This window comes from Idiotropiscis lumnitzeri, unplaced genomic scaffold (assembly GCF_059441095.1).
Source record: "Idiotropiscis lumnitzeri isolate Australia: NSW breed Sydney's pygmy pipehorse unplaced genomic scaffold, RoL_Ilum_1.0 HiC_scaffold_23, whole genome shotgun sequence".
NCBI classification, from domain to species: Eukaryota; Metazoa; Chordata; class Actinopteri; order Syngnathiformes; family Syngnathidae; genus Idiotropiscis; species Idiotropiscis lumnitzeri.
In genome coordinates, this window is record NW_028283561.1 from 490,119 (window position 1) to 562,207 (window position 72,089).

Sequence of the window (72,089 nt, forward strand, 5' to 3'; positions counted from 1 at the left end):
TAGTCAAAGTAGCTCCTTTTTCTAGCCATAGATTTTCTCTTGCATAAGACTTTGTTGTTGCATGTCTGCAAGGATGTTGCCTCGCAGAACGTTATCTATCAGCGCACACACAGCCACACCTATGAATGGTTTGGTAATTGCTTCTTTTGCTGTCTTATCTTTCCTAAAGTAATGTCATCAGTATCCAGAGTATGTGTGGAACATTTAAATGTTGCAATTTGGTTTTGTTATTTTTATCTAGTTTCTGTCTTTGTGCCATTGCCATCCAAAATTCTGTATCTTCATATCCGTCTTTATTCACCTCTTTTTTTTTTCTTTTTCTTTTTCCCTCTCTTTGTTTTATTTTGTAAGTCGACTATTTTTTGTGTATTAAGCTGACCAGCGAATTCATATTTTGTTATCCATGAGCTTAAATGTTTTACTTTTTCCGGACATTGGCTTTCTATAAATTTCCAGTCCTTACACGTCAATTGTTGTTTCAGATCCTTTTTGCTAGCTTTTTTTACTGTTTGATTTCCCCATGTTGGAAGACAGCGGTTCACCTAGGGTGACTAAACTGTCCTCCAGTCCCTGAACAGGCTGACAATTGCTCTGTCTTAGGTAATTCCCAAGCTTCTACCACAAGTGGCGGGAAATCCTTGCCTCCGCTTCCCAGACAGTTGTCAGTTAATTTTCCTGTTCCAAAATGAGGTTGCAAGCCTCCATGCACACTTTTCCCATTCACACAGTTTTTTCTTTTTTTCTCTTTTCAAACGCGCGTGGAGGATACACCCTGTTATCCTCTATCAGTTTTATAGACTATCTCTGTCTCTTCACGTAACATTGACTAGTATCCTTACGGTTTTACACAGTTTTAAAGACTTACTCTGTCTAGTCGTAGTGGAGTCCGCCCTCCAATATCCACGGAATTTAACTACTAATTTGCAGAGGAGTCCGCCCTCCTGTTTATGCGGAATTTAACTACGTACCTTCACATGCACACATTCATCCCATTCGGAAATGACACACTCACCAAAGATGAGCCGAGTGTCTCCCTCCGCAGCTCCCTTCAACCTTCAGTATCCAGCAGAAGAGTTGAGGACCAGGTAAAAAAGAATAGTAATCCTCGTCGTGGCCACGATTGTCCCCGGTCGTCGGCTCCGCCCCTGGACACCTCCAGTATGTTGGGTTCACGGCTCTGAAGGACCAATTTTATGTCAGGTTCGCCAATTTGACATATAGGGTTCATAGCTGAAAAGAGAGAGGCACCCGGATCAAGTGGATACAGAGAGGTCAATAAAGTTTATTTGGCAACTTCATCTCCCTTCTGTTCCTCGATGTTTTTCATACATTCCCTTTTATAACATCGAGGAATCAGATTACACTTCGAGAAATCAGATTACACTCAAGGGTGGTACAGTTCGTCTTCTCAAAAGCTGGTTTAGTCCGGTTTATCATGAGCGTGCCGTCGTGGGTCGCAGCTGACTTTGACGTCAACATCTTTTATCAGGACCCAGCACGATGTTGCTTGCTTCAGACTTCGATGCCAACTTATCAGGGCTCCTCACGATGTTGTTTACTTCATCCTCACTTCTGAAGAAGTGCCACCGCCCTGCCAATTGCAGGCACCTCTCTGCAGTAAAGATGTCCTCCTGTACCTCCACTCTGACTGTAAACACTCAAGCATATTCCACTCCACTAATTTGCAACATGTCATGCGCACCATGTAATGAAATAATGCTGCGTCATGGCAAATGTATCATAACCTCTAAATATTATTCTAACAACTACCCACAGATATTAGAGGTGCCACCTCAGTAGAAATGTTCAAAACACGACTAAAGACTAATTTTTACACTTGTGCATTTAGTTGAATTATTTGTTGGCCCGTTTACGGACGGTTATATTCTTTTTTCTGTCCCCTCTTCCCAGGCTGGCGAATTAGGTGATGGTGACACACTATGATGCTTAAGGCATTAACCAAATGGCCAGGTACCTGCTCCATCGAAGTCATCATGCTGCAGTGCGTCATCTGATCAACTTATTTATATACTTTATGTAATCAGGTGAACTGGAACCATCTGAGTTGATCATAATTAGAACCAGCTGGTTCTGTGTCTTTAAAAGCCCAATACCACCATTGCTTATTTCTACAGCTCCATCGCGAACGGGTTGACGCTCTCCTCACGGTAGCTTTACCTTGAATTGAAAATCAGTTACAAGCACTTGAACTATCGGGAAAATTGACTCAAATTGAACTCTACTTCTGTTGTAGACGGAAAACTTCTACTAACCGGTGAGTCTCTAAAAGCTCATTGTTGCACTCAAATTTACTGTTGATAGATCATTCATTCATTCATCATTCATTCATGTACAGTCGCAGATCTGTTCTTGATTAACCCCGGACACTCATGTAATGCCCATCAACTTATCTGTGAGTCAAAGCCGACCAATTATGTCGTGGGATTTTTTTTTTCCCCACCATGTTATTCTTTGCTTTGGACACACTGCTAATGCTATATTGATCTACTTAAAGCAGCCTCTCAAATTCGGTCAGCACAGACAACTGCATTCATTGTAGGTTAAAGTAATGGCGAAACCAAATGCTTCAACTGATATATACACGAAACTGGATTTTTGACCTTTTTTTTTAAAATGGAATATTTGATTGTACAAGATGGCCTCACAGTGCAGAGGTTGTGGGCTCGATTCCGGCTCTGGCCTTCCTGGTGGAGTTTGCATGTTTTCTCCGTGCCTGCGTGGGTTTTCTCCGGGTACTCCAGTTTTCTCCCACATTCCAAAAATATGCATTCCAGGTTGATTGGACACTCTAAATTACCCCTAGGTATGAGTGTGAGCGCGGGTGGTTGTTTGTCTATGTGTGCCCTGCAAATGGCTGGCAACCAGTTCAGGGTGTACCCCGCCTACGCCCAAAGATAGCTGGAATAGGCTCCAGCAATCCCCCGGGAACCTTGTGAGGACAAGCGATAGTGATGTGTAAATGAAGCTTCAAATCAGCCTCATGAACCAGTTGTAAAATTTTAGGACTCCGGTAGATGACTCTCTGTTCAACATTGGGCTGAAAGCACACTGACTTGCCATTTTTCGAACCCTTTATTTAAACCATCACTGCCATCTACAGGACTAAAAAATAACACAATTGGTTCATGAAGCAAATTTGAAGTTTCATTTTCCCATCCCTAACAAGCGGTAAAGATAATGGATATTTGATTGTATGTAATGACCTAGTTGTGTAACTTAGAACAGTGACTTAAATTGAACATTGAACACAGCTTTGAACATATTGGTTCCGGCGCCGCGCGAGTGGCTGCCTGTTTACAGCAGCGTGGCTCACTATCGAGCCTTTTTTGTGTTTTTTCCCTTTACCCTGTTTTGTTTTATCTTTACTTCATCTCAGCAATGGACATACAACTTGCGGTGGTTTTACTGCTGTTGGGGGCTGTTTTTTGCGCGATCGTATCCGGAGACGAAACTCGGAGCTACGGATCGATCGTATACTCAAGGGATCAGCTGTTAGCCCTCCGTGCTAACCCCGCGTCGGCTCCCGGAGTGAGACCCGATATCCCCCGAGAGCTGAGGAGGAAGAGACGGGGATGTCGTGCGGGGGCTAAACGCCAGGCAAGGAGGAGACGATACCACTCCGTCCTCCCGTCCGTTATTATGGGGAATGTTAGATCCCTCCCCAATAAAATGGACGAGCTAACAGCGCTAGCCCGGCACGAGAGGATGTCCGGGAGGCTAGCTTGCTGGTGTTCACGGAGTCGTGGCTAACAGAGCTAACGCCGGACGCCGTCGTGAAATTGGACGGCTTCCAAATACTACGCGCGGACAGGACACTGGAGAGCGGTAAGAGGAAAGGGGGAGGTCTGGCTGTGTTTGTTAATGATAGATGGTGTAACCCTGGGCACATAACTGTAAAGGATCAACTTTGCAGTCGGGACATTGAGCTGATAGCTGTTAGCCTGCGTCCGTTCTATTTACCGCAAGAGTTCAGTCATGTGATCGCGGTGGCGGCGTACGTGCCACCCTCTGCTAACAGTGAGACAGCCTGTGACGTACTGACTGCAGCTGTGAGCAGGCTACAAACACAGCACCCAAATGCCCTGCTCCTTATCTCTGGTGACTTCAATCATGCTTCTCCTTCATCCTCTCTGCCTTCATTCACACAATATGTAACCTGCCACACCAGAGACAATAAAATATTGGATCTTTTCTATGCCAACACCAAGTAGGCGTACACATCACTGCCCCTCCCCCCGCTGGGCAAAGCTGACCACAACTTGGTTGCTCTCCTGCCTGTGTACAAACCTCTGGTCCGCAGGCAGCCAGCTGTGACACGCACAGTTCAGCGATGGTCCGGAGAAGCCGAGGAGGCCTTAAAGGACTGTTTCAACACAACTCTGTGGGAGGTATTCAGCGAAGCTCACGGTGAGGACATTAATGGTCTAACAGACACAATTACAGACTATATTAACTTCTGCATGGAGAACACCATTCCCACCAGGACTGTATGATGTTTCTCCAACAACAAACCCTGGATCACAACGGACATTAAAGCTCTCCTGAAGGAGAAAAAGTGGGCTTTTGTGTCAGGCGACAAGGACGAGCTGAAGAGAGTGCAGCGTCAGCTGAGAAGGAGGATCCGAGAGGGGAAAAAGTCCTACAGGATGCGGATGGAGGAACAACTGCAGCAGAACAATGCCAGGGATGTCTGGAGGGGCCTGAAGACCATCTCAGGCCACGGACAACCAGGTAAGACCCAGAAGGGGGGGGGGGCTTCAGTGGGCAAATGAGTTGAACCTATTTTTCAATAGGTTTGACCAAATGCCTGACCCCGCTCAGGCTCCCCTGCTGCAGCCCCCTCCAACCCCTCCTGCCACTGCGAACGAGACCCTCTCTCCCCCTCTCTCTCTCCACAGGCTCCAGTTCCCAGCCTCATCAGACAACCACCACTTCCTCCTGCTCAGCCTTGTTCCTCACAACATCTCAGGTGAAGAACCAGCTGAGGAAGATGAAGGCGAGGAAGGCAGCAGGCCCAGATGGGATTAGCTCCCAGCTCCTCAAATCCTGCGCAGACCAGCTTTGTGGAATCGTCCAGCACATGTTCAACCTGAGCCTGAAGCTGGGCAGAGTCCCCCAGCTGTGGAAAACATCCTGCCTGGTTCCGGTTCCAAAGACACCCCATCCGAAGGAGCTCAACAACTTCAGACCAGTGGCGCTGACGTCTCATCTGATGAAGACCCTGGAGAGACTGGTCCTCGTCCATCTGCGCCCCCTGATCAGCTCCTCAATGGACCCACTCCAGTTCGCATACCAGCCTGGCATCAGTGTGGATGATGCCATCATCTACCTGCTCCACACTTCACTCTCCCACCTGGAGAAGGCGGGGGGCACGGTGAGGATCATGTTCTTTGATTTCTCAAGTGCTTTCAACACCATCCAGCCCGCCTTATTGGGAGACAATCTGGAGCAGGCGGGAGTGGCCCACCACCTCATCACATGGATCCACGACTACCTCACAAACCGGCCACAGTACGTGAGGACACAGGACTGTGTGTCTGACGTGCTCCTCTGCAGCACGGGAGCGCCGCAGGGAACTGTTCTGGCTCCCTTCCTGTTCACCCTCTACACCTCGGACTACAAATACAATTCCACAACCTGTCACCTGCAGAAGTTCTCTGATGACTCTGCGATTGTCGGCCTCATCACGGACGGTGACGATCGGGAGTACAGAGGGGTTACGCAGGGGTTCGTGGATTGGTGTCAGCAGAACCGCCTCCAAATCAACGCTGGGAAATCCAAAGAGCTGGTGGTGGATTTTCGCAAGCGTCGGCACTCTCCACCTGCACCAGTGAATATCCAGGGAACAGACGTTGTGAGGGTCTCAACTTACAAGTACCTGGGTGTTCATCTGAACAATAAACTGGACTGGAGCGACAACACAGACGCTATCTATAGGAAGGGTCAGAGCAGACTCTTCCTACTCAGGAGGCTGAGGTCCTTTGGCGTTCGGGGAACACTCCTCAGGAACTTCTATGACTCGGTGGTTTCCTCAGTCATCTTCTATGGAGTGGTCTCCTGGGCAGGAGGCATCTCGGGCCGGGACAAAAAGAGACTGGACAAACTAGTGAGGAGGGCCAGCTCTGTCCTGGGCTGCTCCCTGGACTCTGTGGACTCAGTGGGGGGCAGGAGGATGACGGCAAAACTGTCATCAATGCTGGACAACCCAGCCCACCCACTCAATGACACTCTGAGAACACTCCACAGCTCCTTCAGTGATAGACTGTTACACCCTCGCTGTACCAAAGAGAGATTTCGCTGCTCCTTCCTGCCGACTGCTGTCAGACTTTTTAACAAGAACATTGGGTCAGGCCTACAAACGGGAGGGCATTAGTGCAATTGTGCAGTCCTAGGATGCAATATACACTACTACTGTACTTTCAGCCAATGGTGTACTTAAATATTGACCAATGATGTATTTGTTTACCATTACAGTATTCTTATTACAGTACTTCTATCACTGCAGTATTTCTACCATTGCAGGACGTTCACTATTACAATAATTTTATCATTGCAGTATTTCCTATAATTGCGGTACTTTTACTATTACAGTACTTTTATCATTAATTAATTAATTAAAAATTAATTAATTATTAAAGTGCACTTCTCTCGAGAAATGTATTTAAGAACATTAGACTTTCCCGAAATGTGAATTTATATTTGCAACTTTTGTTTTGTATTTTATGATTTGTTAATCCTTTCTATGGCTTATCTAATTATTGCTACAATTGTGTTTATGTGGTTTATTGTTGGCCTCAGAATGTGGAGGTCTTGGATTAGATTCTGGCTCCCACCTTCCTGTGTGGAGTTTGTATGTTCTCCCCGAGCCTGCGTGGGTTTCCTCCGGGCACTCTGGTGTCCTCCCACATTCCAAAAACATGCATGGCAGTTTGATTTGACACTCTAAATTGCCCTTAGGTATGAGTGTGAGTGCGGATGGTTGTTTGTTTTTGTGTGCCTATGTTAGCAACCAGTTCGGGGTGTCCCCAGTCGGCTGCCCGTAGAAAGCTGGGATAGGCTCCAGCACCCCCTGCGACCCTTGTGAGGAGAAGCGGGCCAGATAATGGATGGATGGATGGATTATTGTTTTCATAACAATAAGTAAATCTTATATCTTATATATATAAATCTTATCGTATAATTTTGCTAATTGTCATTCTGTCCTTGTTTTAGTTCATTTTTCTTTCTTTGACTATGGACCATAACCAATTGATGGCGAGCTACCCAAGTACCTCTGTAATGATACCTCTCACTATACCCAAACAATTGCTGTTAATATATGACAAGAAGATCAAATGTTATCTGTGGGATTGGGAAAAACCTTGACTTAGTTTAGACAAGTTGTATCTGTCTCAGAAAAGCGGCGTATTGCTGTTACCAAATATATATAATTTCAGTATCTCTTTTGAAATGTCTAAACTTGCAGAACATTAGGATGAAACAAATGTTGCATTGGATTGGGTACTTTTTGAGCGAGAGTCTACCTTACCTTTCAGACCAATGAAAATGCTTGCACAAACGGTTATAAACAAGGGAAGGTAGGCGACCAATCTCATATTGGAACATTCATGTAAAATGTCTGAGTGCACTCAAAACTATGACCCCATACGGCAAAATTCCAATATGAGGATTGGAATACTATATAGTGGACTCAGTCGTTTAAAAAAAGGTATTAGACTGCTGCATGATTTATTTGAGGATGGTATTTCTTACTTATGAAAGACTTAAAGAAAAAAATCATTTGGAGAGTCGCTGTAATTTCTGGAGCTATTTTCCAACTAGATACTGTGTTGCCATGGCCACTAGGCATGACAGGAATACTGTTGAATGTTATCTGCATTTACCTAAAATGCATCGTAAGACATCGAAGTGGTGCGATGTGTGTCATTGGACAAGTACGAATGTATGCGGTATTCTTAAACTGGTTTAGGAAAAGGATTTTGTATTTTTGATGAGAAAGCTTGGGAGAGGATTCTTCCTTCCTCATAAGTTGAAGGCCCGGTAAAAAGTATCAACCGTTCCCAGACTTTGACAATAGTCTGTTGGACAGTGGGACCAAGGGGCCCAGGAAGTCACGGCGCCAGCGCCGCTTTGAGAAAAAGTTAATGTCAGCAGAGCCTCAACTAGAAGACTCTTTTGAAAATCCAATGTGGTCAATTCCACAAAACATGTCGGTACTTCAGAGGGAGGATGAGTCATTAAATCCCCTGTTTGATAAAGTGACTGAGGGGACAATGGGAGGTTGTGTCGGGAAGGAGCAATTTTGGATCGAGAATGGGGTCTTGTATGCTACTGATAAAGATGACAAACGCCTTGTTGTCCCTACTAGCTGTAGGGCACTTATCATGCACCTAGCACACACACTTCCATGGTCAGGACACCTCGGTCGCAAGAAAACATATTTGCGTATCAGTTCACGTTTTTATTGGCCATCCATGTACACAGACATACAACATTATTGCGCCACATGCCCCACATGCCAAAAGACCTGCTCTATCCGCAGGTGTGATTGAGCATTTTTGCAGCCGCTCCCGATAATCTCAACTCCATTCCGCAGGATTGCTATGGACATTGTGGGTCCTTTGACAAAAAGCAGTGGTGGACATGAATACATCCTTGTAGTGTGTGACTACACCACACGTTTCCCAGGGGCATTTCCATTGCGCACAATCACTGCTCCGGCAGTACTTCGTGCCTTGGTGCAACTCTTTTCCAGAGTTGGCATATCAGATGAGATTCTAACAGACCAGGGAACCAATTTCACTTCAAGGCTAATGCAACTGTTCAACAAACAACTGGGCATCTCCGCCATCAAAACCACTCCATACCACCCACAGACTGATGGACTAGTGCAGCAGTCGGCAACCCGCGGCTCCGGAGCCTCATGCGGCTCTTTCATCCTTATAATGCGGCTCTAATTGGCTTGGGAAAATAAATTACTACTAAAAAATTTTTTTTTGTATTTAATTGAAGTGTGTTTTATTTGTGTTAGTTTTTATATTCTTTTAGTTCTAAATTTGAAGAATATTGTGATCTTGAAATATTAAAATATTAATTAAATTATTTGATATTATTTTTTCGTCGCTCAAAATAGACGTCACACTGCGGAAGCTGGTATACCCGCTGAAACGCCGTCTATTTTGAGCGACTTTCAACCCCGGCAAAGCCAATGGAGAAATGCAAGAAAAGAAAAATATCTCAAGAAAATAGAACATTCAATGATGCTTGGGCAGATTCATTTGCATTTACCTCGGGCGAGAGTGGCCTACAAGTATGCCTAATTTGTGGAGAAAAACTGGCTAACAATAAACGGTCAAATGTCGCAAGACATTTTAACAATACACACAGAGCCTTTGCTGAAAAATATCCAGAGGGAGAAGAGAGGAAAAAAGCTGTTTCGGAACTGATGCAAAAGGCTGACCGGACGAAAAATCAATTCAAGAAGTGGGTGAAGTCTGCAAATTCAACTACATATGCAAGCTTTGTGGCTGCTCAGGAAATAGGCAGGCATGGGAAACCGTTCACAGATGGAGAATATATGAAAGAATCATTCCTTAAGATTTCAGAACACTTATTTGCGGACTTTAAAAACAAAGACGAAATTGTGCAGAAAATCAGAGAGATGCCTCTCTCTGCGAAGACTGTCAAAGACAGAACCATAAAAATGGCAGAAAATATCACAAAACAGCAAATCAAAGACATCAATTCAGCAGCAGCGTACTCACTCGCCTGTGATGAGTCCAAAGACAAAACGGACATTGAACAAATAGCGCTGTTCTTCCGATATGTGAATTCTGCTGGACCACAGGAAGAAATGGTTGAGCTGATACCACTAAAATGCCAGACACGGGGGGAGGACATCTGTGAGGCTGTGCTTGATTGTTTACGAGCCAAAGAAATAAAAACAACCCACCTCGTGTCGGTGGCTACCGATGGGGCACCGAGTATGACTGGAGCGCACAGGGGCTTTGTGGCTTTGCTGCAGAAATCACTGGATAGAAAGCTGCTGACTTTTCATTGCATCCTGCACCAAGAGGCATTGTGCGCGCAAAGTTTTCCTCCAGAATGCACAGAGGTCATGAATGTTGTTATTCAGATTGTCAATAAAATAATGGCAAAAGGTTTAAATCACCGCCAGTTCCGTTCATTACTGGATGAGGTGGAGAGCGCATACTCTGATCTCCTGCTGCATAACAGAGTCCGGTGGCTGTCCAGAGGAGAGGTGCTGAAACGTTTTGCTGCATGTCTGGGAGAGGTGAAAACTTTCATGAGCAGCAAAGGGCTCACCTTTCCTGAGCTGGAACAGCCAGAGTGGCTGGAAAAACGCCACTTCATGTTGGACATGACAGCGAAACTAAACACGCTGAACACACCGCTTCAGGGGAGAGGAGGCACAGCGCTGCACATGCTGGAGGAGGTGTTGGCGTTTGAGCGCAAACTGACAGTTTTAGCCAGAGATTTACAGAGAGGCACACTGTCTCACTTCCCCTCTTTAAGGGAGTTCAAACAAGCTCACGGAGTGATCAATTCAGAGTATTTGCAGTCTGCAATCACCACAATGCAAGCGTCGCTTGGTAAACGATTCCGTGAGTTCAGAGAGGAAAAAACCACATTGTCCTTCCCCGTCACTCCCCTGACCATTGATCCATCCCTGCTCAACGTGACTTCATTTGCAGGTGTAAGTCAACCTGCTCTGGAGCTGGAGCTGGCTGACATAGCTGACAAAGACATTTGGGTGTCCAAATTCAAACGCTTGACAGAGGACCTTGAAGATGTTGCCCGTCAGAAGGCCACTCTTGCTCAGAATCACAAATGGAGTGATATTGAGAACCTCCCGAGACCGGACAAACTCATATTTGGAACATGGAATGCCATCCCCGACACCTACACGAACATGAAGAAATATGCCTTTGGAGTCCTGTCGATCTTCGGATCCACATATGTATGTGAGCAGCTATTCTCCACCATGAACTGCATTGAAAACAAACACCGCTTACGGCTCACAGATGACAGCTTACAGTCCTGCGTAAAGATGAAAGTGACTTCGTACAGCCCCGATTTGCAGAAGCTGTGCGCAGAGGTTCAGGAGCAGAAGTCCCATTAACCAGGTAAAATAAATATTTATGCAGATATTTTGCAAATATTTAATTTTCATTGTTTAGTGACACAGTGCTTTTTCCTCCAATTTATTTTATATATTCAGGTCAAGGCTCCGCTGCATACTTTGAAAGCCCAAGGCGATATAAGGATGACGGCTCACGGATTTTTCCCTTTTGTTTGCTGCATGCACAATTTAAATTCAGCTTTTTAATTTATTTGAAAGAGACATTCATTGTTATTATTTTTCAAGAATTCAAAATGTTCAAAATGTGTTCATTAAATGAATAAAATGTAATTTTCTCTGTAGCACGTGGATTTCATAAGAAACATGCTGCGGTAAAGTAGTAGAAGTTTTTTTTTTTCATTTTAGATGTGTGGCTCCCAGTGTTTTCTTTTCCGTGGAAATCGGGTTCAAATGGCTCTTTCGGTGTCAAAGGTTGCCGACCGCTGGACTAGTGGAAAGGTTCAATCAGACCTTAAAGAAGATGCTCCAGAAATTTGTGGATGATACTGGAAAAGACTGGGACCGGTGGCTACCATTTTTGCTGTTTGCCTATTGCGAAGTTCCTCAGGCGTCAACAGGTTTCTCTCCCTTTGAACTATTGTATGGTTGGGAGGTTCAGGGGCCATTGGACTTGCTCCGAAAGGCCTGGGAGGCACTTTCCACCACATCAAGTGATCGGGGGTGGTGAAATGTGTGCTGGAAATAAGGGAGAGACTGGCCAGGTACCAGGAGGAGGCAGAGGTCAACCTGCGGGAGGCCCAGAAAAGCCAGAAGACCTGGTATGATCAGCAAGCTTAAACCCGGCCAAAAAGTATTGCTGCTTCTCCCCACATGCAACAACAAGCTTTTAGTAAAGTGGCAGGGGCCATATGAGGTCACCCGGAAGATGGGTCCAGTGACCTATGAGATTTTCCATCCGGAGAAGAAAAAAAATAAACAGACTTATCATGTGAACCTCCTCAAAGAGTGGAAGGAGCGTTCAAACCAGGCTCCAAAGGAGGTCCTACTCGCGCGGAAGGTGGAGGAGGACGACGATGATGATGACGAGGCAGAGCTGGAGTCCTCAACGACGACAGATGCGCCTGCACTGGCACATCTGAAACCCAAGCAAGTCACAGAGATGTGCTTAATTTTCAAGACGGTGCCTTCTCTTTTCCGCCAGCCCAGGGAAGACGACGGTGGTAGAACACGTCATTCGTATCAAAGAAGGATTACCAATTCGTCAGCGCCCCTACCGAGTTCCGCAACACTTGGTGGAGAGACTGGCTAAGGAGCTTGAGGAAATGCTGAAGCTTGGAGTCATTGAGCCTTCCAAGTCGGAGTGGTGGCGTCCGGTGGTTATCATCTCCAAGAAAGATGATTCCCTACGCATCTGCATTGACTTCCGGAAGCTCAATGCGATCTCCCAGTTTGACGCTTATCCAATGCCCAGAATTGAGGACTTGCTCGAGAAGATTGGAGCAGCTAAATTTATTACCACACTCGACCTGTGCAAAGGATACTGGCAAGTTCCTCTGGAGGAGTCAAGTCGTCCTTACACAGCGTTTCAAACGCCAGCTGGACTGTTCCAGTTCACTGTCATGCAATTCGGCCTGCATAGAGCACCCGCGACCTTCCAAAGACTGATGGACAACGTGCTCCGAGGATGTGACAAGTTCAGTGCGGCGTACCTTGATGATGTGGTGATTTACAGCAAAACCTGGGAAGAACATCTCCAACACTTTTCTTCTGTGGTGCTTGGGAAACTCCAAGAGGCGGGATTAACACTGAATCCCTCAAAGTGTGAATGGGCCCGGCAGGAGACAAAATACTTGGGGTACCAGTTGGGACGAGGAGAGGTGCGTCCTCAAATGGATAAAGTGGATGCTATCCAGAACTGTCCCCGACCTCGAACCAAGAAGGAAGTTCGGTCCTTCCTTGGACTTGTTGGCTGGTACAGGAGATTCATACCACAGTTTGCAACAATTGCCGCTCCCCTCACCGACCTAACATGTAAGGACAAAGAGAATCCTGTCGAATGGTCTGAGGACTGGGAAACAGCCTTCAACAAGCTGAAAAAGCACCTGTGTTCAACTCCCGTTCTCAAGAGTCCTGATTTTGAGAGAAGATTCTTAGGGCAGGTGGATGCATCTGCTATCGGCCTTGGTGCTGTTTTGGCACAAGGGGAACCAGGACAAGAGAATCCAATCCTCTACCTGAGCCACAAACTTCAGCCACGGGAAACCAGGTATTCCACAGTGGAGAAAGAGGGTTTGGCCATAAAGTGGGCCTTAAAGAGCTTGCGCTACTATCGGATTGGACGTGAGTTTGACCTGGAAACTGACCACAGAGCCCTCACATGGATCAACAGCATGAGAGACAACAACAGTCACCTTACCAGGTGGTATCTTTCACTGCAACCCTTCAAGTTTACCATCCGGCATCAGGCGGGCAAAGCGAATGTGGTGGCAGACTACCTGTCAAGATTGCCGCACATCGTCAATCTCCGGGAGGAGGGGGATGATGTGACGGAGCAGCTCCGTCAATAAGGATGGTACAGCATGGTCCTGGGGACGCAATTACGCACACACATGCACCGCACATTCCCATACTGATGCATTCAATTCCATCCCGTTTAATAAATACGCACCCACCTGGCACCACATCAATACCACGTCAGTCACAGTTTTAATAGAGCGACCGAGGGTGCACACTTGGTAGTTTTATTATGAATGGAAGCATACATGGACACAAACATGCGCGCACGTTCAATTTAACACTCACCAGTCACGAGACGCGGCAGACAACAGACAAGACGTAACACGACATAGAGGAAGACCAAACAGCGGGGGAGCTTCCACGTTTCTTAAATATGTTTGTTTCACGCGACAATTATGTCAGCTGATGCCCAAGGGGAGGGGCAAATCATATATAGAGTGAGTTGTTTGGAAAGAGGGAGATGAGAGGTGCTGCAGTGAAGGTAGTACTGGAGAGCGAGACAGTGACGCATTTTGCAACATAGCTGACATGGTAGTTGTGGTTGAACTCCATTCAGTGGTTTTGTAAATATATAGACAGACACCCTTATTTTAGTAAATTACTATATTGTCACTTTGTCTGGGTTTTTTGACTTTTTGGGGACTTTTCACTGTGTTGCACTTTGGAAGGGCTGCACAATAAACATCACTGTTGCACATATTCAGGCTACGCCATTTGTTTTGGAGGAGGTCAAAAAGGAACCCGCGACAAGGAGGTCTTCAAAGTATTATCCCCACCGACTCACAACCTCCCAGTCGAGGTCAGCAGCACCCCATCTCCACTATAAACAGTGTTAATGGTGTGCTGCTTCCCTCTCCTGGGACACCGGATGGTGAACCATAATTTTATCTAAGCTATCAGGAAGTCGTTTTCCATGGCCTCACCGAACTCCTCCCACGCCCGAGTTTTTGCTTCAGCAACCACGAAACCATATTCCGCCGGGCCAGTCGTTACCTGTCACCTGCTCCGAAGAGAAGGAATTAATGTGACATTCGAAATGAGAGACCGTGCTGGTGCAAACTCGTCAGTGAAAAACTGCAATAATCTATTGCACATTTCAGGGGCTTGCATGCAACATCGATACTTTTAAATAGAACGTTGATTGTGACAATTTGCCTGGAATAAGTCGTTCCCTTTACTTTGGTGACATCACCAGCAGTCAGGGTATCGACAGTATATTCAATATATATATGAATTCGCTCAAAGGTAGAGATTTGGACTCTACTGTTCAATCGCAGTAATCCATGTTGATTATGTATTTGTATTACCCCCTGTGCACATCGCAAGGCAGAGATGCCCAAATTTTATGCCTTTATCACTTAGCTATTTTCCGCTCTTTGCAACGTATCCTTTATTTATGAGCTGCGGCTGGATAGTTAATGTGGCTAAACATGATACGAAGCCCAACGTTTTTTCGTCTTTTTCATCTGATGAGGAAGTCCAAGTGAAGACGACAAGAAAGACTGTAAAACACCGTATTTTCCAGACTACAAATCACTCTGGAGGATGTCAAACCAGCCCAAGAATGTACAATGAGGTGGAGAAAAAACGTACATAATTTGTATCAGTCACATTTTTTGCAGGTAATTTATTTGACAAAATACTAGAATCAAAAACAGACTTCATCTTGAAGGCAAGTTATAACATTGATGAAAGAAGAAAGAACAGGCTGAATAGGTATAAGAAATAGTGAGACAATGAAGGATATTTAGCTACACGACAAATTATCATGAGCAGAAGGTGGTGTCAAGCGTTCATGTTAATGTTTTGGGACACTGCTGTCCATGTGCTTGGCAACTGAGCGTGAAGACTTACCGTAAGCCTCGCCCAGCACATTGTTCCAGCAGCCACTCGCAAAGTCGTTGTTCTAGCTCTATAGTGATTTATTTTTCTTTTCTTTTTTTTTCTTCATCGCAGTCGCAGTAGTAAGCTTTTTGCCTGACCCTAACAAGTTTCTCATTCACTCCAAACTTTCTCTCTGCAGCTTCAGCTGCAAATTTTGAGCTAGTTGAGTGCAGAATAGGATTTTTTTGAGTGTCATTTGTGTCCAGTCTCTTCGGTGCATAAGTCTAGAGTGCCCTCTCATGGCTGTCTGTGACATTATTATTATTATTATTATTATTATTATTTTATGTATGAGTTGCTCCAGAGTACAAGTCATAGGAGCAGCCAACAAAGAAAAAAAAGGGTGACTTACAATCTGGAAAATACGGTAAATGCCAAGCTATCAAAATGTAGTTGCAAAATACCAATAAGTGCTTGTGTGCACTTGTTACATCCTGCAGGTCTGGCTGGAACTGTGTTACAGTGGATAGTAACTAACTTTAAACAGCAAACTATCAAGCAATTTTAGTAACTGGGGAGAAAATAATACAGAATAACATATGCCGCCACTGAAGACTGAATGATGGAAGACGTCACTGCATACACCAGCTGAGAAGAGAGAGGAAAAAGATTTAAAATGTAAAAAACACATTCACTCTGGAGAAATTTGTATTTTTCAGCACCAATAGTAAAAAAATAAAATGTACATGAAGTACATTGCTCAAAAGAGAAACATGAAATACTCTCTATTATCTATTCAATTCTATCAGCTAAATCATTATTTTGACTGCTGATTGTTAATTTTCATGTTTGCAATTTGATTAATCTCAGTGAACAGATTTTCTTTCTGTACTGCAGTTAAAAAACAAATTAGTAACCGCTAATTAAGCCATGGACATAGGAATTGGAATCAAATCTAGAAAACTAAAGTAAATAATTCCCTAGTGTAAAACTGCCTAAGTAACACAACATAACATATGATTGACTTGAGATTGGCTCAATAAATATTATCGTAATTTATATTAGTTGTATAACTGTTTAATAAATTTAGCTTCTCTAATGAAGTACATAATTGACCCATTCAGAAATTATTGATTTATTAAATTATCAATTAAAAATTTCTTCCCATTAATTTTACATCATGATATATACCATTACTTTGAAGGGGTGTGTGATAGCGTGATATTCAAGCTATATCGCCAAGCCCTAGAAGAGTGTCAATAAAATATTAAATTTATGTTTTTGCTTACTGTATGCGAGAGCAATGTGGCTTGGAAAATGGGACTTGTCTCTTGGCTTTTTCACAGCTCCTCATTCATTTTCAATTCATTTTTTCAGGGGTAATTGCAACACCATTGTATCACTGAATTCTGAAACTACCAAACTGAATTGGGCCAATATGCATCTTTCGATACTTCATTTCTCCGGATATGTTAAATGGTGCATGTTGAATTCTGGCAACAACAAAAAAAAACGGCATGACAAAATATAATGGAAATATAATGGATCCTTAACAAAAAACAATAGTATCATTTTTTATAGACCTTTGGTGAATGTCTGGAGAATGGATTGCGAATATTTTTTACCTTGAATGAACCCTGACTTGAATACGCATTTTGCTCCATTCGCCAACCGTCTCAAATGTTCACTGATCAGTGGATTAGTGGTTTAAGGTTAAATTCAATCTTCCAAAAAGGCCCATTATCATAACTTGCTTTGTTCTTAAGTCACACTGGTCATAGAGTGGTATATGCTTCTGTTTTTGTGCACCTGCAGCTTTGATTCCTGGTTAATGCCCCAAAACTAAGCCCTAACCTGGATAAATGAGTGGGGTGCGACTGACTCTGTCATGATGAAATTGATATATATTTTTCTCATCCTGTCCATATCCACCGGGAAATTTAACTCTGTCCATAGATAGACGCACAGATGCATTGTGAACTTCATTTGAATCATAACAGACAAATAATATGTTAACTAGAGGTGTTTTTCAAGGCATCCAATAATATTGGATTTTTTATCTGTATCAAGCGTTAACATCAACTCCAGTTAAAAAGTTGCACTGTCACAGATAGCCTCAGCCAAGGAGTCAAAGTCTTAACCAAACCTTCTGTGATAGCATCACAGTGCTGGAAAGAAGTGGTCCCATTAGATGTGCAGGTAGATAAATCGTCGATAATAGGTTGGTGGGGCGCATTTGCTCATTTGGCCTGATGCTCCCATCAGATGTTAGCTCAGGTCGTCATCATGAATCAGGCAGTAGTGTGACATCATTGGTCATCCTGACAGCTGAACAAAGCTCAGCAACTGGAAAGGGACTGATACAGCTAATGGACCAAGATTAGAATGGGTGTGCTTTGTAACTGATGCTTGCACTACTAGAGCTATTCAGTTCGATGAGTGGGGTCAATGAAGACTTGAGATGCTTGGGCTAAGTGGGGCAAAAGACTAACATTACCAGTTTTATATCTCTAGTGCCGTATGTTTTCATTATTTGTAAATAATGGTATATGTGGGTTGTGTACACGTGTGTTTAAATCTCTACATGCACGCATGTGTGATAATGTGTGTGTCCATCCATGTGCGTATGTGTGCTACTGCTTGCTTGCGTGCACTGAGCCTGGCGATGCAGTAGTGGTGGCCTGATAAGACTCAGATAGAGCTTTAATGTCTAATGGTTTTCACTAATGAGAAAACTGTCTGTGATTATGACAAATGTGGAGAGCAGTAGGCTAAGAAGCAATACACAGTTTACGTCATTAGGCAGGTAAAACACAGAATTTCATCCAGCTTCACAGTCAAAACCTTGAAAACAATATCACTGTTTCTTTTGCATAAGTTCACACTTTAAATGTTCATTTGGTTAATAGTCTCCCGAGACAAAAATGTTTAATTCTTGAGAATCTTTGCAATAACTCTGTTGGGGAATAAAAAGCCCTCCCGCCCTGGCAACATTGGTCATTGTCACATCATGGCACGCACACAAACAAATAAAATATTGATGGATTTGCAAGTCCTTTGTGTGCAAAGTTCATGTATATTTTGTCCCTGAAAAGTATTGTTGTTTTCTTTTCTTCTTTGGGTAGCGTCGCCAAGGCTGCACGTGGTCATGGCAACTGGGATCAGGGATCATGGGGATGCATGAGTGGGCCATTCTGCGCTTGTGTTAAATGGGTCAAATATTTTGACTATTAATTACAAAAATTAATTACCGACCTTTAACACAATAGGTTTGACAGCAGTAGTTAAAATATAATTTACGTCAAGGTGAATAAAAATAACTTTGCAGCACCAAAATGATCACGCCCTCGACAAAAATTCACAATATTTGCAAGAAAGTCTTGATGCTCTTCTGTTAAATTTTCAGTTGAATTCATTCAAAGGGCTCCGTGCAGTACATTAATACGTTAAAAAAGACAATATATACAAAAGAATATAAACATTTCGTCAGGTTACAAATCTTTAGATACATGTGAGGTTTGCGATTTTTCTGGAGCATGTACAGGGGAGTTATTGAGCATTTCCTCCTTTGCAGTGACGGAAATATTGAACACAAATTTGATGCCCCGCCTCCATCAAATAGAGTTTCTTAGCGCAAGAGTTCAATCATGATTTCCGGTTCCGGCGCCGCGCGAGTGGCTGCCTGTTTACAGCAGCGTGGCTCACTATTGAGCCTTTTTCGTGTGTTTTTTCCCTTTACCCTTTTTTATTTTATTTTTACCTCACCTCAGCAATGGACATCCAACTTGCGGTGGTTTTACTACTGTTGGGGGCTGTTTTTTGTGCGATCGTGTCCGGAGACGAAACTCGGAGCTACGGATCGATCGTGTACACAAGAGATCAGCTGTTAGCACTCCGTGCTAACCCCGCGTGGGCTCCCGGAGCGAGACCCGATATTCCCCGCGAGCTGAGGAGGAAGAGACGGGGATGTCGTGCGGGGGCTAAACGCCAGGCAAGGAGGAGACGATATCACCCCGTCCTCCCGTCCGTTATTATGGGGAATGTTCGATCCCTCTCCAACAAAATGGACGAGCTAACAGCGCTAACCCGGCACGAGAGGATTGTCCGGGAGGCTAGCTTGCTGGTGTTCACGGAGTCGTGGCTAACAGAGCTAACGCCGGACGCCGTCGTGGAATTGGACGGCTTCCAAATACTACGCGCGGACAGGACACTGGAGAGCGGTAAGAGAAAAGGGGGAGGGCTGGCTGTGTTTGTTAATGATAGATGGTGTAACCCTGGGCATATAACTGTTAAGGATCAACTTTGCAGTCGGGACATTGAGATGATAGCTGTTAGCATGCGTCCGGTCTATCTACCGCGAGAGTTCAGTCATGTGATCGCGGTGGCGGCGTACGTGCCTCCCTCTGCTAACGGTGAGACAGCCTGTGATGTACTGAATGCAGCTGTGAGCAGGCTACAAACACAGCACCCAAATGCCTTGTTCCTTATCTCTGGTGACTTCAATCATGCTTCTCCTTCCTCCTCTCTGCCTTCATTCACACAATATGTAACATGCCAAACCAGAGACAATAAAATATTGGACCTCTTCTATGCCAACACCAAGGAGGCGTACACGTCACTGCCCCTCCCCCCGCTGGGCAAAGCTGACCACAACTTGGTTGCTCTCCTGCCTGTGTACAAACCTCTCGTCCGCAGGCAGCCAGCTGTGACACGCACAGTTCAGCGATGGTCCGGAGAAGCCGAGGAGGCCTTGAAGGACTGTTTCAACACAACTGTGTGGGAGGTATTCAGCGAAGCTCACGGTGAGGACATTAATGGTCTAACAGACACAGTTACAGACTATATTAACTTCTGCATGGAGAACACCATTCCCACCAGGACTGTAAGATGTTTCTCCAACAACAAACCCTGGATCACACCGGATATTAAAGCTCTCCTGAAGGAGAAAAAGAGGGCTTTTGTTTCAGGCGACAAGGACGAGCTGAAGAGAGTACAGCGTCAGCTGAGAAGGAGGATCCGAGAGGGGAAAAAGTCCTACAGGATGCGGATGGAAGAACAACTGCAGCGGAACAATGCCAGGGATGTCTGGAGGGGCCTGAAGACCATCTCAGGCCACGGACAAGCAGGTAAGACCCAGAAGGGGGGGGGGGCTTCAGTGGGCAAATGAGTTGAACCTATTTTTCAATAGGTTTGATCAAATGTCTGACCCCGCTCAGGCTTCCCTGATGCAGCCCCCACCCACCCCTCCTGCCACTGCGAACAAGACCCTCTCTCCCCCTCTCTCGCCCCTCTCTCTCTCCACAGGCTCCAGTTCCCAGCCTCATCAGACAACCACCACTTCCTCCTGCTCAGCCTTGTTCCTCACAACATCTCAGGTGAAGAATCAGCTGAGGAAGATGAAGGCGAGGAAGGCGGCAGGCCCAGATGGGATCAGCTCCCAGCTCCTCAAATCCTGCGCAGACCAGCTGTGTGGAATCGTCCAGCACATGTTCAACCTGAGCTTGAAGCTGGGCAGAGTCCCCCAGCTGTGGAAAACATCCTGCCTGGTTCCGGTTCCAAAGACACCCCATCCGAAGGAGCTCAACAACTTCAGACCAGTGGCGCTGACGTCTCATCTGATGAAGACCCTGGAGAGACTGGTCCTCGTCCATCTGCGCCCCCTGGTCAGCTCCTCAATGGACCCACTCCAGTTTGCATACCAGCCTGGCATCAGTGTGGATGATGCCATCATCTACCTGCTCCACACTTCACTCTTCCACCTGGAGAAGGCGGGGGGCACGGTGAGGATCATGTTCTTTGATTTCTCAAGTGCTTTCAACACCATCCAGCCCGCCTTATTGGGAGACAAGCTGGAGCAGGCGGGAGTGGCCCACCACCTCATCACATGGATTCACAACTACCTCACAAACCGGCCACAGTACGTGAGAACACAGGACTGTGTGTCTGACGTGCTCCTCTGCAGCACGGGAGCGCCGCAGGGAACTGTGCTGGCTCCCTTCCTGTTCACCCTCTACACCTCGGACTACAAATACAATTCCACAACCTGTCACCTGCAGAAGTTCTCTGATGACTCTGCGATTGTCGGCCTCATCACTGACGATGACGATCGGGAGTACAGAGGGGTTACGCAGGGGTTCGTGGACTGGTGTCAGCAGAACCGCCTCCAAATCAACGCTGGGAAATCCAAAGAGCTGGTGGTGGATTTCCGCAAGCGTCGGCACTCTCCACCTGCACCAGTGAATATCCAGGGAACAGACGTTGAGAGGGTCTCAACTTACAAGTACCTGGGTGTTCATCTGAACAATAAACTGGACTGGAGCGACAACACAGACGCTCTCTATAGGAAGGGTCAGAGCAGACTCTTCCTACTCAGGCGGCTGAGGTCCTTTGGCGTTCGGGGAACACTCCTCAGGAACTTCTATGACTCGGTGGTTTCATCAGTCATCTTCTATGGAGTGGTCTCCTGGGCAGGAGGCATCTCGGGCCGAGACAAAAAGAGACTGGACAAACTGGTGAGGAGGGCCAGCTCTGTCCTGGGCTGCTCCCTGGACTCTGTGGACTCAGTGGGGGGCAGAAGGATGACGGCAAAACTGTCATCAATGCTGGACAAACCAGCCCACCCATTCAATGACACTCTGAGAACACTTTACAGCTCCTTCAGTGACAGACTTTTACACCCTCGCTGTACCAAAGAGAGATTTCGCCGCTCCTTCCTGCCAACTGCTGTCAGACTTTTTAACAAGAACATTGGGTCAGGCCTACAAACGGGAGGGCATTAGTGCAATTGTGCAGTCCTAGGATGCAATATTAACTACTACTGTACTTTCAGCCAAGGGTGTACTTAAATATTGACCAATGATGTATTTTGTTTACCATTACAGTATTCTTATTACAATACTTCTATCACTGTAGTATTTCTACCACTGCAGGATGTTCACTATTACAGTACTTTTATCATTGCAGTACTTCTATCATTGCAGTATTTTTCTATCATTGCGGTACTTTTACTATTACAGTACTTTTACCATTGCAGTACTTGTACCATTGCAGTACTTTCATCATTGCAGTATTTTTCTATCGTTGCAGTACTTTTACTATTACAGTACTTTTACCATTGCAGTATTTTCTATCATGCAGTACTTTTCTATCATTTCAGTACTCTTACCATTACAGTACTTTTATCATTGCAATATTTTTATGATTGCAGTATTTTCAATCATTCAGTAGTTTTTATCAGTACAGCGTTTCCCCCTCCGTATAATGGACAAACATTAGGAGTGTTTCCTTACACTTAGATACGTTTATACTGTGTATATTTGCATGCTTTTTCTGAATGTCTGCTGCTAATGTTATACATTAACGGCTACATTACGCCGCCGACTCTGTGTGATCTATATCTTTGCTGCTGTAACACCTCAAATTTCCCCATTGTGGGACTAATAAAGGACATCTTATCTTATCTTATCTTATGTGATAGCGGTGGCGGTGTACATAACCCCCTCTGCTAACAGTGAGACAGCCTGTGACGTAATGACTGCAGCTCTGAGCAGGCTACAAACACAGCACCTAAATGTCTTTCTCCTTATCTCTGGTGACTTCAATCATGCTTCTCCTTCCTCCTCTCTGGAGAACACCATACCCACCAGGACAGTATCCAACAACAAACCCTGGATCACAACGGACATTAAAGCTCTCCTGAAGGAGAAAAAGAGGGCTTTTGTGTCAGGCGGCAAGGTGGAGCTGAAGAGAGTGCAACGTCAGCTGAGAAGGAAGAAGTCCTCCAGGATGCGGATGGAGGAACAGCTGCAGAATAATAATAACAGGGATGTCTGGAGGGGCCTGAAGACCATCGCAGGCCACGGACAACCAAAGACCCAGAAGGGGGGTGACCTTCAGTGGGCAAATGAGTTTTCAATAGGTTTGATCTGATGCCTGCCCCCCCACCCCCTCAGTTTCCCCTTGCTGCAGCCCCGACCAACCCCTCCTGCCGCTGCGAACGAGACCCTCTCTCCCCCTCTCTCTCCTCTCTTCTCTCCCCTCTCTCTCTCCTCTCTTCTCTCCCCTCTCCCCCCCACAGGTTTCAGTTCCCAGTCACATCCTGCTCCGCCCTTTTCCTCACAAAATCTCCAGTGAAGAACCAGCTGTGGAAGATGAAGGTGAGGAAGGCAGCATATGTTCAACCTCAGCCTGAAGTTGGCCAGATTCCCCCAGCTGTGGAAAACATCCTGCCTGGTTCTGGTTCCAAAGAACCCCAGCCGAAGGAGCTCAACAACTTCAGACCAGTGGCGCTGATGTCTCATCTGATGAAGACCCTGGAGAGACTGGTCCCCGTCCATCTGTGCCCCCTGGTGAGCTCCTCAATGGACCCACTCCAGTTCGCATACCAGCCTGCCATCAGTGTGGATGATGCCATCATCTACCTGCTCCACACCTCACTCTACCACCCGGAGAAGGCGGGAGGGGGGGGGGCACGGTAAGGATCATGTTCTTTGATTTCTCAAGTGCTTTCAACACCATCCAGCCCGCCTTATTGGGAGACAAGCTGGAGCAGCGTGAGTGGCACCTCATCAGATGGATCCACGACTACCTCACAAACTGGCCACAGTAGGTGAGAACACAGGACTGTGTGTCTGACGTGCTCCTCTGCAGCACGGGAGCGCCGCAGGGAACTGTTCTGGCTCCCTTCCTGTTCACCCTCAACACCTCGGACTACAAATACAATTCCTCCACCTGTCACCTGCAGAGGTTCTCTGATGACTCTGCGATTCTCGGCCTCATCACTGACGGAGATGATCAGGAGTACAGAGAACTTACTCAGGGTTTTGTGGACTGGTGTCAACAGAACCGCCTCCAAATCAACACTGGGAAATCCAAAGAGCTGGTGGTTGATATCTGCAAGCGTCGGCACTCTCCACCTGCACCAGTGAATATCCATGGTACAAACGTTGAGAGGGTCTCAATTTACAAGTACCAGAGTGTTCATCTGAACAATACACTGGACTGGAGCGACAACACAGACACTCTCTATAGGAAGGGTCAGAGCAGAGACTCTTCCTACTCAGGAGGTTGAGGTCCTTTGGCGTTCAGGGGACACTCCTCAGGAACTTCTATGACTCGGTGGTTTCATCTGTCATTTTCTATTGAGTGGTCTCATGGGCAGGAGGAATCTCGGGCCTGGACAAAAAGAGACTGGACAAACTAGTGAGGAGGAACAGCTCTGTCCTGGGCTGCTCCCTGGACTCTGTGGACTCGGTGGGGGGCAGGAAGATGACAGTTTTGCTGTCATCAATGCTGGACAACCCAGCCCACCCACTCAATGACACTCTTAGAACACTCCACAGCTCCTTCAGTAAGTAAGTTTCGTATGGCTACACCTCTATTCATAGAGGTGTGGGTCCGGGAGCGAAACAGAGTTTCGGTTCGGATGCCGGGTTTTTGGATCATTCTTGGTTTCCCCGTATGGGTACTCTGCCACCGCACGACGACAACGTGATGATCCGGCGCGGCGGCCCTGAACTGTTGCCAGCCAGTCATAGGGTAGACATAGACGCCGTCACTGAGTGGGAACCGAACCCACGCTGCCCGCACACAACTCGGGCGAGTGTACCACTACACCATCAGTGACTATAGCTCCTTCAGTGATAGACTGTTACACCCTCGCTGTGTGAAGGAGAGATTTCGCCGCTCCTTCCTGCCGACTGCTGTCAGACTTTTTAACAAGAACATTAGGTCAGGCCTACAAACGGGCGGGCATTAGTGCAATTGTGCAGTCCTAGGATGCAATACACACTACTATTGGGCTTTATCCAATGGTGTACTTAAATAGAATTAGAATTAGAAATCCCTTTATTGTCATTGTACTCAAGTGTGCAACGAGATTAGAGGGCTCCCCTCTCCAGTGCAAAACAACAATAATACAGAAAAATATATAAATTAGATAAATAAATAAGAGAGTGCAAAGGAATTCAGTACTGAATAGGGTATATAAAAACACATCACAATGCTGTTCTGCAAGATAAGGGTGTTCTCGTGTGTGTGTGAGAGTTCAGAATGGAGATGGCTCTCGGAAAGAAACTGTTTCTCATTAGTGACCAATGCTGTATTTTCTTGATCATTGCAGTATCATTAGTGTTTGTATCACTGCAGTATTTTCATTGCAATACTTTTACCATGACAGTTCTTTTATCATTGCAGTATTTTCCATCATTGCAGTATTTTTTTATTATTGCAGTACTTTTACCAATACAGTACTTTTACCATTGCAGTTTTCTTATTGCTGCAGTTTTTTTCTATCATTGCAGTAATTGTTTTATCATTGCAGTACTTTTAAAATTACAGTACTTTTACTATTGCAGTATTTTTTTATCATTGCAGTATTTTATATCATTCAGCATTTTTTTTTCATAGCAGCGTTTTTATTTATTTCCCTTCTGTACCATGGACAGACATTCGGAGTGTTTCCTTACACTTGTATATGTTGTGGGATGTAAGTGTGTATATACAGGGGGATTTGTCTATATACGTTTATACTGTGTATATTTGCATGCTTTTTATGAATGACTGCTGCTGATGTTATACATTAACGGCTACATTACGCTGCCGCCTCTGTGTGATCTATATCTTTGCTGCTGTAACACTGCAAATTTCCCCATTGTGGGACTATTAAAGAACATCTTTATCTTAACTCTGCCATCATATTTGTTTGGCGTAAAGTCTACATCATAGGTACACCACCTTAGAATCCTTAAGTCACCCAATTTACAATTTTTTCCAACTTCTTGCCATATTTTTAAAAGAAAGATTGTTAAACTGTCTTCAGCGATTGCCACTTGCTTCAATAATGTGTTATCCGCCATGAGGGCTGCTATCGGGGTTGTCCCAATCATCGCCCCTTCTATTACTTTCCAGTTTCCACCCTCCATCATAATTTGGCAGGCACATACAAATTAAAGGTATAAATTGGGCTGCATAGTAGTAATCTTGCATACATGGAAGCACCATTCCGCCCTTCTATTTAGTTGCAATGTTTTATATTTAATCCTAGCTCTATGACCTTGCCACAAAAATCTTCAGATTAATCTGTCCCAGTAATTAATTGTTTAGGTGTTATTTTAACTGGCAGACATTGAAAAAAGTAGAGCAAAGGTGGGAGTATATTCATCCTAATTGATTCCACCCAAGAGTTTAAGCTCTAAAAAGGAGTACACATTCCATCTCTGTAAATCTAACTTCAGCCTCAAATTGAACTGGTCAAAGTTAAGATGAAACAATTTAGTCAAGTCTTCAGGTATGTCACACCAAGGTATCTGATTGACTCCGCCTTACAATTCAAGTCATACTCCCTCTTAATTTTAAGCGGTGGGTCATAATTAAACGTTAGCACCTGGGTCTTATGAATATTAATTTTGAATTCAGTCAGTGTGCCATATTCCTTCAACATGTCCATCTGTTTCGGTAGCGTTTGTGTTGGGTATGTTATATTCAACAATATGTCTTCTGCAAATAGGGACAGTTTTTGTTCCCCTCATGCCATTTTTACCACCTTAATATCCTGCCTCTGCCAAATCCACTGGCTCAGGGGTTCTATAAACAACATGAAAAGGAGCGGGGAGGCACAGCATCCCTGTTTTGTTCCTCTCTCTTGTTTAAAGGGGGAGGTCAGGTCCCAGTTAACCTTGAGTCTAGTAGAAGGAGATTCGTGCGGGGCAGAAAACACGTCTATCAAACTTGTGTGGAAGCCAAACTTCACAAGTACCTTAGATAAAAATGTCCACCTCACTGATTTGAATGCCTTCTCTGCATCTAAACTTATAATTAAGGTCTCCAGATTTTGATCAATAATTTGTCACATTATGTGTAGTGTTTTCCTGATGTTATCTTGAGTTTGTCTGAGCCTTATAAATCCTGTCTGGTCCATGCGTATCAGTTCCGGTAATATAATATCTATTTCACTGAGTACAATGAGAAGGAAGGGCTTTCTGATTCTCTTTTTGACATTGTGGACGTAAACAGTTTGGAATCAATGTTCAGAAGGCTAACTGGCCGGTAGTTCCCACACTCCAATCTATCCTTCTCCTCCTTGGGTATAAGTGAAATTGTTGCATCCCTCCATGATGGCGGAATGACTTTCTTTTCAAATACCAAATTAAATGTCTTTAGAAGTGTCGGAATAAATTCATCATGCATCTTTTGATACCATTCTGTGTTGAAACCATGGGATCCTGAGGATTTACCTCTCTTTAATCTCCCAATCGCTGCCCGCAGTTCTGTCTCCATAATTCTAGACACAAGTTTTTCATTTTGTTCATCTGTAACATGAGGTAACCGAGACAGGAAAGAATTAACCTGGACATTACCAATCTGAGGTTGAAAATATAGTGTTTTGAAATAGGCGTGAAAGCATTGATGGATTTTGTTCGGACTCGTTTCTATTACCTTTGTCCTCGGGTTCCTTATTTCATGTATGGTTCTTTCTGCTTGTTGCTTTCTCAGCTTGTATGATAAATGTTTCAGTTATTTCCCTCCTGCTTTGTTTCACGAAGAGAAGTTTCTTTTTGTATTTCTTGTGTGTTTAAGTCGTCTATTTTCTGCTTTATTTATTATTTCCTGCTTAGTTTCTTGCTTTAAGGATGCCAAATGCTCTTTTGGTAATTTTACCAATTATCCCTCTGATGTTTTTAGGATTTCCTGTCTCAGTTTCTTCTCATAGGAGGAAATAGCTTTAATCCTAGCCCTGATCACTGCTTTCAACGCATCCCAAAGTATTGGTGGAGTCACTTCATCATTGTCATTAAATTCCAGATAATCAATAACTTCTTTTTTCAATCTTTTTCATATTTATTGTATTATTCAGAATATTTGCATGTAACCTCCATAATGTAGACCTGGCCTTAATGGCGAATGTGTACTGACATGTAAATGTAACCATGACCTGATAACTCAGACGGACGGGCCTTTCGCAGTCCACTTTATGTAAATCTCTTTTAGACAAAATAAAATAGTCAATCCCAGAATAGACGTTAAAGGCGGACTAATAGTGTGTATATTCTCTGCTGTTTGGGTTAAATTCTCTCCACACGTCCACATTTCCCATTTCGCTCATTCAAGTATTGATTTTCTTTATCAAATTATGCGCATGAGATTTCTCGTTTGATGAGTCAATTTTTGGATTTAATCTTATGTTAAAGTCCCCTCCACAGATTAATGTTCCTTTACTAGTTGTTATAATTCATTAAAATATATGCTTATAAAAGGTCCAATCACTACCACGGGGCACATACACTTTAAAAAGAGTCATCAAATAGCTGTCTATTTTGCCAGTGATCATAACAAATCGACCTTCTTTAGTATATTCAAATACATCTTCATCATTTATGGCTCTAGATATTAAGATTGCCACTCCTCTCCTTCGGTCACTGATGGTGTAGTGGTACACTCGCCTGAGTTGTGTGCGGCAACGTGGGTTCAGTTCCCACTCAGTGACGGTGTCTATGTCTGCTTTGTGACTGTCTGGCGACCAGTTCAGGTGTAATGCGCCTTTCGACCGTAGTCAGCTGGGATAGGCTCCAGCACCCTCCCGCGACCCTCTACAGGATAAGCGGTGTGGGTAATGGCAATGACACTCCTCTCCTTCTACCAGAAAAATGCGAAGAGAAGTGAATATGTTTAAATCACAATCTGTCCAATATAGCATGTTCAGAATCATTTAGGTGTGTTTCCTGCAAAAATGCTATGTGGTCCTTATCTTTTCTTAGTTTTGTCAAAATTTTTCTTCTTTTAATAGGGTTGTGTATGCCATTAATATTAAATGACGCAATCTTCATATGCCTAATCTCCATCAAGGAGTGCTTCTTTAAGCATCAACAATCTTATATGCTCCCTTTCCCCCTCAAAATCAAATGTGGGTGAACATAATACAAAAAAAAACATTCAGCAAACAAAACTTTAGTGTCTCCCAATTTAGGGGTCTCCATACCTGACCCTGGTGAGCCCCGAAAAAGTGCTCCAAAGGTCCTTCCCTGTGACGGCAGCGTGGTCAAAAGGAACGCTCGATTTGGACCTTAGTAAACTGGAATGATTCCCTTCCGCTGTTTGTATCATCAATACCAAACTAAATTGGTATTTTGGTGGTGGGAAAGCAAGGAAATCGAAACTTAACTCATAACGAAAGTTTAGATAAGACAACAGAAACTTAACTCTGAGGCAAAAATGTAGGCGTGTGTGCGTGTGAGTGTGCAATCATTAATGCAATTAATGTATAAAAACATGATTAGAAATACACAAACTGATTATGTAAGGTTACTTGAGGTTATTATGATCTTCATCTTATCTTACATTTTCCCACTGTTGTGGATTTCTAAACATCAGATAAATCACGACCTTACGGTTTTAAGACAGGTCATCATAATGAAATCATACAACAGTGTGTTTCATCAGGGAGGGCCGAAAACCCTCATTGGGGAAAAATTCCCCTCCTCCCTTCCGCATGGAACGAGAACCTCATGGTCTGGGAATAAAACATATAAATAAACATTTCAATATATTTAGTGAAAACTGTCTCCACGCAGAGCTTGCCTCTGGGGTGACTTGGTGGAGGCCCCTTGCCTCGTTGTAGGAGGGGACAGCCGTCCTAACCTCCTGGATCTTCATGTGTGGTGTATGTGCACGTGTTGGGGCAGGGGCAGCAAAGTCCATGTATTTTTTAGGTTTCAGTGTCCAGTTCGAATTCGCCATTTTTAGAATTAGAATTAGAATTAGAAATCCCTTTATTGTCATTGTACTCAAGAGTGCAACGAGATTAGAGAGCTCCCCTCTCCAGTGCAATACAACAATAATACAGACAAATATATAAATTAGATAAATAAGAGAGTGCAATGGAAAATAATACTGAAGGGTATATAAAAACACATCACGATGCTGTTCTGCAAGGTAGTGGTGGTCTCGTGTGTGTGTGTGAGAGTTCAGAATAGAGATGGCTCTCGGAAAGAAACTGTTTCTCAGTCTATTGGTCCTCGATTTGATGCATCTGTAGCGCCTGCCAGAGGGCATCAGGTCGAACAGGTGGGAGTTTGGGTGGGTATTGTCTTTGACGATGTTGAGAGCCCTGCTGAGGCACCGGGCGGTGTAGATGACCGACAGTGAGGGGAGAGGGCAGCCAATTTGGGCAACAAACATAGGACTAACCATCGTCTTTGTCATGGGAACAATGCAGCAAGAACAGACTGCACCTTGAGGAAGAGTTGGTCTCCCACACGGACGTGGTTTCTCTGTGGATCAGAACACACTGGCCAGTAATTGTGTCTAAGTATCTTTTTCGGTCAAACATGTTTTTCATGTGGACTGGGACCGATATGCTTGTCGCTGGTGGTTCTGATGAATCTGGGAGTCTATATGGGCGTCCATATAGGATTTCGAAAGGGGATAGTGTCCTTCCTTCGGCTGGCACTATCCTCATTGCTGTGATTGAAACATAGTCGAGCCATAGTCTTTTTTGTTTCTCTCATTGTCTTAATAAGTCTGGCCTTAATAGTTCCACAAGTCCTGCAGACTATATGCACAATGACGCTTTGAGTCAATTTGCAGCAACTGTCCCACTTTGTTACATCATTCACAAAATATGTCATTTTCACTTTAAATCACTCTTGAAATACCAAATGTTGGGATAATTTGATTACACAATACTTTTACAACTGTCTTAACATCAGCATATGTTGTTGGAAACAACCCATTTTGAAAACACATTTTTGAAAACAATAATTGAAACCAAGCAATATTGCATCTCTAATACTTTGTTTTTCAAGCAAATAACATATTGTCTACAAAAAAAAATATGTCTGTATGTGGGAATAATTTTAACAATTTTTTTTTTTTTTTTACGTCTGTATGTGGGAATAATTTCATATCATACTTCCCCCTCTTGACACATGACCACGCTCATGTGTCACTCTTGCTGCCCCTTCATGATTTAGGCAGCCAGGATTTGCCATCTGCCAATCTGCTGACCCTGTCCTCAGCAATGTTTGCACCTTTGTTATCCCAATGTGTGCTTTCAATTAGTGGTGCATTTTTTGTGGCGTGAGATCAAAATGTCAAGTTGATTTGCTGTGTGTGTGTGTGTGTGTGTGTTCATTTCCCCTTTTAGAAGTGCTGTGTCGACCTTGAGGTCATGCCTTGGGCTGCAGCCTTCGCTGCGTTGTCAGCGAGGCAGTTTCCAATTTGCAATTGGGTCATTTTCTGTTTAGTGAGTTTTGCATTTACAAATAGCTATTTAGACGTGATTTATGCACAACTTTTTTCTTTCTGTTGTGGTTTTAAAGCCCCTGTTTGCCCAATGTCGACAGAACACATGAACATGTATCTTGACTGTCAATCTCCATTGGAACTAGACTACACATACAGGATGGGAAACCTCAAACTTTGACTTTCTCACACCCGCCTACGCTCTTCCATCTTACAAATGATCTGTTTTGTGACCTTGGTTCTCGAATGCTTCTACTTCTTATCAGTCCGGAATGTGCACCTGGTTTTGTGTCTTACAAGCCTGAATCAGTGCAGAACTTTCTGCTGCTTGTCCTGAACATACAGATTTTAATATCCCTTGAAACTAAATTTTAGTTTGCAATTTAAAAAAAAAAAAAAATAATAATAATAATCCCTCCCCGTTGCGGCCGTCAGGGAGAAAAGTGTCCATGTCTCTCCAGTTGGGAAAAAAGTGTCCATAAGGTCAGGTCGCGGTTTGGTGGTAATTTGGATGCGGCTTACTCAGTCGTGAGGCGTGCCTTCTACTGGTGCGGGAAAAAGTGACGCTGGGCTGAGCGCACCTCACCTTATCATTATTATTTAAAAAAGGTTTGTAGTCCTAGTGGTACAGCAAATGTCCTGTACTATGGATATCAATCATCACCCCCCCCCTGTTGAGACATGGGAATTCCCATGACTCAATTTAGCAGTTAAATGTCAAGTTGGTAGTGCTAATACATTGTAATCAATGATGTCCAGCAATGGTCGTGTGATTTCTGAGTAATTTGCAATTCATGCCCGACAATAATCGCACACACCTATAAAAGACATCATTTACTTTTTTTGTCGAAATGAGGCCTCAGTAAGTCACTAACTTTTGAGGCTTTGCGAGTGAGATGTGCAGATGCTGAGCAGGAGGGATTGAAGGCTTCACTTTGCGTGCTTCCCCCTCCACTGAATGTGATTTATTAGCACTCTCTGTTCAGCCAATTTCAGGAACACTTTTGTATACTCAAGGTTAGCACCAGGGCATCCTTTGTATCTGATAGTCACTTGCAGAATAACCATGTGTTGCATGTCATCGCTCGAACGGACTCTATTGTGAGCTACTTCTAATGTTTTACTGACGTCATATTTTTTTTTCAAATGTAACGTCCAATAGTAATGTGCCCTTTTAAAGTTTTGACGTTTGTTTCAATTCGCCCTTGCTTATTGACTCTGGTATTAAGGTCCAATTGTGCCAGTGTATCATGGCCTGATAAGTAAAACGCATGCTGATGTAGAACTGCTTCCACACTTGCTTTTTATGTTTGTTTTTTACGTCACGTGATCCTCCGTTGCTCTCACAACTGGTCCTGAAAAATTACAAATTTCTTATCAAACGTGATTCTGTCTGTGTAAATTGTAACAGTTTTCCTGGGTGGTTAACGGCCGTTTCTATCAAAGGGGCCATGTTTCCCACAGTTGTAGCAGACGTCGTCTTTTGTTGGCAGGCGTCCTCTTCCTATTCCCCTCGCTTGGTAACGTCCTCGTCCTCTTCCACGTCCTCGGTAGAAGATCGGTGCTGACGGGGTGGTCGTGAGGCCCTCCATGAGGGCGGTCAATGCGGTGGTTGTCCCTTGTTCTTTCTTTCTTCTTTGGATGTCTTCAGCATGAGGATTGGATTGGTGTGATTGTTTGGCAGGCTGCTTTGCATTCATCTCTTGTGGCAGACTTCCCAGGGCGCTGTTGTCCACTTGTTGAGGCAGTCCCGGCTCCTTTTCTCGCTGGGCCCTCCCCCTCAGCTCTCTCACCCTGACTTCCTTCTTCACTGTCACTGTCTCTTTAATCCTTAACTGGTGCATTTCCTCCTTTTTTTTTCTCGCTCCTGTTTCTTCGTCTTAATTTATCTCGATATTAAGTACTTTCTGCTTCTTCTCTTCAACGTCTTTCAGTCTCTTTCTAAATCAGCACAGGCGTCTGCGTTAAATCTTTTTATAAAACGCACATCGGGTGAATTTTCTCTTTTCTTTGTGCCTATCCCGTTGTAAAAATTATTTTATTTTATTTTCAAAGTGGAATAAATGTATTTCCTCAAATCTTCCCCTTTATTGATTTCTTTTGTAAATTTTGGAATTATTTTCCTCAATAAGATCTCATCACTCATAAGTAGCCTTTAGTTGGTTACTAATCATTGATTCCATTTAATCTCTACTTCATCAATTCTTTTAGCACAATTCCAACCACTTTTATCACTCTTCCTGACATTTAGACACACAGACAGACACACAAACGTATACACGGGTCCACAAAATGACACACACAGTTCTCAACACTGAACAGCTACAAACAATAAGAACATGTTATTAACTCATTAAATACCAGCCATTTTCACTGGAGCAACCCGCTCAATCCCAGCGTTTTCCTGGGTTTTGACTAATATTGCAAGGCCCACAGAATATTGTATTCTAATGCTATATAGACATGAGACAAAGATGAGACTCTCTTCTTTCAACAGAAAAAAAAGTTAGTTTCCATCTTTTTCCATTCTTGAGCAATCGGCATTTGAAAATAGCTAAATTTCATGAAAACTCCAATCCCTGGGGAAAAAACTGAGAAAATTAGCTTTTTGTAAACTGATGCATTTCGACCATAATTTGAACTTTGACACTATTATTTATGGCTTTTATGACACCTCCAACATCTAAATAATGCATGCCTTCTATAAAATAACAAAAAAAAGCACAAAAAATATGTTTTTGATAACAAAATGAATTTATTTGCACATAACACAAAACGACTGAACAGTTGAACTATGTACAAAAATGAAATACATCAGTGTCATACATACTTTTTTTTGTGTGATATAAAATAAAACAGTTGCCTTGATGCAAGGGCACACAACATAGTTCACACCACATTCTTGTTTCACTCCGTTTGCCTTTGCGCAAACAGACCCGACACTTTCGTTGTGGTCTGGCTTTGCTGGTCCGTGGCAAATAAGCGAGCTTGTGTTTGTCCACTGGGGTTTGTGTGAAAATAATTGTCTGGGAAGTGATTGGTGGCATCCGCGATGTGCTGCAGAAGCTCATCCGTGAGAAACAGCTGCAGGAAATCAGCTGGCTCCACAGACTCCAAATGGGCAGCGGCATTCAGTAGTCCAGGGGTTGCTGTAAAGTCGATTTTCCTCGGTTGCCATCCAGTGTGACGCCATCCGGAACCACTGCTTCCTGATGCACAACCTGTAAATTACAGAAATATAAACAATTGGAAATATATATTTATTGCTGCATTTTATTGCTGGCGTGTGAAGTTTCATATTATAATTTACCTTTCTTTACACCAACAAGACGAGGAGGAACTTTCTTGCCGCGGGATGCACAATCTGTGAATTTTAGAAAGTATGCATGATTACCACACCATTCAGTATTGTTGTTTCCTCGTCGGGGAGGAGATACGCTCGCGTGTAACTGCACATTTACGCGACATTTTCTGCCCGCAAGATGCATGACATGTACAATAACAGCATGAGGGCTAAAACCACATGTTCAATGGTAACTTGCGAGCGTTTACTTCCTCGTCGGCGAGGACTTGTGCTCGCGTGTAATTGTGCAATAGAGGCGGCCGGACGAGGAAGTCAGCGAGCAAGCTCGCGTCTAACTGCACATTTACGCGACATTTTCTGCCCGCAAGATGCATGATGTGTACAATAAAAGCATGAGGGCTAAAACCACATTTTCAATGGTAACTTGCGAGCGCTTACCTCCTCGTCGGCGAGGACTTGCGCTCGCGTGTAATAGTGCAATAGAGGCGGCCGGACGAGGAAGTCAGCGAGCAAGCTCGCGTCTAACTGCACATTTACGCGACATTTTCTGCCCGCAAGATGCATGATATGTACAATAAAAGCATGAGGGCTAAAACCACATGTTCAATGGTAACTTGCGAGCGTTTACCTCCTCGTCGGCGAGGACTTGCGCTCGCGTGTAATTGTGCAATAGAGGCGGCCGGACGAGGAAGTCAGCGAGCAAGCTCGCGTCTAATTGCACATTTACGCGACATTTTCTGCCCGCAAGATGCATGATATATACAATAAAAGCATGAGGGCTAAAACCACATGTTCAATGGTAACTTGCGAGCGTTTACTTCCTCGTCGGCGAGGACTTACGCTCGCGTGTAAATGTGCAATAGAGGCGGCCGGACGAGGAAGTCAGCGAGCAAGCTCGCGTCTAACTGCACATTTACGCGACATTTTCTGCCCGCAAGATGCATGATATGTACAATAACAGCATGAGGGCTAAAACCACATGTTCAATGGTAACTTGCGAGCGTTTACTTCCTCGTCGGCGAGGACTTGCGCTCGCGTGTAATTGTGCAATAGAGGCGGCCGGACGAGGAAGTCAGCGAGCAAGATCGCGTCTAACTGCACATTTACGCGACATTTTCTGCCCGCAAGATGCATGATATGTACAATAACAGCATGAGGGCTAAAACCACATGTTCAATGGTAACTTGCGAGCGTTTACTTCCTCGTCGGCGAGGACTTGCGCTCGCGTGTAATTGTGCAATAGAGGCGGCCGGACGAGGAAGTCAGCGAGCAAGATCGCGTCTAACTGCACATTTACGCGACATTTTCTGCCCGCAAGATGCATGATATGTACAATAACAGCATGAGGGCTAAAACCACATGTTCAATGGTAACTTGCGAGCGTTTACTTCCTCGTCGGCGAGTGTCATGTAATGGTGCTAAATTTGTATTTGCGACTGTTGCACCTTTACGGTAACTGAGTGTCACAGTTGTCTCGCAGGGGGTCTCGCGAGATTGTTCATGCAAGTGCGGGCAGTTGTTGCAGTGGTATCGCTATTAAAAACGTGTTGCTAGACAAGAGCCTCGTTGCCATCATTTACATGGTGTCAGAAGTAAACTCGAAACAATGGCCAAGTTTAATCCCCCGACGGGTTTCCCCTTTGCTAAGCCAGGAGAGTGGCCGGACTGGAAGCAGCGATTTGTGAGATTTAGGACCGCCACGAAACTCGACAGAGAAGAGGGCGCGGTGCAGGTGAGCAGCCTGATATACGCCATGGGTAGCGAGTCCGAGAACATCTACAAGTCGTTTACATTCGACGAAGATGGACACAGAAATGACTTTGACCGAGTACTCGGCAAGTTTGATGACTATTTCGTGCCACGACGGAATGTGATACATGAACGCGCATGCTTCCACCAGCGCGCACAACGGCCGGGCGAGAAGGCGGAGACTTTCATTCGTGCGTTGTACGAGCTCTCGGAACATTGTGACTTCGGCGCGACCCGAGAGGAGAACATTCGCGACAGGATCGTCGTGGGAATATTGGACAAGGAGGTTTCACGTAAACTGCAGCTGATGAACGACCTAACACTGGCGCGGACGATTGAGACGGTCAGGCAGTGTGAGGAGGTAACGTCCCAAATTAGCATGCAAGGAGAAGCAGCTGGGATGATACATGAAGTGACCAACAAGTTTAAAGGGTGCACCAAGCAACGCTTCAAGCAGAGGGAGAGCTGTTATGGACAATGTGGAAAATGTGGGAAAGCCAAGCATAATAAGGATGAAATATGTCCTGCTAAGAAATCCACATGTAACTCGTGCAACAAAGTGGGGCATTGGAGCAGAGTGTGTAGGAATAAAAAAGCAGCGGTGAGTGAAGTCACAGAGCAACCGGAGCAACAGCAACCGTATTTCCTTGGGTCAGTAAGAAAAGCAAATGGGACTTCACAGCAATGGGCCGTGAAGTTGTTGCTGGGATCTACCCCAGCAGAATTTAAAATTGACACAGGGGCAGACGTGAACGTCATCTGCGAACAGACCTACCGCTCGCTCACCCCCAAAACACAACTGCAGCCTGCTGACATTCCACTTGATAGTCCAGGTGGTGAATTGCAGTGCTTAGGTCTGATCCAAAGCACAGTTACCTATAAAGGCAAAAGCTACCCACTCGCAGTTTATGTTATTCGTGGTCGCACGGTGAATAACCTCCTCAGCCGGCCAATGTCTGTGAAAATGAACCTGGTGAGGCGAATAGATGAGTTGGTGACCAACACAGGTCACATACAAGCATACGGTGAACATGGGACTTTAAAGACTGAACCGGTGCGAATACAATTAAAAGACAATGCTCAACCATATGCCGTACACACAGCGCGACGTGTTCCTCTGCCCATGCTGCAAAAGGTGAAAGAAGAGTTACAGAGGATGGAACAAAATGGCATAATAGAGAGGGTTACACAGCCCACTGACTGGTGTGCACCCATGGTGCCAGTCCTGAAGAAAAGCACAGGAAAAGCCCGCATCTGTGTCGACCTCAAAAGGCTGAATGAGGCTGTTAAACGAGAACGGTACATTTTGCCCACAGCTGATGACATCATAGCGAAACTAAGCGGAGCTACAGTCTTTTCTTCCTTGGATGCAGCCAGCGGATTCTTCCAGATACCTCTCCATCCAGACTGCTGTAGGCTCACTACATTCATCACTCCCTTTGGCCGCTTCAACTTTAAACGACTCCCGTTTGGAATTACAAGTGCACCAGAGATCTTCCAGAGGAAGATGATGGAGACTCTACAGGGCCTTGAAGGGGTTGAGGTCTTCATGGATGACATCCTGGTGTACGGGGCTACTGAGAAGGAGCACGACGACAACTTGGAGAAGGTGATGCAACGCATCCAGACTGCTGGCCTGAAGCTCAACAAAGATAAGTGTTCAATTAAACAGAACCAGCTGCGATTCCTTGGACACCTCATCGACAGGTCTGGCATCCGGCCAGACCCAGAGAAGGTGGAAGCTATACGGCAGTTGTCGCCACCAGGTAATTTGAAAGAGCTGAAGAGGATATTGGGAATGGTCAATTACCTAGGAAGGTATATTCCAAACCTCTCAACGGTGGGTCAGCCAATGCATGAGCTCCTGAGGAATGATGCCGTCTGGACTTGGAGTCACGCTCAACAAGCAGCTTTTGAGGACATTAAGGAATTGCTAACAACTGCACCGGTGCTTGCCTACTACAATGTGGGGATGCCAACTGCTGTGTCGGCTGATGCGAGCAGTTATGGACTGGGTGGTGTGTTACTGCAACTCCATGGAGATCACTGGAAACCTGTAGCTTATTGCTCCCGAAGGCTAAGCGATGCAGAATCTCGCTACGCACAGATAGAAAAGGAAGCATTGGCTGGTGTCTGGGCGTGCGAGAAGTTCGACAGATACCTTAACGGACTGGAACAGTTCAAGTTGGTAACTGATCACAAGCCGCTTGTACCTCTCATCAACAATCGAAGTTTGGACAATGTACCCTTACGTTGCCAGCGTCTTCTCATGAGACTAATGAGATTCAACCCTATCGCAGAATATGCTCCTGGGAAAACCCTGATTGTTGCGGACGCGCTGTCACGCAGCCCGCTACCTAACGCAAACACTGTAAACGAAACGCATAGCGATGTGGCCTGTTATGTGGCTAGTGTGGTGGAAGGGATCCCGGCATCTACAGGCAAGTTGGAGGAAATTAGGGAAGCGACAGCCGCTGACCCCGAACTTCAATGTGTTGCAGGACTAATAGAGAGAGGATGGCCTGAGCACATCAGTAAAGTGCCAGTAGTTGCTAGAGCATATGTTCAAGTTAAATCAGAACTGTCAGTGCACGATGGCCTAATTCTGAGAGGATGTAGGATTGTTGTGCCACGATCAATGAGAGGGGAAGTACTTCAGAAAGTTCATGAGGGACATCAAGGCCTCATCAAATGTAGACAGAGAGCGGGTTCATCCGTGTGGTGGCCCGGACTTTCATCAGAAATATGCAAGCTCGTGGCATCATGTCAAGTGTGCTACGAAATGAGAAGAACTCAACAAAAGGAGCCACTCCTATCCACACCGCTTCCGGAGCGACCTTGGAAGAGAGTAGCCATGGACATCTGTGAATTTAAACAACATAACTACCTTGTAATCTCGGATTACTACTCAAGGTTTATTGAAATATTACACCTGCCATCTACAACGAGTGCACAATTAATAAAAAGTTTGAAAACCGTTTTCGCTAGATTCGGCATTCCAAGTGAGATTGTGAGCGACAATGGTCCCCAGTTTACAAGTGCTGAATTCAAGGAGTTCGCTAAACAGCTCGACTTCCAACACTACACGTCCAGCCCTCATCATCCACAAGGAAATGGACATGCAGAAAGAGCAGTGCAAACAGCTAAAAGGATCCTGAAGCAGGAGGACCCTGTCATGGCTCTCATGTGTCATCGAGCTACTCCTTGTTCCACGACAGGCTACAGCCCAGCTGAGCTGTTGATGGGGAGAAAAATTAGAACAACACTTCCAACACTGGAGGAGAACCTCAAACCTAAGTGGCCCAGCAGGACTGATGTGGAGGAGACAGATAAGAAGGAAAAGGCTAAACAGGCTCACTACTTCAACCGTCGCCATGGAGCCAGAACTTTGCCTTCTTTACGTCCAGGTGACCAGGTGCTTTCCAAATTGGATCACGAGAAGTCATGGTGTTTGCCGGCTGTGGTTTCATGCGAGAGTACAACACCTAGGTCCTTCATCATCCGGACGCCACAAGGAGCAGAACTGAGGCGGAACCGCCGTCACCTCAAACCTGGGCCAGTTCCCCAGCCAGTCCCAGCAGCATCCGAAGACTACAAGCCGACGGACGTCCACCCTGTCAACACCGGCATAGACGACAACGTTCCTGTATGCCGGAGCGAGTCGACATCCTCGACTTCCCCACCTACTCGGGTGGTGACCCGTTCTGGACGAGTGTGCAAACCAGTCGACAGGCTTGACCTGTGAGACTGAGACTCATGGTCTTTGGGGGGAGAAAAAAAAAAAAATAGGAAAAGAGAGAGAAAAAAGGGAAAGAAAATAAAAATGGAAAGATGAAAGAAAATTGCTCATGCTGTTGGGATTTGTTTGATTGATGCATATTTCAGGTTAACTTGTTTTCTGAGAGGCATCTTTACTTTTTTGCATTTTGCAGCCCAGTTGGGGAAAATGTGTGCTTGTTTGATGTTATTGAAAATAACACAAAAGAGGGGAGATGTCATGTAATGGTGCTAAATTTGTATTTGCGACTGTTGCACCTTTACGGTAACTGAGTGGCACAGTTGTCTCGCAGGGGGTCTCGCGAGATTGTTCATGCAAGTGCGGGCAGTTGTTGCAGTGGTATCGCGATTAAAAACGTGTTGCTAGACAAGAGCCTCGAGGAAGTCAGCGAGCAAGCTCGCGTCTAACTGCACATTTACGCGACATTTTCTGCCCGCAAGATGCATGATATGTACAATAACAGCATGAGGGCTAAAACCACATGTTCAATGGTAACTTGCGAGCGCTTACCTCCTCGTTCGGGGGGATCTGGTGAGGACTCTCGGCTGCTTTGGCTATTGTCCGAAGGCAGGCGATGCAGGCCGCAAGGCACGCGCAGCCTCTTTAGACGCCTGTTTGTTGTGACGACGACGAAGCGTCATCCTCTCAACCAAAGCGTCTCCATCGCCTTGATGCTTTTAGGAAGCTTTTTTTTACAAAAAAGCATTCCTCGATCGTCATTTGCTTGGAGGATTTCATTGCTAACGCTACTAATGCGACTGCTGCTAGTGCTGCCGATGCTGCTGCTACCCACGCTGCTCTCCACACTTATAAGTCTACCCCAGGATCCCGCCCCCCATTTGTACCTCTGGCGCAGATTCAAGGCGGATCATTTGCACCTCTGCCCCCTGCTGGGTGATTTTTACATGATTCACAATGCGGACAAGGCTGATTCTCAGTCAGAGGTTGCATCAGACCCTTATGTACACTATGACATAAAAAAGACAGGAAACGTACTTATACGTCTTTGGTAGAGGGCGCCATTGCATTAAAAGACGTCTTTGTACGTCTAAGTGTGAGGATCGCTCCCCAGCCGGGGCTGGGAAGCGGTGTGGGTGGATTCTTAATTCGCAGACAAGGGAAAATATGGTAGGAACAATATTTATTGTGGCCCTCAAAAAACAATTGGCAGGCGATAGGCAAAGAGGGTTGCTATCAATAATAATAGAGGAACTATATTTACTGGCGTCGGTAGACACGAACGGAAAACGCTGGGGGAAAGATCTTCCCCCAGGGGAACCAAAACGACTAACAAAAGGAGCTTGCAATGCAAGAAACTCGAAAACGAAAATGTCCTTCCTCAAAAGGGTAAGGTTAAGTCCAAACATCGAAAACAGAAAGCGAGCCGAAACGTAGCTGTAGAAGAAACGAGCAAACAAACAAGCAAACAAGCAAGCAAACAAGCAAGCAAACAAACAAGCAAGCAATCACGACAAACACACGGAACAAGGTTGGCAAAACTATGGCAATGGCACAATGGCGAGAGCAAGTTGGGTCAGCAATAATCCGACACGCGGAGGTGCGTGTCGGAGGCTTATATAGTCAGTAATCAATGGCGTGAAGAGTTACAGCTGAGCGTCTCGTGAGCTCGCCCCGCTCGTGGCCGCGTCTCCGGGCAACGCGCCGTCGACCCCGCCCACTCTGCTGCAACGACGAGGCACGGATCGTGACAGTACCCCCCCCTTAACGGACGGATTCCAGACGTCCCAAACAACACAAATACACAGTCCAAGAACAAGGGTGGGCGGAAGGGGTTGGGAGGTGGGACCACCACCCGAGTTCGAGACCGGTCTGGCGGATGTCCGGGAGGCCAGACCAGGGACAGGAACGTGGAACGGTGGCTGGTCGTCGAGCCCCGCCGGGACTGGAACGTGGAGCGGCGGCTGGTCGTCGAGCCCCGCCGGGACTGGAACGTGGAGCGGCGGCTGGTCGTCGAGCCCCGCCGGGACTGGAACGTGGAGCGGCGGCTGCTCGTCGAACCCCGTCGAGACGGGAACGTGGACTTGAGGCGGACGCACGATGTGCTCCGCCGAGACGTGAACTTGGGACGGACGCAGGGAGTGCTCCGCTTGAACGTGGACTTGACCTTGAAACGGACGCAGGGCGTGCACCGCCGGAACAGGAACGTGAAGCGCCAGAACGGGGCTCAGCAGTTGGCGGGGAGCCGGAACGGGACTCAGCAGCTGGCGGGGAGCCGGGACGGGGCTCAGCAGCTGGCGGGGAGCCGGGACGGGGCTCAGCAGCTGGCGGGGAGCCGGGACGGGGCTCAGCAGCTGGCGGGGAGCCGGGACGGGGCTCAGCAGCTGGCGGGGAGCCGGGACGGGGCTCAGCAGCTGGCGAGGAGCCCGGAACGGGGCTCAGCAGCTGGCGAGGAGGCGACGTGGTCTGCCGCAGCTGGCGAAGGGGCGGCATGGTCTGTGCCGCTGACGGAGAGGCTGCGGCGGGCCGGGCGCAGCAGGTGGACCGGGCGCAGCCGAGACGGGGAACCTGATCCCTAACCTGCACGCCCTCCTCGGCGGACCGTAGGCAATGTGCGTAGCAAAACGGGCTCCAATTTTGGATTGAAAGGCGCCCCCAGTCGATGACTGGGTTGTGTGAGGTTAGCCACGGAATTCCTAGCACGACGGGGGCTGACCTGGCCGGCATGACGAAGAAGGAGCGCTTCTCGATATGGTTACCCGACAACTTTAAGGTAAGAGGCTCGGTTAAGCGCCGGACATCGGCCAGCTCGCGCCCGTCGAGGTCATAGATTTTTTTGGATCTATCGAGCTCGGTGACCACGCAGCCGAGTCGGGACACTAAGCCCGCATCAATAAAGCATTCGTCAGCGCCAGAGTCAATGAGTGCGCGAATCTTGATGCTACCACCGAGTCCCATGATCTCCCCGGCCATCTCCAGTCTCAAGAGGGTGCCGGGACTGTCCGGATCCCCTGCCACGCTGGCAGCCGGCTCTTGTCGGGGTTCTTTGGCCGCGGCGGAGCGGTCCGCGGACTCACAGTTAGTTGGGGGGCGAGGAGACGATCCCTGGCGAGCGGCCTTCTCCGGGCACCCTGCTACTCGGTGTCCTGGCAGGCCACAGTAGAAGCACGCCCCCGTGCTGCGCCGACGCTCCCTCTCACGAAGATCCGGGCGGCCCGGACCCGGCTGCCTGGACTCGTCGGAGGTTGACCACTCGGAATCCCGGATGCGTGGACGTTCGGGACGACGCTGCTCCCACTCCCGCTCTCGAAGCTGCTCCCGGGGCGCCTGGCGGGTTGCCCCTATCTGCATGGGCTCGTCAGCTGGTGCAGGCTCTGGTACCCGGAAAAGCGGTAGCTCGGCGCGGCGCTGCTCCACCCCTCGCTCTCGGCGACGCTCTCGCAGGCGGTTGTCCAGCCGAATCGCCAGGGTGATCAGCTCCTCCAGCGTCTCGGCGTTGTCACGGGCTGCCAGCTCATCTTTTAGAGCCGAGTTCAGGCCTCTCCGGAACACGGACCTCAGGGCGCAGTCGTCGAACCCACTCTCGGCTGCTCGGATGCGGAAGGTGATCGAATAATCCGCAACAGATCGTGAGCCCTGGATACAGTCCAACAGTTCGGCTCCGGCCTCCTTCCCGCGGACCGGGTGGTGGAACACCCTTTGAAACTCGGCGAGGAAGTTAGGAAATGAGGAGCGGATTGCTGGGTGCGCGTTGCTCACGGCCATGGCCCATGCACTCGCTTGACCAGTCAGGAGGCTCATCATAAAAGCTACTTTTGAGCTGTCTAGCGCATAGGTTAGGGGCTGCTGGTCAAAAATCAGCATACAATGATGAATAAATGGGCCGCAAAGGCCAGGCTCTCCGCCGTAGCGGTCGGGATGAGCCAGGTTAGGCTCCTTAACCGGGTAACCTGGGGGCGGAACCCCGGAAGGGGGATCGACCGGGTTGGGAACCGGCGAGGCAGGGTGAACTGGGGTACTCAGTCGGACCCCTAGGCTCATGAGTTGCTGGACCAGTTGGCCGACCGCGACGCGCAGGGTCGCGAGCTCGGTCGCCTGTTGGCCCACTAGGCGTCCTTGGCTGGTCAAGGCATGAAAAATTTTCTCCTTGTCTGCAGAATCCATGGTCGGATTATTCTGTGAGGATCGCTCCCCAGCCGGGGCTGGGAAGCGGTGTGGGTGGATTCTTAATTCGCAGACAAGGGAAAATATGGTAGGAACAATATTTATTGTGGCCGGCAAAAAACAATTGGCAGGCGATAGGCAAAGAGGGTTGCTATCAATAATAATAGAGGAACTATATTTACTGGCGTCGGTAGACACGAACGGAAAACGCTGGGGGAAGGATCTTCCCCCAGGGGAACCAAAACGACTAACAAAAGGAGCTTGCAATGCAAGAAACTCGAAAACGAAAATGTCCTTCCTCAAAAAGGTAAGGTTAAGTCCAAACATCGAAAACAGAAAGCGAGCCGAAACGTAGCTGTAGAAGAAACGAGCAAACAAACAAGCAAGCAAACAAACAAGCAAGCAATCACGACAAACACACGGAACAAGGTTGGCAAAACTATGGCAATGGCACAATGGCGAGAGCAAGTTGGGTCAGCAATAATCCGACACGCGGAGGTGCGTGTCGGAGGCTTATATAGTCAGTAATCAATGGCGTGAAGAGTTACAGCTGAGCGTCTCGTGAGCTCGCCCCGCTCGTGGCCGCGTCTCCGGGCAACGCGCCGTCGACCCCGCCCACTCTGCTGCAACGACGAGGCACGGATCGTGACACTAAGGGAGTAAATGAGTTAATAACAACAACACAATCTATCTTTATCTTTGGCCAATAATAAGTAATTCAATTCAACTAATATCTCTCATAAATTTATATATGCGCAGCCCTGTAGGGCCAGTGCAACCTCTGACACAAGTGCAAAGCAACGCACCGATGTGTCTGTGTTTTAGATTTCTCTTTTTAGAGTTTTTCTTTGTCTTGTCTATGATTATTAATTCTGGCAGTACTGTGTAGTACTTTTGTGAGTTTTTAAGTAACCTCCGAATTTATATTAAATTTATTTAATTTTCCATTTAAACCAAATCTTTATTTTATTTTATTAATGTCAGGATCGATCGCCAGTGGGCGAGGAGGAGGTGGACCCAGAATGCGAGGAAGCAGGGAAAAGGGTAAACTAAAGGGAATTTGTTAAATTAATCAAACGAGGACAAACAACGTGGCGTGGACAAACAAACGTGGCAGGGTGCGAAATGACAAAGACAAACTAAACGTGACTAAACAGAACAAAAATGACAAGTAACGAGGACCGTGACAAACACTGGGGATCGTGAGCGTGAGCATGAGCATGAGCATGAGCGAGGGCGAGGGCAAGAATGAGAGCGAGAGCAAATAGTCCAGTCATTAAGTGAGCAGATGGGGATCAGGTGTGTGACGGTAACGGGGAACAGGTGCGTGGCTGGTGAGGAACGAGTGCTGAAGGGAAACGCCCCACTCAGTTGACAAAACAAACACACATGGCATGGGACGTCCCCAAAAAAAAAAAAGGACAAAAACAAAGTCCAAGAACGAGGGTGGGCGGAAGGGGTCGGGAGGTGGGTCAACGACCCGTGATCGAGGCTGGTCTGGCGAATGTCCGGGAGACCAGACCAGCAAGTCCCGTCGGGGCCATTCGGGCGGACGTCCGGGAGGCGGAACCAAGGCCCGCGAACTAGACCAGTCTGGCGGATGTCCGGGAGGCCAGACCAGCAAGTCCCGTCGGGGCCATTCGGGCGGACGTCCGGGAGGCCAGATCAGTAAGTCCACCCGTGGCCATTCAGGCGGACGTCCGGGCGCACCCGAGACAGGAACGTGGAGCGGCGGCTGGTCGTCGAGCCCCGCCGATACAGGAACGTGGAGCGGCGGCTTGTCGTCGAACCCCGCCGAGACAGGAACGTGAAGAGGTGACGAACCATATGCAGCCGAGACCGGAACGTGGAGCGGCGGCTGGTCGTCGAGCCCCGCCGAGACAGGAAAGGAGTACCGGCAGATCGTCGAGCACCGCCGAGGCAGCGACGGGAAGCGGCGGCGTTTCCTCGGGCGCCGCTGAGGCAGAGACGGCAGGTGGCGGCTGGGCATCGTCCACCGCCGAGGCAGGAACCGGGAGCGACGGCGAGTCGTCGAACGCCGCCGAGGCAGAGACGAGAAGCGGCGGCGGCTCATCGGGCGCCGCCAAGACAGTGACTTGGAGCGGTGGCGGGTCATCGAGCACCGCAGAGGAAGAGGCGAGAAACGGCGGCGAGTCGTCGTCCACCGCCGGTGCAGGAACCGGGAGCGACGGCGCTTCGTCGGGCGCCGCTGGGGCAGAGACCGGAAGCGGCGGCATGTCGTCGTCCACCGCCGAGGCAGGAACTTGGGACGGGCGCAGGGCGTGCGCCATCGGGTCGTGGACCTGAGGCGGACACAGGGCGTGCTCCGCTGGAACGGGGACTTGGGACGGACGCAGGACGTGCCCCGCCTGAACATGGACTTGAGGCGGGCGCAGGAGGTGCTCCGCAGGAGGTGCTCCGCCGGCTGCTGCTGACGTGGAGACGGCGTGGGTTGCTGCAGCTGTTGTGAAGGCGGTATGGTCTGTGCAGCTGACGCGGAGGCGGCGTGGGTTGCTGCAGCTGGCGTGGAGGCGAAACGGGGCTCAGCCGCTGACGGGGAGCCGGAACGGGGCTCAGCAGCTGGCGGGGAGCCGGAACATGGCTCAGCAGCTGGTGGGGAGCCTGCATGGGTCTCCGCAGCTGGCGGGGAGCCTGAACGGGGCTCAGCAGCTGGCGGGGAGCCTGAACGGGGCTCAGCAGCTGGCGGGGAGCCTGCACGGGGCTCAGCAGCTGGCGGGGAGCCTGCACGGGGCTCAGCAGCTGGCGAGGAGCCGGGACGGGGCACAGCAGCCGGCGGGGGACCTGCACGGGGCTCAGCAGCTGGGGGGATGCCTGCACGGGGCTCAGCAGCTGGCGAGGCACCGGAACTGGAGCTGCCGTGGAGGCGGCGTGGATGGCAGCCGCTGTCGTGGAGGCGGCTGCGGGCCGAGCACAGCAGTCGAGCCGGGGCGCAGCCGAGACGGGGGGGCCTGACCCCTATCAGCCTGCCGCCATAGGGAATCAGGGAAACGGGAGACACGAGGGACCGAGGCTACTGGTGCTGGTGAACGTGAGCTGTGAGACGCAAGGGGCACGTAACAAGGTGCTGAAGCCGATGGTGAACGAGGTGTGCGCCGTGACCGCCCCACTCAGCTGACAAAACAAACACACATGGCATGGTGTTAAAGATGTTTCTATCAAAACAAGCCTGAACAAATGAATCAACCAGCCAAGATTGTCTTTTGTCACACGCGTGGAGCAGCCCTCAGCAGTCAGAGGAGAAGCTGGTGCTTCCTGCTCCCCACATGGTTTTTATTTGCATCCTAGCATAATCAATTTGAATATGCAATTCATACAGAATGGAAAACTTGACATTTGACTCCATCACACTCTTCCAGCCTATTCTAATGGTTTCAGATTACAAGACATCTTTTGGTGTATGGTGTATTTTCACAAGGCCTGACACATACAAGTTATCTCTCTGGCCATGACGATATTGTTGCTTTAGAGGTACCAAGCCTTGTGCTGAACCTCCCCAAGTCATAAGTTACGGCCTTAGAAGCGAGTGAGTCTCACTTTATCTGCTAAGGGTCTAAGAGGTCATCAACACCCCAAGGGAGGTGTTCACAGAAAAGGGCTCTGGCGTTGGGGAGTCACATTCGCGAGGAGCCGTACCTGGCGCCCATAGGACAGTTCAATTTGAGGCCAGAAAGATACGAATGCATGTGCAACAAAGGGGGCCTGTAAGATTAGTTATAGTTTGAAACTTGCTAAGATGACAAACTAAACAACAAAACTAACAGATGAACATACAAACTTAAATTTCTTTAACACATGGGAAAAGGAACGTGACAAAAACAATAACAAAAACACCTGACATGACCGACACGGGTCATGACAATTAAGATCCTGTTTTTTCACATGCGTCCAATCCTTACACTGCAGCATATTCCTGGGTTTTATTTTACTACCTAATATCTCAGTTTTAGAAAATTTGGTCCAATTTGTCAACACCTAGGGTTTTCTAAAAACTGGTTTCTTATTAGTAGGACAGCAACTCAAATTTCCTGTTGTGGTAATTCTCACTTCAACCTTTTCAGGTGGAGAATTCATGCCTCTGCATCCACACCAGTCTGCTGTTTATAACCCTACTGTAGTACATGGGACAAAATACCAAATGGTATTTGTAATCCCCAATCACACCATTCACTCACTTTACATACGGTTTGTGCAAACATTCACACACGGAATTTAAATGTACACGGGACTCCGCCGTCCCACTTTCCCCAGAAACCCTGTTTTTCTTCTAGAAATAACTGTTAACACTGTACTCTGTCTTCCCCCCCAAAAAAACAACAGTTAAATCTACTATCTCTTGCGGTCACTTCGTCATTCGCAGCCAGTCACTCAACCACGCAATCGCAGCTGCGCAGGCACACCATCCGCGCACACACACACATAAAAATAAAAAAACACCGAAATTATTTTATTAGTTCCTGAATTTAATGTGAAAATGTGAGTAGACTTCCAGAGAAACCCGGTTTTTCTCCGCGAGGTTTTCAACGTACAGAGAAACGTTTAATTTACTCTACCGTGTTATAAGCTCTAAACGAGTTACGACCTAATTCATTAATATAACTCTTTGAATAACACGATCCGGTTTTAGACGTACCGCAGAACGTTTAATTTACACTTTAGACTACCGTGTTATCTGCACCGAGAAAAAGGAACCCCTCAATCTGTCTTCCATCAAAAACAACAATTAATGCTGTACTATCAAAATCTTCAAAGGAAGTTAAATCCTCAAGAAATAACTTAACGTTGTACTATCAAAATCTTCCAGCAAAAACAACAAGTAATGCTGTACTGTCTGAGTTACCAAAAAGAGGAATCCCGAATTCCAGAGAGTTATGACCTAATACCATTTATAACTCCTTGAATAACACGATCCGGTTTTAGACGTACCGCAGAACGTTTAATTTACACTACCGCGTTATCCGTACCGAGAAACTAAACGAGTTACGACCTAATTCCATTTATAACTCCTTGAATAACACAATCCGGTTTTAGACGTACCGCAGATCCTTTAATTTGCACTACCGTGCTATCGGTACAGAGAAACCCTGTTTCTAAAAGAGTTATGACCTTATTCCATTTATATAACTCCTTGGATAGCACGATCCAGTCTATCACACCGTACTGGTCAACGGCTGGGGCCCGGCCCTGCGCGCGCCTGGTCTCACTCACTTTCACTTCCCCTACCAATTCTTTAGTTGTTTAACATTTTAAAATGGTACGAAATAATTTGAAACACAATACCTGGTTGCCTCTGGGTCAGCCTGGTCCGATAGGGAATCGTCTCTGGGCGGGCGGCCGAACCAGGAGTTCGGAGACCCGCTTCCTCAAGGGGGAAGCGCTGGGGCCAGATTCTGTGGTGTCCGAGGTCCCGCGGCAGTCCCGACGTCCGGATGCGATTCCCGGGTTTTGGGCACCAGATAAATGTCAGGTTTAAGTGCCCTGACACCTTTTGGGAGAGCTTACTGAAATGGCCAAGGCCAGAAGGAACCAGGTAAGGTTGTTAATTTTTACCGGCCGGCAGGGAGGGAGGGACAGAGAGCGAGCAGTTAACCTGCTCGCAGCTCCGTAGGACACCCTGTGCTCCCGCCCCGCCGTCTCCGCTTTTATTAGAGCTTGAAGCAGACTCATAACGAAACAGAAACTAGCTCATCATGGCTTACAACGAAAGCAAGGAAATAGAAACATAACTCATAACGAAAGTTTAGATTAGACAACAGAAACTTAACTCTGAGGCAAAAATGTAGGCGTGTGTGCGTGTGAGTGTGCAATCATTAATGCAATTAGTGTATAAAAACATGATTAGAAATACACAAACTGATTATGTAAGGTTACTTGAGGTTATTATGATCTTCAGCTTACCTTACAATGTATACGTGTGCGTGTGTGTGCAAGTGTGTGCATGTGTATGTATGAATGAGTGAAGGGGTTTGAAGCTGGGGCGGGTGGTTGTCCATCATTTGTTGGTTGAAGCCGGTGTTGGTCTCCTGAAGGCTCTGAGTTTCTCCTTGTAGCTAGCCTGCCTTGTGTCTCGCTTTAAAGGTGCCCTTTGTAGTCTGTCTTTCTGCTTGTCTCCAAGTTGACCGCTTTATCTGCTCGATTAACGTCTCTGGTGGCTTGATGATTGTTACGTTGTAGCACCTTTCGACATGTCCTCAGTTGCCTCCTAAATTGTATTGTATATTTTAGTCCCATCCTTATGTCTGACTCGCAATCTTACTGGGAAGAGGTTCGGGAATGGGATGTGGTCATCTTTCAAAACTTTGCGGACCTCTGCATATTGCCTTTGCTTTTTTAGGATAAATGGTGGATAGTCGTTGTCCAGGTTGATGTGATTTTCATACCAAGTAAATCCCTTTCTCCGTCAAGCTTTGCAAAGTAATGTCTCCTTCATCATGAAGCTCAGGAAATTGACTATGATGGAACGGGGTGGCACACCGTCCTGTGGTTGTGGTCCCACCAACCTGTGAGCTCTTTCAATCTTCAAGTCAAGGTCACTTTCACTCATACTGAGTCTATCCCGAATTAGCTCACAGACAATGCCATAGTCCGTGAATCTGCCTTGGCACCTTCCGGTACTCCGTAAATCCTCATATTCTCGCGTCTGGAGCGGCCCTCTAAATCCAACAGTTTATCCTCCATACTTGCGTGTAGCTTTAGCATTTCGGCTATCACAACTTTCACATTTTGGGTCCTCTCTTCCACTTTATCGAGTCGGTCTTCAACTTCATCAAGTCTTAAATTCGCCTTCAAAATGACTTCCTTAAACATTTAAAACTGTTCTTTATTTTCTCGGCGAAACTCTCTTATTCCTGCAGGATTAGTTCCACTTCCATTATCCCCCGTCAGCTGTTTGCATTATTGCTGTCGTAATCAATTAGTGCTGCTATGTTAGTGATCCTGTGTGGGGTGATTCTCATGTAGTGGTATTTTGGATTCTGTGGCTCCATTAAAAATTATGCGGCCAAAAGTAAGAACGGAGCCATGGTTTAATGAAAGAACTCGTGCAACTACACAAGAAAGCCGCAAAGCTGAACGCAGTTTGAAAAAAGACAGGCTCCAGGTCTCATATCAAATCCTCAAAGACTGTTCGTACAGTTATCAAAACAAAGTGAAAGAGTCAAAAAGGGAATACTTGTCCAATCTTATTCAGGCAAATTGTCATAATCCGCAAACTCTATTTAATACTATCGATTCTGCACTTAAACCCCATCAGCCAAATTGCACAGACTCGTCCCCTGAAATGTGTGATAGATTTTAGCTATTTTTTAATGGACAAGGTTGCTATTGCTCGGACTCTTGTTTCAAATGTGTCAGGTTCGCCAATTTGACATATAGGGTTCATAGCTGAAAGGAGAGACGCGCAAGCCCAAGTGGAGACAGAAAGGTTAACAAAGTTTATTTGGCAACTTCATCTCCCTTCTGTTCCTCGATGTTTTTCATACATTCCCTTTTATAACATCGAGGAATCAGATTACACTTCGAGAAATCAGATTACATTAAAGGGTGGTACAGTTCGTCTTCTCAAAAGCTGGTTTGGTCCGGTTTATCATTGGTGTGTCGTCGTGGGTCGCAGCTGACTTTGACGTCAGCATCTCTTATCAGGACCTAGCACGATGTTGCTTGCTTCAGACTTTGAGGCCAACTTCTTTATCAGGACTCATCACGATGTTGTTTACTTCATCCTCATTTCTGAAGAAGTGCCACCGCCCTTCTTTTCAACATGATATGTGCACCATGTATTGAAATAAAGTTGCGTCATGGCAAATGTATAATAACCTCCAAATATTATTCTAACATTCCCCCCTGTTTATTCTACATTTGCCCCAAATATTATCATCAATGGAATTTCCAAAGATTTAATTCCATCAAATCATTAGCTTGATAGCAAATGTAAACCCCTCTATTTTTCTTTGTTTAACTTTAATGTATTTGAGCGTTTTGGATTAACGAATAGGATCTCCCAGGTAAATTCAGTCGTCGTCATCAACTTGGTCATCAGTGTCTCCTCCATCACCAGTACCTCTGTAATTAATCAAAGGATATATTTCCTGTCGTTTGGAATTTGCTGGAGCGAGAGCTGTTGAGATAAATCGGAAAAGCAAAACGCGAATGCAGGGAATACAACAACATCCACACAGTACAAGGATTGAGGTGAACATTGTTATAGAAATCATTACAGAAAATACGATATTTTTATATTTACCAAACGTTTTGTTCCACCACTCATCCCATGCAGAGGTACTCACACCTGAGTGTTCCTTCAGCTTTCGGTTCAGGGCGCGCAAGCCTGCAATGGCTCTTGTGAGGGACCCTTCCGGAGAAGTGTTGTTAGGAATGAAAGTACAAACATTGATCCCAATCATGGCGCAAACCCCTCCTCTCTCTGCCAACAGCATGTCCACCGCGATGCGGTTTTGAAATGCCATGAGTGATGTTGCTGCCAATTGTTCTTTTGGACCAATTTTACGTCACCCGAGATGGAAGGACGACGAAGGATCAATTGTTCTTTAATAGCTATAAATCCTTCTTCAATGAAGTTCCCCAATCTTTGCACGTTATAGTGTATGTAATTTATTCGATCCACACTCTTATTCGGTGTAATCCAAAGAAGAATGGACTCGAACCCCGCTGCGATTTGATTTACCAACTTATACTCATCTGGTACGCCCCTTGGTTGGCCAAATGCATCCAAATAGGTCATATCACCATCCCTCCAGGAAGCACTTCGTCTTTTCCTGGCGTAATAATAGGGGTATTCGTCGGCTTCAACTGCCCTTTGAATATCCCTTGCTGTGGATGGAAAAATAGACACTGGTAAGAGAAGTGACACCAATGCACAAGTTCCAACTGCGCCCTTTAATGAATCAAATAATTTAGTACCCCGCACCACCACCACACATCGCTGCGTGGCAGTAGTGTACCTGCTTGGAGTACAGTTGTTTTACACCACTTGTGTTCCTGTGAGATTAACACAAGTAAAGTTAGCCACTGCCACATCGGTAGAAAAGATAGGCTTATCTTTCGTTGCCTTAATCGCAGCGTACACATCATTCCAAGCAATGCAGTCCGCATTAGGTGTTAATTTCATCATTACTTCTAAAAGGCATGTTGATGGAAGAGCTGTTGGAATTACTCATAGTAATGGTCTCGGACACATGCATGAAACACAGCTTTTAGTGCAACCAAAACTACACAACACAAAATCTCAATTTTTTATCCACGCGAAAATCATGTCAACCGAGAGACCCCTAATAGGGTAGGGTTGAGATGACTTTTTACAATGCACAAGGTGTATGTTGCTTGGGGAAACTGTCCTCGTTTTGGGCTTATGTTTCCCTGACAATTGTGTCGAGCACAGATCATACAGGCTCTTCAAAAAATCTTTTGAGAAAAAATTAAACCCATATGTTGTATAAAATTGGTTTATCTGTCTTACCATACCATCCCTCCTGTTTGACATGTGTGTGACAACATGTGTCAATATTGCGAAAAATATTTTTTGGAAGAATTGTTTTTTTTTTTATTTTTTTTTTTTTTACCTGAACTGACATATATGCCATTAGTCAAAGTAGCTCCTTTTTCTAGCCATAGATTTTCTCTTGCATAAGACTTTGTTGTTACATGTCTGCAATGATGTTGCCTCGCAGAACGTTATCTATCAGCGCACACACAGCCACACCTATGAATGGCTTGGTAGCTGCTTCTTTTGCTGTCTTATCTTTCCTAAAGTAATGTCATCAGTATCCACAGTATGTGTGGAACATTTAAATGTTGCAATTTGGTTTTGTTATTTTTATCTAGTTTCCATCTTTGTGCCATTGTCATCCAAAATTCTGTATCTTCATATCCGTCTTTTATTCACTTCTTTTTTTCTTTTTCTTTCTCTCCTCTCTTCGTTTTATTTTGTAAGTCGACTATTTTTTGTGTATTAAGCTGACCAGCGAATTTATATTTTGTTATCCATGAGTTTAAATGTTTTACTTTTTCCAGACATTGGCTTTCTATAAATTTCCAGTCCTTACACGTCAATTGTTGTTTCGGATCCTTTTTGCTAGCTTTTTTACTGTTTGATTTCCCCATGTTTCCCTAAACTGTTCTCCAATCCCTGAACAGGCTGACAATTACTCTGTTTTAGGTAATTCCCAAGCTTCTGCTTCCCAGACAGTTGTCGGTTAAATTTCCTGTTCCAAAATGAGGTTGCAAGCCTCCATGCACACCTTTCCATTCACACTATTTTTTCCCCCTTCTTACTTTTTTCCCTTGTCTTTTTTTCCCCTTATTTCTCTTCCCTTTTTTTCCCCTTTCAAACGCGCGTGGAGGATACACCCCTGTTATCCTCTCTCAGTTTTATAGACTATCTCTGTCTCTTCACGTAACATTGACTAGTATTCTTACGGTTTTACACAGTTTTAAAGACTTACTCTGTCTAGTCCCCACAATATCCCCACGGAATTTAACTACTTACTTGCAGAGGAGTCCGCCCTCCTGTTAATGCAGAATTTAACTACGTACCCCTTCAAATGCCCACATTTATCACACTCATTCATCACATTCGGACTTCACACACTCACCCAAGATGAGCTGAACGTCTCTCTCCGCAGCCTCCCTTCAACTTTCAGCATCCAGTAGCAAAGTCGAGGACCAGGTCCAAAAAAAGAGAAAGAATCCTTATCTTGTCGTGGCCACGATTGTCCCCGGTCGTCGGCTTCGCCCCTGGACGCCTCCAGTATGTTGGGTTCACGGCTCTGAAGGACCAATTTTATGTCAGGTTCGCCAATTTGACATATAGGGTTCATAGCTGAAAGGAGAGACGCGCAAGCCCAAGTGGAGACAGAAAGGTTAACAAAGTTTATTTGGCAACTTCATCTCCCTTCTGTTCCTCGATGTTTTTCATACATTCCCTTTTATAACATCGAGGAATCAGATTACACTTCGAGAAATCAGATTACATTAAAGGGTGGTACAGTTCGTCTTCTCAAAAGCTGGTTTGGTCCGGTTTATCATTGGTGTGTCGTCGTGGGTCGCAGCTGACTTTGACGTCAGCATCTCTTATCAGGACCTAGCACGATGTTGCTTGCTTCAGACTTTGAGGCCAACTTCTTTATCAGGACTCATCACGATGTTGTTTACTTCATCCTCATTTCTGAAGAAGTGCCACCGCCCTTCTTTTCAACATGATATGTGCACCATGTATTGAAATAAAGTTGCGTCATGGCAAATGTATAATAACCTCCAAATATTATTCTAACAAAATGCTACATCTGAGCCCTCTGTACACGTTCCTTAGTCTGTAGTGTTAGACTCCTTTGAGGTGATCTCCTTTTCTTTATCTTTGGAGGATATGGTTTGCCATATTAAGCCATCTGGCTCACCATATGATGCTTGCTGTCCCTTCTCAGTTGTTTAATAAAATCCTCCCAAGTATTGGCGAACAAGTTTTGGCTATTATCAACAGCAGTCTTTCTTGTGGTGTAGTCCCCCAACATGTTAAACATGCTTTGGTGCAACCTCTGCTTAAGAAACCTGGCATTGACCAACATGTGCTGTCAAGTCATAGACCCATTTCCAAATTGCCTTTTAGTTCTAGAATTTTGGAAAACGTGGTGCACTTGCAGTTATGATCCTTCTTGGATAAATACATTGTCATGGAGGTTTTCCAATCAGGTTTCAAGAAAATGCAGAGCACAGAGGCAGCCCAGTTACGAGTTTTGAATGATATTCTCCTCGCAAATGACACTTGAGACTCTGTATGTCTGTTATATCTAACAGCAGCGTTTGACACGGTGGACCACAGTATTCTTCTGCCTCGCTTACAGCACTAGGTGGGCATTAGCGGTAGCGCTCTAGAGTCGTTTGGATCCTATCTGACTGGCTGGACCTTCTGTGTTTGCCTAGGTTGCACTGAGCATTCTCCTTGAGACCACTTTTGTACAGCCAAGAGAAAATCAAAATCTGGATGTTTCTTAACTATCTGAATTTCAATAAAAAGAAGACAAGAGGTTTTGGTGTTCGGTCCCAGTGGCCCTTCTACTCACAACCCTGTTGACCTTGGCCCTGTCATCTCATCAAAAGCCAAGAGTCTCAAACTTAGGTTTTAAACTATACAGTGATTTTAAGTTAGATCAGCAAATCAGTGCTGTTGTTCGATCCAACTTTTCTCATCTTAGGCAGCTGGGTAAAGTGAAGCCCTTTCTTTCCTAACAGCACTTAGAAACAGTAATCCATGCATTCGTAACATCTCGGCTAGATTACTGTAATGCACTTTAATTCTGAGTCAGCCAGTCCTCGCTCAAGCACCTCCAACTGGTCCAAAATGCTGCCGCTCGCCTCTTAACAGGCGCTCGGAAGACATATCACATAACCCCAGTCTTGGCCTCTCTTCCGGCTCTCAGTGCACTTTAGAGTTCGCTTTAAGATACTTACGTTCATCTTCAAATCTTTAAATGGCCTCGTCCCAGCGCACCTCTCTGAACTCCTCCACCCCAGCCTCAGGTCTGTGGACCAAATGCTGCTGGAGGTGTCAAGGACTAGGGGGAGCCTCAGGGGGGGATTGTGCCTTTTCTGTAACCGGTCCTTCCCTATGGAATGAGCTATTAAATTTTAGTCCCCTGTCTGTCCATTTTTAAAACCCGTTTGAAGACACATTTTTATTCTTTAGCTTTCGACTCAACATGAGACTGTCGCTGTTCTGCTATTATTCTGGTACCTATTGTAAATGTGTTTGTGTTTTAATCTGCGAGGGCTGTGGGGCTGAGGTCCTTTGGCGTTAATTTTTTGAAAATCGCACAATAAACTCATGCAATATTGATTCTGCTGCCAGTTCAGATTTTTTTTTAAAACTTTCACAAGTTTTCATGCAAATATATTCCCTCAAAAGTAGTGTTGCTTTCTTGGTGAATGGACCATTGCCATGGCAAGAACTCGTTGCAAAAATTCACAAACCTTGTGTCGCAACATCCGAAAGGCCAAAACACTGTTCCGACCAAATATGAGGTATATATGGGTAACCACTGGCAGAAAAACACAAAAAATAAAACATATTTCTTTTTGTCACTAGCTGGCACTACTGGTATGCTAAACGAAGTTTGTAGATGTATTTAGGTAAAGACTATTGTAAAATGTGACAAACCTTGAAAAAAAATTATTATGTGGGTCAAGTTACAGTAGGTTGTGTAATCAAAGTTAAAATTTAAAGTAAATTCCAAATTGTGGACATCCTGTTCAGTTCCAAGAGTCTTGTTTGGTAGGTCTTAGTCTGTCACATATACATGTAAGATGGTGGACGGTGCATCAGCGTGTGCGGCGATGCTCCTGCTTCTTCGGCTTAATATCTACTGACAGTGCTTGGTACTGTCCTGACTAAGTCTCTGATGGTTTACGTTCGCCAATCCTGATTGGATTTACAACAATACGTGAGAAGTTTATGTGGGTTTAAGCATGATGGTGAGAAGATGTTGCCTCCGTTTCTGGCAGACATAACGGCTTATCCTTTTCCACGTCCACACACGGCATTTACGGCGGAAGCGCTACAGCGGCAAATGCAGTGGTCAGCTGATGAAGCTAAAATTATATTTCAAACATGCTTTGGCTTCTGCTTGTTCGCAAAAGCATGGATTTACACCATCCTGGCGTGTCCTGGACCCTTTCGACTCTGCCTGCAACCCGTCATCAGCTCTTCACGAGTGCCACGGCACGACTGTTCTACGCGCCTCTTCTGATGAGGGATCAGTCTCCAGTTTTTGAGGGAATTTCCCCAAGATTGCCAATTGGAAGAGGCAGACACTCCTGTTGGCCCCATTAGGATTACATTGTTAAATGTACGGTCATTGACAAACAAATTGCACAGTAATACCCCGCTACTTCGCGGTTCACCTTTCGCGGGTTCAGTGCTTCGCGGGTCTAAAAAATATTCGGGGGCATTGTAGTTTCGCCGAGCGGCACGAGGGGGCGCTGGAGCGGTTAGACGGCCGGCGTGCGCCGAAGAAGAGTGTGGGCGAAGAGGAGAGTGGACGAAGAAGAGCATGTTCCCCCGGGCACGATCCGGGGCGACGTTTCGCGCGGTTCGTACCGTACGAGAGCTCCGGAGGAGGCCGGCCGGCGTGCGTGACAGTTACGCCGAATAGGAGCACCTTCCCCGGGCACGGGCGGTGTCAAGCGGCCCCTAAGTTTAACCGAATGGAAGCTCCGGAGGAGGAGGGCATGCTTGCGTCACAGTAAGCCGAAGAGGAGCACCTTCCCCGGGCACGGGCGGTTCCAAGCGGCCCCTAAGTTTAACCGAATGGAAGCTCCGGGGGAGGAGGGCGGGCGTGTGTCACAGTTAAGCCGAATAGGAGCACCTTCCCCGGGCACGGGCGGGGCGAAATGAAACCGAGTTCAACTGAACGGAGACACGCTTCGGGGGAGCAGGTCCGGCGTGCGTGACAATTAAGCCGGAGAGGAGCACCTCTTCCGCCCGGGCACGAGCGCAGCGCGAGGTTGTCAGTTATGAATGAATAAATAAATAAATGAAGAATGCCACCTTTCATTTCACAGGGCACACCGGACGGCGTACCAGCAGGTAAAAGTCGAAGTAATTAAATAAATACAAAAAGAAGTAATTGAATAAATACAAAAATAATGGCTGGGGAATAAAAAAATAATAAGTTTTAATAATAATTTATTTTTTTGTTATAACATGAATTTCATTCTCTCTCTCTCTACCCGTATATATGTATATATATATATATATATATATTTATTTATTTTTAAGCATTTTTGAAGGTGCGCCGCTACTTCGCACTTTTTTTTTTTTCAGCATTTTTGAAGGTGCGCCGCTACTTCGCGGATTTTCAGTTTTCGCGGGTGGTCTCGGTCCCCATTAACCGCGATAACCGGGGTATTACTGTATATCGTTAGGGAGCTTTTTCTGTCAATTTCCTCTTTCCGCCGGAGACTTGGAGAGGTACCGGTGAGTATAACCCTTTCATTAAATTGTTGCCACCTGACTGTGCCGTCTAGCGGACTTCAGGCCGTGGCTTTTGACCTCGTATGAGATTTGTTTGTTTTGGTTTGCTTTATTATCTCATTATTAATCAGTTTCTTTTTTCATTGTTACATGACCTACTTTTTGCTACATGTACAGTACTTCGTGTACAGCAGTGGTTATCTTAAAGTGCTCTATAAATCAGTTGATGTTGGTAGATTGTATCTTGGTGAAACATACAGCAGTGCTTCTTTTTCTAAAGGTTTCTCAGGGCTGCAAGCAAGCCATCTTTTAAAAATTGCACAATAACCTAATAAAATATACACGATAATGCCAGGCCTGATGTGTATGCAAAATGTCATGAGTTTTCGTGCATATTTAAACACTCAAAATAAGCATTGTTTTATTTGTGAACATTGTGTTGCCATGGCAAAAGCATTCGTGAATAATTACAAACTTTGTGTTTTAACATCATGAAGGCTTACTTTTCTGAGCAAACATAAGCCAGACCTGGTTAACCTGCCGGCAGAAAAAAAATCAAAGAATAAAACGTGTTTTCTTTCGCCAATATGATTTAAAAAAATAAATAAATAAAAATACATTCATCGATATCTTCAGGCTTGGACTATTATTTGTACTCGTGTGAAGTGCTTTGAGTACCTTAGGTAAAAACGTGCTGTACAAGTGACAGCTCATTATTCTCCTCACGAGGGTCACGAGCGAGTTGGAGCCTATCCCAGCTGTCTTCAGGCACACCGTGAATTGGTTGCGAACCAATCGCAGGACGCATATCGACAAAAAACCATTCACACACACAATCACACCAAGGGACAATTTAGAGTGTTCTGGAAGCTACTATGCATGTTTTGGGAATGTGGAATGAAACTGGAGGACTCATAGAAAATCCACTCAGGCACGAGGAGTTGCATGCAATCTCCACACAGGAAGGTCGGAGCAAACCTCAATCAAACCCTGCACCTCTGTACCATTAGTTACAGCAGCTTTGGTAGTCAAAGTGAGGTCAAACTGTAAAGTAAATTCAACATTTATAACTTCCTGTTAGGTTTAGCATATGAATGAAATACTTGCTTCTTTTAGCCAGTAGGTGGCCCTACCAATCCTGCCAATCTTTTGACTTTCTTGATAGTTCTGTGACTCGGTCCACCCAGTGAAGACGGAAGCCAAGTAGGTGTAGCCCGTCGTCTAGGATGTGTTTGTTGAGCCATGTTTCGTTGAAGCAGAGCGTGGCAGAACGTGTAATATTTTTGTTGGTCCTTGTGAGGGGTGGAAGTTCATCCATCTTGTTTGGTAGAAAATATAGATTACCAAGATGGATCTTTGGGAGCGGTGTTGGAAATCCACACTGTCAGAGTTTGACTACCACGCTGAATCGTTTCCCCCTCCTCCACCGGCTCCGTCTCCATGCTATAGATAGTGCAAGCCACTCCGCCAATCATTATCTCTAAAACTTGGTGGGTTTGAGTAGATTGCCCAAAAAAAGTAGACTGCCTAATGCTTAGCACCTCTTCTACCATATAAACAAGTGGCGTAGGGTCGCAGAAAACGAACAAAAAAGACAAAAATAAAGACAATATGATGTCAAGGGCTTGTTTTTGTATGCAGATTATTTAAAATTTGATGGTTGGTAGGTACAATTTGGTTGCTGTCCATTTGCATTTGTGTTGACTCTCGGATTAAGTTCCAGTTTAACTTTAGCTCAATCTTGGCAGAAGTAGTATTTTACAGATTTACTTACCCAAGTCTGACCTGTGTGGTAACAGTGGGGCGACAGCTGAAGTTCGGTAACACGTAAGGTCGAAAATGCTACACACACAATCAACTTAATTCCGTTAATGCAGATGTATTTTATCAAATTAGAATTGAATTCTCCTTTTGACTATATTATTTTATGACACGTTGAGCAAAAGAATTGTAATTTTTTTTCCCGCTTTTGGTCCCCACTGAGTAGTCTCCAAAACTCGCAAAGTAAGATGCTGACACACACTTCAAGGTGTATATTGACTGAAGTATGATTGAAGTTTTAATCACATGGCCTGAGCCCAAGAGAGAGAAATATTAAGGACAAAGTGAAATTTGATCACTTTCTTTGCATCCAAAACCCTGGCTGTTACTTTGGACCAGTGTAATTATAGTTTTGGATTTTTCATCTTAGTTGAGTTTTTAATTTCGTTTTGACTTTTTATAATTCAGTTACTTTTAATTAGTTTTCAGAATATATTTGTTAGTTTTTATTAGTTTTAGTTTTTTTGGAAAATGTTTAGTTTTAGGTAATTTTTTGTTAGTGGATTGAATTGAAAAAAAGTGGGGATTCAGAAAGTCAAGAAACCCAAACAGGGTGAGGGATCTTATGTATTATTAGGGCCCAAGGGCCGTTGCGAGGTCCCTCTTGTTTTTCTAGAAAGTATTAGGGCCCGAGGCAGTGGTTTTTTTTGGCAGGCATTTTAGATTTAGTCTTAGTCTTAGTCATTTGGACGAAAATACTGATTAGTTTTCGTCATATTTAGTCATTCCTATTTGTGATAGTTTTAGTCAACGAAAATTCTAAATAGTTTTAGTCGACGGAAACTCCAAAAGGTTTTAGTTGGTTTTAGTCGACGTAAACGCAAAAAAAAAAAGTTTGTCCAGTTTTTGTAAATTTATTAGACCAAAACTCAAACTGGTTTTAGTCCGTTATAGTTAAAAATAGCCATACAAGGTTTCCACCCAATAGCAAAGACTTTCTGTTGGACAACTAAGGATTATGCATTACAAACAGATAATGTAACAGCGGAATTAGTGCTCATTGCTCCAAAATAAGACGAGAACCAAAACGTTTTATTTGGTGACTGGCTTTATTTCACTTGAAGCAACATAAAATAAAAACGTTTTGTAATAGACTTGTTCTATAGTACAGTAGCAAAAGTACAAACTCGATCAAACATATGTCTTGTTTACTCGTACCAGCCTGCGGGTATCAGAGTGAAGTAGCCTTGTGAGTGTAACTGTCGCCATGGTTCGTTAAAGGATTGTGTGTCTGTATGTGCAAGCCGCAGACGAATGATCACAGATGTGTTCGTGCGACACCAGTATATGTGACGGTGCGTGCACGGCGCATGTACCCTGCTTGCAGTCCCGGTGGTGGGTGTGCCCAGACAAAAGATAGGTTGCGCTATATTGCAATGTTTTGAAAGACAGAAGGGAAGCGATGTGATAATGTTTGAGCGTCTGATGAACCACATGCTAACAATTTCGTCCCGTCTGATTTTGTCAACGAAAATTTCATGTACGTCACGTCATGTTTTCGTTATCAAATAACCTCATTTAGCTTGTCATTGTCTTGTTGTACTCATGAGAAAAAGGGGCATTAACGAAATATTTTCGTCATCGTTGACGAAAACAACACTGCAGAGCAGCTACCGCTGCTTTATTGTAACAATCGTTCTATTGCATATTTGAAACATGCACAAAAACACACCAAACTTTGCAGTCTCATCGGGCCTGGCAAAATTTTTTATATTTTAAGGTCGGTCAACAAAATGGCTCTGTAGCACCACTTAGAGTGGCAAAATAAAAACCAATCCCGGCCCGTATGACCGAGGCTTACAAAAATTGGCAGGCACGTGTAGCACCCCGAGACGCACAAAAAAGTCTTATGCAGCCATCGTTTAAAGTGTACAGGAAGTGAGTTATGATTTTTTCTTGTCCAACTTTTTTCCATTTTTGCACATTTACAGGTGTAATTCTTTTGCACCCTGATCCTAGAGGGTTCAACCGATTGACTTAAGATTTCGGCTGTACTGTCTTAAGAACTGGAACAAACACTGGGACAAAAATATTTAGCTTTGAAAATACTATTCGACGGGGGCGGGGCTTCAAAGTTTCATTGAATATTTCCTTTGCCACAATGGAGAAACTGCTTAATAACTCCCCTGCACATGCTGCTAAAAATCCAAAATGGCCATTTTGAATTTACTTCAAACATTGACATGGCTTTGATAACAAAAGCTGTTCTAACTTAAACTACACAAAAAAGCCTCGTGAAGATTCCTCACATTATTTAACATTATAATTTTTTGTGTGCCAGTACCCCAACGTTGCCAGGGCTTTAATTTTGTGTTGTGTCTTATTCAGATGCTGCTTTTATTTCTTAGGTATGTTATTATTTGTTTTGATCATTTTAGCTTTCATATTTGTGCATGATTATTCATATTTTAGTAATTTTAGTTTAATAGTTTTAGCTGAGGGCGGCACGGTGAACGACTGGTTAGCATGATGGCCTCACCGTGCAGAGGTCGTGTTTTCGATTCCGGCTCTGGCCTTCCTGTGTGCAGTTTTCATGTTCTCCCCGTGCCTGCGTGGGCTTCCTCCGGGTAGTCCGGTTTCCTCCCACATTCCAAAAACACGCGTGGCAGGTTGTTTGGACAATCTAAATTGCCCCTAGGTATGAGTGTGAGTGCGGATGGTAGTTCGTCTATGTGTGCCCTGCGATTGGCTGGGAACCAGTTCAGGGTGTACCCCGCCTACTGCCCGAAGATAGCTGGGATAGGCTTGAGCACCCCCTGCAAACCTTGTGAGGGCAAGGGGTTCAGATAATAAATGGATGGATGGATAATTTTAGCACCATTCTGTCTTTTGTAAAATGCGCTGTATAAATAAAGTTGTATTGTATTGTATTTTAAAATAGTCATTGTTTTTGTGATATAATAAATGTTACCTCAGAGTGTGCCCTCTGCGGAGGGTGCTGCAATTGGCCATGGCTTTGTCCCATTGGGTTTCCAGCCACAATCTGTGGAGCATCTTGCTCGCTGTTGAAACAGGTGCAAGAAGCAGACCGGCTTGCGGGTACGCATGGCAGACAGGTGCTATTTTTGACAGGTAAGCTAACCTTTAGCCACAGTCAACGCTTCGGCGACTGTGCAATCGGCCGGAATAGATGAGAATCTGGATCGCTCAACACACAGATAACTAAGTAAAATCACGGTAACTGGAGGGATAGTAAGCTAAAGCAGATACAATAAGCGGGTCTAAAAAATTTCCCAGAGTTACCGGTGAGCAACCAAACGTGCCAGTGTCCACTCAACTGGAAGTCCATTGCACACGTAGGCCACCAGTGTAAGTGCGTGTGCGTGCATGTGTGTGTGTGTGTGGGGGGGGGGGGGGGGTACGTGCGTGTGTGTGTGTTGCAACTGGCAAATGTCACGCGCCAAACGTAATCGTCATTGGGGTTGCGGAAGGACGGCAGCCTCGATTGGACATGGTGATCAGGAATCTCAGAATCTCACAATTCCCAAATGCCGCCACACTCTTGTTTAAAGCCCTTGCTGCCTTCCCATGACGGGTTAGCACCCTGTATGAAAATAATTCTCTATTTTATATAACTGAGTTAAAGTGTTTTTTCACAGAAACTGGAGAATTAAGTAAAAGCTAGGAAACTTACATATCTGTTTTCTTGTGAGTGTAGATATCCATTTGAATACAACTTTATTTTGCAAACTAGCTCGATGACAAGTTATACATAATTTTAAAGAACAGACTATATGCCTTCTTCGTTTCATGTGACGACTGAAAATAAGTCAATGCATCTGAAGCTCACCTTTTTTGTAATCTTTAGGAAAAACAATACCGCCTCAACAAAACATACAATCAAACAAAACTGATATATGTACACAAACAAATACATGCTCTGTTTAACTGTGGCGTTAGTCATGAAATTACTTAGAGAGCAGAGGTACTTAACACTGAAAGGACAGAAATCACCTCCCCAGGGACCTTTTATGTAATGTGTGTGCATGTGTGTACGTGCAGTGTGTTGAAAGTAGATAGTAGCCATTGTCAGCAGCCACGCTTTCTGATTTCTTAGTGTGACTTAAGCCTTAGGGAGTGTGTTAACAACTCTAGCCTCCCTGTGTTGATTTAATGTGGGGAATTGGCTGTTACTTCATTGAATCAGACTGGCGCCCATATTGTTCAGCTGGAGGGGATTACACGTTTAGCAGCAAGTGATCTGGCTTCAGTTATAGCACCAGTCTTATCAGCTACTGGGAGCCCAGTCACTGCCTCATTCACAACCCTCCAATACACCTTAATTGGATTTCTTTTTAGAGACAGAGAGGTTCAGACGGCTCATGGCATTCAATTTACCGCCACTGGTGTCAACGTTTAGATTCTTCAACCATTTCTTCTCACACAGAAAAAGCGGCATCTTCATGTTACAAAAGGAATCTTGGAAAACCCAAATTCATCACTGTTCCCTCACACGCTCTTCTTCTACCACCATCATCCTAACCATGTCAGTTATTATATCATTTCAATGAATGCTTGCTAGGAAATGGGCTTATCTCAGTAGCAAAATATCTATTTCTTTCAAGCACTGATTTAATGTGTTTAAAGCCCACACAGAGGATGGGAAGACTGTCAGCTTTGTGCTGCAGGAAAGCAATGATGTTATCTATTTCTAGCTAAAATACTGATTAATGGAGAGATGAGGGGAACGAATGTCAGAACGAGCGTGTCCTAAGCAACAGCGGAGTGGGAAAAAAGGGAGAATGTAAAATGGAATCAAGAGGCAAGATGGGAAAAGACAAGGGACAAAGGACCGAAACGTAATTTGAAGAATGAAAACATAACAACCATCTCTACCAGCAGATGAAAATGTATGAAATTGAAAGCGGTGAGACAACGAGAAACAACTCCAGCAGCAAATAAGATACTGTATGCATCAGTTCATATTCAATTTCACATCGACTTCATTTTTTACACCCCTGACAAGAACAAAACCAATGTTGTATTATTTTTCAACACTAAGCATACAGTTTGTGTCAAACACAGAATATGGGGCTAACCAACTCTTTGTGGCTTTTTGCCAGAATGTGATGCATGAAAGTTTCAGACAGCCACATTTGAACTCTATAGAGATTTTCCATTTATGGAGGTATTGTAAAGCGAATACAAACCAGGGCTCTTTTAAGAAAAATGCCCAAGGTAGCGTAAAAGTGGCCTTCCATGTGACTTTTTCAGTGAAGATAAAAGACTGTCACTTCTGCCTTCAGACCTTTACCTCAACTTTAACCTTTAATCATGTGACTGATTATACAATGTTCAGGGCACTGGTAGCCAGCCAAAGCACAGGCACAAATCCTTTGTTTGCCAGCGAGATAGTTATCAGTTGCCGCTGGCTGTTGGCTGCAAAGTCAGATGGTGCCCCCCACCCAACCCGAATTTTTCGTGGCCTGAATTTTTTTATGCGGTTGTGTTTGGGGGTTGCGACTGACAGGTAAATGGAAGGATATACAGTTATTAGTTATTTATTAAAAAAAACAAAAGTGCCAAAATATTAAACTAACGTAACTTGAATATGTTTAATTACTTTTGGATTACGTCAATACCAGATATGTTGAAAAACATTTCAATAAAACAAAAACATTTATTTTGGTGTTTTCAGTCTTATGGCTGTATAATATGCATGTTTTTAGAATGCTGGAGGAAGCCTAAGCACTTACAATTCAATTCCAAACCAGAACTGTGAGGGTGACATACTAACCACTTGTGCACCAAGCTCCAGCGATAGATAAATAGATAGATAGATAAATAACCACCCCTCCATTCCCCGTCTCATGCAAACATGCACACGGGCACATTCTCTGACTGATACGTTAACGGCATAATAAGATGTTTTTTTTCCTCCATTGTTGTGTGCCTACCTTAATACTCAATTAGGCTGGGCACTCTGAATTAAATCAAACCATAAGAGTTGTCTTTCTTATTTGCTGCTAGAGGGTTCAACCGATTGACTTAAGATTTCGGCAGTACTGTCTTAAGAACTGGAACAAACACTGGGACAAAAATATTTAGCTTTGAAAATACTATTCGACGGGGGCGGGGCTTCAAAGTTTCATTGAATATTTCCTTTGCCACAATGGAGAAACTGCTTAATAACTCCCGTGCACATGCTGCTAAAAATCCAAAATGGCCATTTTGAATTTACTTCAAACATTGACATGGCTTTGATAACAAAAGCTGTTCTAACTTAAACTACACAAAAAAGCCTCATGAAGATTCCTCACATTATTTAACATTATAATTTTTTGTGTGCCAGTACCCCAACGTTGCCAGGGCTTTAATTTTGTGTTGTGTCTTATTCAGATGCTGCTTTTATTTCTTAGGTATGTTATTATTTGTTTTGATCATTTTAGCTTTCATATTTGTGCATGATTATTCATATTTTAGTAATTTTAGTTTAATAGTTTTAGCTGAGGGCGGCACGGTGAACGACTGGTTAGCATGATGGCCTCACCGTGCAGAGGTCGTGTTTTCGATTCCGGCTCGGGCCTTCCTGTGTGCAGTTTTCATGTTCTCCCCGTGCCTGCGTGGGTTTCCTCCGGGTAGTCCGGTTTCCTCCCACATTCCAAAAACACGCGTGGCAGGTTGTTTGGACAATCTAAATTGACCCTAGGTATGAGTGTGAGTGCGGATGGTAGTTCGTCTATGTGTGCCCTGCGATTGGCTGGGAACCAGTTCAGGGTGTACCCCGCCTACTGCCCGAAGATAGCTGGGATAGGCTCGAGCACCCCCTGCAAACCTTGTGAGGGCAAGGGGTTCAGATAATAAATGGATGGATGGATCATTTTAGCACCATTCTGTCTTTTGTAAAATGCGCTGTATAAATAAAGTTGTATTTCTCTCGCTTTATTAAACAACGGTCTTCCGACCAAACCGCCATCAACAAGGTTATTCTCTTTCTCTCCCAGCCCTTACGTCATCACATCACGACGCAACCCACCTCAATACACGACATTCCCCTTTTCCTTAGCATTCAACATTATCTTCAACAATTATCCTTTTTTTTTTCTTCTTTCATGTTGTTCTTTCTAACAACAAAATTTCTAACTACCTCACAACACATGTATTGTCTTTCACATAACCTTGAACCTTTAACATTGTATCATATCTCTTCACCTTTATTCATTGTTTGTTTTACCACAAAATCACGAAATCTCTCTGGGGACTTTCTAGCGCTCTCAGGTCTAGTTAGCTTCTCTGGCCTCTGATTGGCTTCTTGTGGTGTTGGATGGTAAAAGTCAATCTTTGCGTTTGTTTCACTTTCCTCACTCTGATGCAATCCGTCTTGTCCATGGTGTTCCTCTTCGTTCTCATCCGTCTCATATCTCTTCGCATGTGTCGTGTTCCGATAATAACGAGCTCCTGTTGGTGATTCGACTAGAACTTGGTTTCCCTTTTTGTTGAGGACTTTGTGTGGTGCTGTGTTGAATAGTGTGGTGAACTTGTCCACTTTGTCTTGTTGAACCAACACTGTGTCACCAATGTTCATTTTTGAATACTGAGCTCCTCTTCTTTCATCTGCATAGATTTTTTATTTTCCTTTCTGTTCCACATCCTTGTCGCATACATCCATATCAGCCAATTTTGGTTCACAAATGAAGGTAACTTTCCTCTCATATTGCGTTTGAACAGGAGTTCCGCTGGACTTTTGCCTGTGGTTGGATGTTCCATACTACGATAAACTGTAACATATTTCATCAGCTCTCGTTTCCACTCAAGTCCTTCAGCTTGTGCAATCCTGATTCTCTTCATTAAGGATGCATTTTGACGTTCCACCTCTCCATTTGCCTGGGCCCATTTTGGTGTCGTTCTTATATATGTGACTCCATTCGTATCACAGTATTTCCTGAACATTTCTGATTTGAACTGCAGGCCGGTATCAGATTTTATTGTAATTGGTAGTCCATGCCTACTAAAGATTGAGTCAATCACATCAATGACTTTTTCATAAGTTGTAGACGACATTATAACGTATTCATAATATCGACTGTAGTAAATTACCACTACAAGTATTGAGTGATTTGAAGGTAGCGGTCCCAGCATATAGACCGCCACATCTCGCCATGTTCCATCCGTCAAAAGTGTGCTTCTCAGTGGTTCTGGTGGATCTGGTCTGGCTACCAACTGGCATCCATGACATACTTTACAAAAATTTTCAGCAGCTTTGTCCATGCCTGGCCAACCACACTTTTGTTCTCAGATGCTTCTTAGTGCCGACAATTCCTAGATGTCCTTCATGAGCGAGTAAAAGTGCTTTCGATCTAAGGTCTTCTGGCAGCACAATGACAGTTCCTCATAAAACTATATAGCCCATCGTACACAGTTCGTTTGCAATGGGTGCATATGTTTTGCATTTTTCAAAGTGGCCATTTGTGATTGCTTTTCGCACCTCTGTTAATTCAGAATCTGTAGCAGAGGCTTCTTCAACCTCTCTTGTCGTGAGTGCTCTCAGAGTAGCACTAACTGCAACAAATCTCACTTATGGTTTGGCTGCCAGGATGGCCGAGTGGTCTAAGGCGCCGCGTTCAGGACCCAGTCTCCCCAGGAGGCCTGGGTTCGAATCTTGAATTTCCCCATTGTGGGACTAATAAAGGCAATATTATTATTATTATTATTTGTATTCCTCAGATTCATGCCTATGTGTCTCTTTAGACGTGTTGTCAGACAGCAGTCTTGACAGTGAATCCGCAATGTTTTGTTTCCCTGCAATGTGTACAACTTTAAAATCATACGGTTGTAGTCTGAGAACCCATCTTTCGATTTGTGCACTTGGTTTAGATCTTTGGCTGTAAATGACCTCCAATGGCTTGTGTTCAAATGTTCTGCCGTATACATAAGGTTGTAGCCTTTCACATGCCCATACTAATGCTAGGGCTTCTCTTTCTGTTTGTGAATATCTTCTCTCACAATCTGTTAAACTTTGACTTACATAGCACACCGGCACCTCTTCCTCCTTTTGTATTTGCACTAGCACTGCTCCCAAACCTACTGGGCTTGCATCTGCTATGACTTTGGTCGGAGCCTTTTCAAATTTTCAAATGCTTGTTTCTGTTCCGGCCCAAACTTAAACAATCTCCTTCCAGGTTAGACGTCTTAGCGGTTCAGAAAGCGTAGTGAACTGTGGTATGAACCTGCCACTGAAGCCGACCAGTCCAAGAAAGCTTCTTACCTCTGTATCATTCGTTGGTTCCTCATTTTGCACTGCAAAAGTAGTGATCTTTCTCGACTCTGGTGTTAGTTCTAACTGATGGTAGCCCCACTTGAGATCTAATTTACTGAACACTGCAGAGCCATTCTGTCCTTTTAGGATTTCATCCACGGTGGGAATTGGGTATCTTTCCCTGATTATTGCCTCATTTGCTCTTCAGATGTCTAAGAAAATTCTGATATCTTCATCACATGTCTTTGGGAGTATAACTACAGGATTCACCCAGGGTGTAGGTCCTTCTACGTGTTCTATAATGTCCATGTCAATCAGTTCATTAATCTTCTTCTATACCGCATCCTTTAAGTGGTAAGGTATGGGCCTCAGTGGTTGCGCCACTGGTTTCACACTTCGATCAATGTAAAAGCATATTTGTTTGGTATTTAGTTTCCCCACTCCTTTAAACACTTTCAGGTATTGTGCTTTAAGTTTGCGCTTCTCGTCTGTGATTGCTGCTGCATTTTCACCTATTTTCAGAACTCCGAACTACACAGCTGTAACTTTTCCCAGTAGAGGTTCACCATTGCCTCTTATTACAATGAATTCAGCTTCTTCAGTTCTATCACCAATCATTATTTCACATATGATTGCTCATTTGACAGATAATGAAAACACGTTGAGGAATAAGCATATAAATTCCTCTGTTCTTTGAGTATAAATGAGTGGCATCTTAACTGTTCAGCTTTTAGCTTTTCCCATATGTTTTCTCCCATCACATTGATTGTGGCACCGGTATCAATTAACATTAACATTAACCCTACTCCGCCAACACAAAATGTAAGTTTCTCATTTTCAGTCATCATTTACAGTAAATGCATAATCATCTTGTTCAACAATATTCACCTCTTGCTTCTTTTGTCCTTTTGTATGACACATCTTTGAAAAATGGTCTTTACCATTGCACTTGTGACAAGTTTGTCCTCTAGCGGGGCATTTGGCATCTCTTCCCATGTGATCAGTGTAGCCACACCTGTAACACTGTCTGTCCGTTTTATCGCCATCTTTCTTTTTTCCTTTTGATTTATTGTGCTTTCCTCCTGATGCTGTCAAAATCCGGTTGACCGTGTCCTCCCCTCCTTTCTCCCCGGTGACGCTCATCTCCGCCAACTGCTCCTCCACACGTTCACATTGTGAAGACACCTCCAATGTGCGAGCCAGTGTCAAACCTGGACCCTCCTCAAACAGTTTTTTCCGTACATATTCAGAAGTGCATTTACTCAGGATAGCGTCTCTTATTTGGTTATCTCTATCACCTGGAAAATCACAGTTTTTCACAGTTTGTCTCAAACGTGTACAGAATTGTTGTACAGTGTCAACTTGCCGTTGGGACAATTTATGGAAGGATAGGCGTGCATAAGCTGCATTGAC

At 45.2% G+C, this 72,089-nt stretch overlaps 2 protein-coding genes across 2 annotated transcripts; both read left to right on the plus strand.

The window, feature by feature from the left end:
* Window positions 1-9,724: 9,724 nt before the first annotated feature.
* Window positions 9,725-11,164, plus strand: LOC148316062 (general transcription factor II-I repeat domain-containing protein 2A-like). The gene has a single exon (XM_088287055.1). It carries the CDS (start codon window positions 9,725-9,727, stop codon window positions 11,162-11,164), a length of 1,440 nt encoding a protein of 479 aa, XP_088143181.1.
* An 8,195-nt stretch (window positions 11,165-19,359) lies between these two features.
* On the plus strand, window positions 19,360-23,657 carry LOC148316063 (uncharacterized). The gene is made up of 3 exons (XM_088287056.1): window positions 19,360-20,592; window positions 20,771-21,546; window positions 23,544-23,657. Exons 1-3 carry the CDS (start codon window positions 19,500-19,502, stop codon window positions 23,655-23,657), a joined length of 1,983 nt encoding a protein of 660 aa, XP_088143182.1. The 5' UTR covers window positions 19,360-19,499.
* Window positions 23,658-72,089: the final 48,432 nt, after the last annotated feature.

Excerpts from the sequence above, each read along its gene's own strand:
- LOC148316062 (XM_088287055.1), top strand. The coding sequence starts at position 9,725 with ATGGCAGAAAATATCACAAAACAGCAAATCAAAGACATCAATTCAGCA.
- LOC148316063 (XM_088287056.1), top strand. The coding sequence starts at position 19,500 with ATGGGGAATGTTCGATCCCTCTCCAACAAAATGGACGAGCTAACAGCG. Across the intron at positions 20,593-20,770 it reads CTCAGGCCACGGACAAGCAG|GCTCCAGTTCCCAGCCTCAT; the intron begins GTAAGACCCAGA and ends CTCTCTCCACAG. Across the intron at positions 21,547-23,543 it reads TCTCTGATGACTCTGCGATT|GTTTCAGTTCCCAGTCACAT; the intron begins GTCGGCCTCATC and ends TCCCCCCCACAG.